Source organism: Dreissena polymorpha, chromosome 4 (genome assembly GCF_020536995.1).
Source record: "Dreissena polymorpha isolate Duluth1 chromosome 4, UMN_Dpol_1.0, whole genome shotgun sequence".
NCBI lineage: Eukaryota > Metazoa > Mollusca > Bivalvia > Myida > Dreissenidae > Dreissena > Dreissena polymorpha.
In genome coordinates, this window is record NC_068358.1 from 135738252 (window position 1) to 135810340 (window position 72089).

The 72089-nt window shown below is 34.9% G+C and overlaps 5 protein-coding genes across 5 annotated transcripts in view; 3 read left to right on the top strand and 2 right to left on the bottom strand.

Moving 5' to 3' along the window:
• The first annotated feature begins 22557 nt into the window (after positions 1-22557).
• LOC127878820 (uncharacterized) lies at positions 22558-25170 on the top strand. Its single transcript, XM_052425346.1, has 2 exons — positions 22558-22699; positions 23054-25170. Exons 1-2 carry the CDS (start codon positions 22558-22560, stop codon positions 25168-25170), a joined length of 2259 nt encoding a protein of 752 aa, XP_052281306.1.
• Positions 25171-25221: 51 nt separating this feature from the next.
• On the top strand, positions 25222-26947 carry LOC127878821 (uncharacterized). Its single transcript, XM_052425347.1, has 2 exons — positions 25222-26467; positions 26910-26947. Exons 1-2 carry the CDS (start codon positions 25222-25224, stop codon positions 26945-26947), a joined length of 1284 nt encoding a protein of 427 aa, XP_052281307.1.
• A 4547-nt stretch (positions 26948-31494) lies between these two features.
• On the top strand, positions 31495-50384 carry LOC127877803 (probable dolichyl pyrophosphate Glc1Man9GlcNAc2 alpha-1,3-glucosyltransferase). Its single transcript, XM_052424055.1, has 13 exons — positions 31495-31621; positions 39900-39978; positions 40425-40618; positions 41036-41157; positions 42058-42125; positions 42721-42844; positions 43391-43494; positions 44402-44522; positions 46100-46236; positions 46725-46864; positions 47087-47184; positions 48529-48601; positions 49244-50384. The coding sequence occupies exons 1-13, from the start codon at positions 31557-31559 to the stop codon at positions 49485-49487; spliced, it is 1569 nt and encodes a 522-aa protein (XP_052280015.1). The 5' UTR covers positions 31495-31556; the 3' UTR covers positions 49488-50384.
• Positions 50385-52673: 2289 nt separating this feature from the next.
• Positions 52674-57883, bottom strand: LOC127877804 (galactose-specific lectin nattectin-like). Its single transcript, XM_052424056.1, has 6 exons — positions 57698-57883; positions 56988-57094; positions 56703-56793; positions 56141-56238; positions 54872-55014; positions 52674-52879 (listed from the first exon to the last, which is right to left on the bottom strand). The coding sequence occupies exons 1-6, from the start codon at positions 57765-57767 to the stop codon at positions 52849-52851; spliced, it is 540 nt and encodes a 179-aa protein (XP_052280016.1). The 5' UTR covers positions 57768-57883; the 3' UTR covers positions 52674-52848.
• Positions 57884-69257: 11374 nt separating this feature from the next.
• The window catches only part of LOC127878822 (sushi, von Willebrand factor type A, EGF and pentraxin domain-containing protein 1-like), a 48305-nt gene continuing 45473 nt past the window's right edge, over positions 69258-72089 (bottom strand). Inside the window, exons 34-35 of the mRNA XM_052425348.1 lie at positions 70112-70276; positions 69258-69886 (exon numbers count right to left, since the gene is read on the bottom strand). Of these exons, the coding sequence (XP_052281308.1) occupies positions 69372-69886; positions 70112-70276 (680 nt within the window). The 3' untranslated portion in view covers positions 69258-69371. The remainder of the gene's footprint in view (positions 69887-70111; positions 70277-72089) is intronic.

Here is a 72089-nt window from a genome sequence, read left to right on the forward strand (position 1 = left end):
GGTCAGTAACATAATGGTTATTTAAACAATATATTGTCTACAAACAAAAGAAAATTTGGGTTTCGAACCCGTAGGTGTTGGATAATTAATAGTTAAGTACGTATGTGAATTCAACGAGCGAAATTCGTTCGAGTTTCTTTTTAAACGAGCAGGGGTGTGATTTATGGTGACAAAGTAAAAAATTAAACCAGATTAACACGCGTAAATGTCTGAGTCATGAAATCAATTGCAAATATGTAAATTTCTCTGCTGGTTCTAATGCTCTAGAAGTTTACTTCATATAGCATACACACTAGCTACAAACACCGTGTATGTTTTCGCATAGTGTAGTATGGTCTGTTTTAAAACGTGTATCCACGTTTGCAAAATGATTATATATTCGGTGAAATAAATACATGTTATTGGATAAATATTACAACTAGCTCGAACTTTATGGTTTAAGCTGATCATTATTAAAGCGTGCATGATTAAATCAGATATATAATAGCTAAACATCATGTTTAAAATATCTATATACTCATTTTATTGCAGAAATGCATACAATTATGTAATTATGTACATGTTATGATTGAAAATAACATTAATAGACATCCAATGTTTTGGCCACAGCGGTCGAAACAAAATTATTCAATTGTTTCTTATGCTTTGTTCTTTCCGACAAACGGTTAACATTGATTAATCCATAATGACAACAACCAAGGCCACTAGATACGTCAACAACTTTAACTGACACGCAAATCGAGCATAAACTTATTTCACTATTGGCTAGACACGTGATCAGCTTAATTCATTTGACATGTGAATTTAAAAGCAGTTCAATGTCGTCGTTGTAAATACGGTATAAAACAACTGAATATCAATTGACTAAACTATTAACGTTTAACCTCAGTTGTCATCATTCAAAGTTTAGTGATTTCGAATAATCTATATAAATGCTGACTGAAAACGCCATCAGCCGATATCAAGAAAAACTATGAAGTCGAAAAGCTTTTAAGACATGTTTTATGTTGTTCTAATAGGTTTCTGTAGTGTTAACGTTTTTAAATTCAACTCAGTTTCTCAAGAACTGAACACACCATATAAGAGGGGATTTAGCCAGACTAAAATACGTAAGGAGGTGGAAGGGACAGCTCAGTGTGAATTTGTTTCGTAAAACTCGTTGGATGGTCAAATTTGTGACTTGTAAGTGACAGAATTGCACTGTGTAAGCTAATGCCCCTCCCAATACGATTCCGATTTATCTTAAGTCCTAATATGAGGAAATAAAAAAGAAATGACAGCTTATAAGACATCCAAATCAAAATGTATAACGGTCAATGGCATTAATGTATTAGAATGAAGTACACTAAATCCATTTTATTCAAAATATGAATACCGGAAATGAGTACCTCTTCATGACGACTTGCCACTTGTATTGTCTACTAGACGATTCCAACACGGGTAATGACTTTTATATGACCTTAAATACAAGTTTACAGGGGAAAATGGAAAATAAGAAAATAATTACATTATTATAATAATAACTTTTATATATGGTTATAATTTTAACCCAAACAAGATTCGAACTCGGGTCGTCTGGAACAAAATCAGACCGCATTAACCGCTTGGCCACTCTGGCGTGTCACAGTACACGTATTGTAGATTATTCATGAAATCTACGCGAAAACACAAAGAACAATAAAAACTCGATTACTCAATCGTTTCATTTTTTCTCAATTTAAAACTATCATTACTCATAAACGACCACTTTTAAATATATGTCCGTGTATAGTTTGCTATATTTAAAAACACATTTGTTTCTTTGAATTCTTCAATATGTGAACAAGTCCCTGTAACAGCACGGTTTCGTATAGTTTCGAATAGTACGGATCCAAATATTCAGTGTTTTGGGGGAAAACGCATGGTCATGCCTCAGTAGATTAAAACATTCATTCGACAGCATTGAATATACCATTTACCATTACAATGATGTATTTGATCCTCTTAGCATGGAATAACAAGATAAATGAGTAATTTAATAAAAACAATGTATTTAATAAAAGTCACCCAAGACAAACATTACGCAGGTTTTTAAATGCAAGTAAAAAAATTCCAAGTTAATTATTCCGTTCATTTCCTAACTCTTGATCCTCACTCAGGTACAATTTAAACCATAAGTATATCATATAAATATACCTACATATGATCGTTTGAACAATGTAATAACACAAACGGTATATGACTTCATTTTGAATTGTATAAAGCGTATTTGTGTTTTTCAGTAGACTACCAATCTATATGTATTTGTATTTTACTACACTTTGCCATAATTTAAGCAGTTTACATCCCTGAAGCCACGTTTTCTTCATTTTACTACAATTAAAATTGAAAATTAACCATATATATTTATCTCTGAACCCCGCAAAGTCAGATATCCTGCACCCTGGAAACAGTGTGTTAAATTAACAGCATTGCAATTCTGCATAGCTTGTTTTCAGTCGACGACGTTCGGAATTATTTATTCAAACATATCAACACGCATACATTCTTACATGATAAAAAGTATCTTAATTACATTTCTTCGGCAGACTATTTATTTGAGCAAACAGTGTTCGTGTATCGTGTATAACCATGTGATCATATTTAATGTGTATGATTCTGTTGCTTAACAGTCTCATAAATGTCAATACAATAAAGTGTAAATTACGCACATCGAACCTTATATTTTTCGAGTGAATATAAAATACACTCTGTTATAATCGAATCACACTCGGGTATAATCTGGTTTTAGATTTGGTTCCATCCAAAACCAAATGTTTACTGTTACATACACATTTCTGGCAGAAGAAGCAAAGAGCCTTGGTTATATTTATCCCTTCTTTGTTATATTTGGCACCTGCCGTGTAATCACCAGACGCCTCAAATTGTAAATTGTTTATAAGCATATCTTACCTTCGCTGAGACAAATGCGATCCATATTCGTTTGATCTCGTAGTTTGATTAATGTAAGCCAAAGTAAAACATACAAGATTAACCCACGCAAATGGTTTGAGTCATTATTTGCTTTGATTCATGACACCAACTGAAAAAAGTGATCTTCGTTTTCTCCCTCAAAGCGTGGTTCTATTACATGATTGATTAATTTGAGTAATTTTAGTAAGTGTTCATATTAATATTTTATTTACTTTAGCCAAAGTTACTATTATGCTCAATTGTTGTTCTAAAAATTAACCTAAAATTGTAGGTATATACACATGTCATAATAATAAGCAAGTTTTTAACTGGCAACTTACACACGCCGTGTATAATTCACATATAAAGTTATTTTCAGTGTTCAACAATATATATATTATATAATATTAAATAGCATCTAAACTAGTATTAACAATTAAACTCTCCAGAGTCGAAGCGGGCTCATCGATTCAAATATGTTTTTGCGGTGCATTTTTTCCAACCATAATATAAAGGATTTAAATTGACCATATTAAAATAATATATTACTCAAAAACAAGATAAAAACATAGACATGTATGTTGTTTTACCGCTTACATGTTGTCAGATGTTTTGTTTATGTTTTCAATTCATCTATATTAAAGTACACGCGTTTACCTGAAAATGTTTAAAGTTACTTAAAGTACTTTGTTTTATGGTCAAAATGTCAAGTTTCAATATTTGTTGAAATCATTTTATGACAGGTTTATCTCATATTATATAGGTGATCGTGTTGGTTGTGAAAATTGCTACCATATCAGTGCAGAACGATTGGGTCGCCAATGCTTGTGGTTTAAGTTTCTAAGCCTCGCTCAATATCTGCATTCAACACTACTTTATATTGTGTTTTAATCCAGTCTGACAATACATAGTCTATGAGTTACACCAACAACTGGTGCAAACGCGCACATCAAGCATAAATTTAAATAACTGTTTACCCGTAAGTTTGTTCATTCGATGTGTAATTTTACAGGCAAGTAAATTCAGTTTTCACTCAGTATTAAAGAGTTTTATTTGAACCTTAAAATGGTGCATTCGGTTGTTTGTCTGCATTGAATATTTCGTGTCGTAAAATTATATAAAGCCATGCTGACTGTTAATGTACTTCATTCAAAAAAGGAGGCATTTGTTTCTGTGTTGCTTCTTTTGCACTTATTGGTAAAAAATATAATCAAATAAAGTTTTAACCAGTCCAAGAAAAACATTATGCATTAAAAAATGGAAACGGGGAATAAATGTTATATTTTATGGACATCGTTTCCTTTTCATGAAGTGCACTAGGTTTATAATCATTCAAAATAATACGCGCGGAAATGAGTACCACTTCATAGCGTCTGATCTCTTCCATCGTCCTCTAGATGAACCCGATCCAGACCATGGCTCCAAAAGCACCATAAATTATATTTCCCATATTCAAAATGATGCTATAGAGTGCTTTTAGAAAACGCACAACTTATCTTCCGTGTATAATGTGTTTCAACAATCGTGTGCATACCTTACAATCGGGACTCTGATAGACCCTGCATCCACGAAAGTGCATTGTTAAAAAGTGTACTTGTTTCATATTCTAAGGGTAGTTGACGTTTTCCCGAAGCAAAATAGGAGAGCAGATTTATACTTGTATAACTGAACTAATTACATATCCTTGTTTAAATAACAACCCGGCTGTCCGGTTAGTGGTTTGTAAATCCGTAAAAGCACTTCAAACCTAGGCAACTAGGCAACTGATTTCAATCCAAGTCCTTGTCGTATGTGAGATAGGTAAGTGGTCACATAAGCGGAGAGGTTGGGTTTCCTTCGGATTTCTCTCAACAGTACAAGAACTTTACAATTTAAGATGCCTCTCATTAGAACACAAATTGCTGCTAAATGCAGAAATATATAACGTTCTTCCCAACTTTCGTGAATCCCGTAAGTAAATTAAGTAGGATACTTGGAAACACTTCGAGTTCTCAAATTATGCAGCTTTAGTCGCAGAAGGAACTCATAAACTTCGAAACGATCACACGAACACATGCATGAAGCAAGCAAACCACATAAGATTATCGCTGCCGATCACAATCACCAGTATCATACCACTTCATCATCTTTAAACAACATGTAATATATCATGACATAAAAAGATTGAAATGTTTTGTGTATTGATGTCAGTTAACCAAATACAATTAAAACTCACGCGGTTATGACCACTGAATACTTCAGAACATATCAATTCTGAGCCGACGTCATTATTACATGTAGTATTGTCGAGAAAGATGACATATCGTTGCGTGAAACGGTGCTGTGGTATTTTACTCTATACCATTTATTTAAAAAATCAACACAAAAATACGAGTTTGATATCTTCTTCCGTTTCGTAAATGATATGGTAAACATAAGTTGAAAGGAAAATCTAGGTCTTTATACTTTTTGAAATGTTTGACAATTTGGGGAAATTCGTGACCAACTTAATCAGACAAAATCGTAAAGTTCGCGTTTATTATTTGACAAGTGCATGTTATAAATTCCCTGAATAATATTAACCTTTTGTTGTGATGTGTAGTATGAAATCAACACAGTAAACCTTTGATGAGATTTTATACAGTTGACTTATTACAGTCTGAAGTGCTGTAAATAAACGGCATTACAGACTTAGTTCGCCGAACTAAACAAATAACAAGTTAAGAAGCGACAAATCTCGAACATTTCAGTGCGTTTTATGTGAATATACACTCCACAATGTTTGTTTGGTCCATTTAATGTGGGGTTTTTTGTATACTCATAAATGGAGATCTATATTAAAACATAAGCAGCACTCTAACCTTACGTTCTTACTTGTGAAGCAGCCATGTATATACAACTATACCAGAACGAATTGTTCGTAAATTGTTAAATTATACGTTCTCAGGATACAACAAGATGTTTTCCATAAATGTTTTATGTTGTATACCCATGACAATATTAATAACTATTTTCTATATACTGTTTTCTTCAACGAATTGTCGTTTACCTTTGAATTGTGGCAACACAGTGTTGCAAGGGCGGTATCTGGTAAGGGATATGAAGCGACAGTAACCGTCTTTTAAAGAAGGTAGATTACTTATACCAATACATTGTTGTGTCAAACATGTTGTTAAATTTTGGATTTTATGAAGATACAGTCATGTTCGTACTACATTTCGAGACGTACTATAATCCGATATGTGTCATAATTTTTCTGATTTGTATTCTCAAAAATATATATTCATCCCGTTGTAGGTCTTAACAATAAATACACTCTGGGTTATCATAATTCGCTAACGTGTAAAGATCATGCACAATAAAACATTTTGTTCAGTGAAAGGTTCTTTGAGAAACGTTAAATCATGCACTCACGTTTTCGCTACAATATGTTTCGCTTATTGTTCATAATGGCGAATACAAGTAAAACGACAATACCAAATAAGTAAATGGTTAATTTAAGAATAGTTTATTATGAGTCGATATTTTCTTTATAATACACATATATCATTTAGGTCGTTTCATTCTAGTTATTATTTCCATGTTGACAATGTAAAATTTATAAAAGCTTTTGAATTTACAAAATCAAATTAACGTTCAAAACGAATTGATTGTTAGCAAATAGTAGAATTGCATTTTATTCAACGCAATGTAAAAAGCTTTTACTTTCTGTATATTCATTCGTAAGACAAGTTGAATGCTATATTATTGGTTAATAAATAAATATAAGTTGGTCTTCATGGCGACTGACCTCTTCTATCGTTCACTAGATGAATTTGATCCAGACCACGGCTTTGAAATAGACGTGCGTACCGTTTTTTATATTCAAATTTAAGTTCCGTGATTGTTGATACCGTAACTGTTCTATTTTGCAAAGTCTCAGTGGTTTCAAATACATTTTTATGACCATGTATTTGGATCATATACGTCGGAAAATCACCCAACATGGAGGCTTAATAAAATCATCACTGTACAATTATGAAGAAATAAGGTGCAATACGACTGCAATAAAGGTTAGCAATTTGTGATACATGCGAATATTGCATATGATTGAATATCATGCAAATGATGGATGTTTGGTAACGGTATATAATACAAGGCAACGATTAGATGTCAAATGAATTATCCATCGTATGATAATAACTATATCCAAGAAATGAGTTAAATTTTATAATGAAAACATAAATAAATATTATAGTTTATCATAAACTGACAAATTTAAGATTTTTGCGAATTGAAACTATTCAATTAACAACACATTTTAATTACAGACTCTTAAGGCCAGTGTTAGTGCAGAAGCAGCAAATACATGCCTGTGAAAAAACGTATGATTGAATAACGCCAAGTAGTTATTTGAAGGATTTTTTTCAATGTAGAAAACAAACAAATTCTAATTCACCATTCCCATTGTTGCGAGGAACGGCTATACGGCCTAAAATGTAATGGAGAGTGTTCCCATGCCAGTGTTAATTGACGACAAGGCTTCCCATGCCAGAAAAAAAGAGCCGATCGAGAGGCTTTCCGTGCCACAACGATAGCGAAAGTAGGCATTTTAAAAGTAAAATCGATGAAAATTACTATATAGCGTACATTAACGTAAGGATTTGATCATAAAGATGAAATCAATTACACTAGATATTTGACATATTAGGGAAAAGCTATCTTAAAAAGTCATCAAAGTGGCATGTATGCACGATTGTTCCACCAACCTCATCATCATTCCATCTTCGATATAGTTTGTTATCAGTGTTTGGACCTGCGGAATACTGTGCACCTGTAGCTGGATATATGCTTCAATTCATTGACCAGTCTTTTTATGCACAAACGTGTTTACGGGTTTTAATTTTAGATTTTCTTACCTGTTTTGTGAATGTCGATCATCCATTTTCTTGTTTATGGCAGAGAGGCAGCCAAGAATGAACATACAGGCAGCATTTTGACAGAAAGGCCACCGATAGGCATCGTCACCGTGTAATTGAGAATGGTAGCGTAACCGGAATTAATTTTCCCGCAGTGAAATGACCTTTGTGCAAGTCCAAAAGCAGTATAAGTGATGAACATCATTACTTTGTTGTTTAACATTTGAAGTGACATTGGAAATAGTATAACAAAATCAGTGCTATCGATTTGTATGTCATGTGTTTAGCCTTTATAGCAAAATAGTTTTACCGATCAGTACACATTTCAGACAAAGCCAATTTTTCTGTCAACGTAAATTCCCAAAAAGTTCCAAAACAACGCATAGTTTCTTTAATCATTAAAGAGTTTCTTTCATCATTAAAGTTTATATTTGCACAGAGATCCTCTTAATGCGAAATGTAGTTACTGTGTGCACGAGAAAACAAACGCAGAAAGAATATATTTAAGTGAATCGGTATAATAGTATTGATCTTTCTTAGTGGTGTGTCACTCAAAAGCACCAACGTTATATATAGCTTTCGTAAATTACAGACGTATTGATGCAAATAGCCAGAATATATATTCGAAGCATATTATCTTCAGGCAAGTATATTAGTGCATGTTTCTTTTTAAGTTGATTGCTAAGTACAAGCTTATTTTAACCACAGGTAAAGTTATGAAGTTAAAATTTGATACTTGTAATACTTTAATTTTTATTTCCAAGCGACGAGAAGTGTATCCTGATTCCGACACCGGCTCTTTTCGCTAGTATTGAATTCTTATAAGATAAAGAAGATGATGATGTGAAAGAAAGTGTGATAACTATTATACGGATAGTCATTTTACAATCACACTCGGAGCTTATGATTCTTATAACTACGTTGGTATTTTTGGCACGTGTCGTGTAATCACCTGCTCCTCAACCTTTCAATTGGTTTTTGAAATCTTTTACCTGCAACGAGCGAAATTCGATCGAGTTTCTTTTAAATGAGCAGGGGTGTGATTTATGGTGACACCGTAAAAATTATACCAGATAAATACGCGTAAATGCATGAGTCATGAAATAAATTGTAAATATGTAAATTTCTCTGCCGGTTCTAATGCTCTAGAAGTTTGGTTCATATAGCATGCATACTAGCTACACATACCGTGTATTTTTTCACATAATATAGTATGGTCTGTATGGTTTCTTTTAAAATGTGTATCCAAGTTTGCCAAATGATTACATATTCGGTGAAAAAAACAACATGTTATTGGATAATTACTACAATGTGCGCGCACTTTATGGTTAAAGTTGATCAGTATTAAAGCGCGCATGATTAAATTAGATATTTAATAGTTTCATGTCTAATATATATATATACTCATTTTATTGCAGAAATACATGCAATAATGTACATGTTATGATTGAAAATAACATAAATCGACATCTTATGTTTTGGCCACAGCGGTCGAAACAAAATCATTCAATTGTTTCTTATGGTTTGTTCTTTCCGACAAACGGTTACTATTGATTAATCCATATTGACAACAACCAAGACCATTAGATACGTCAACAACTTTACCTGACACGCAAATCGAGCATAAACTTATGTCACTATTGGCTAGACACGTGATCATCTTAATTCATTTGACATGTGAATTTAAAAGCAGTTCAATGTCGTCGTTGTATATACGGTATAAAATAACTGAATATCAATTGATTAAACTATTAACGTTTAACCTCAGTTTTCGTCATTCAAAGTTTAGTTATTTCAAATAATCTATATAAATGCTGACTGAAAAACGTCATCCGCCGGTTTCAAGAAAAACTTTAAAGTCGAAAAGGTTTAAGACATGTTTTATGTTGTTCCCATAGGTTTCTGTATTGTTAACGTTTTAAAATTCGAGATAGTTAATAAAAAGCTGAACACACCATCTAAGAGGGGATTTAGCCAGACTAAAATAGGTGAAAACTCGTTGGATGGTCAAATTTGTAAATTGCAAGTGACTGAATTGCGCTGTTTAAGCTAAACTACCTCCACATACCATTCCGATTTATTTAAATTCCTTATATGACGAATTAGAAATGAAATGACATCATATAAGACATCCAAATCAAAAGATTTAACGGTCGATGGCATTAGTGCAATTAGAATGAAGTACAATATATCCATTTTATTCAAAATATGAATACCGCAAGTGAGTACCTCTTCATGACGACTGGCCACTTGTATTGACACGGGTAATGGCTTTTATATGCCCGTAAAGACACCAGTTCACAGGGAAAAAATGGAAAATAAGAAAATAATAACATAATAATAATAGTAACCTTTTATATATGTTTTTAATTTTAACCCAGAAAAGATTCGAACTCGGTTCGTCTGAAACAAAAGCAGTCCGAATTAACCGCTTGGCCACTCTGACGTGTCACAGTACACGAATTTTAGATTATTCATGAAACCTACGCGAAAACACAAAGTACAATAAAAACCTAATTACTCAAGCGTTTAAATTTATTTCAAGGTCAAACTATGATTACTCATGAGCGACCACTTTTAAATATAATTAAATATTGAATAGTACGGATCCATATATTAAGTGTTTGGGGGAAAACGCATGGTCATGCTTCAGTAGGTTAAATATTCATTCGACAGCATTGAATATACAATTTACCATTACAATGATGTATTTGATCTTCTAAGAATGGAATAACAAAACAAATGGGTGATTTAATTTTTAAAAGTGTACTAAATGAAAGTCACCAAAGACAAACATTACACAGGTTTTTAAATTTAAGTAAAAAACGTGTAAAAAAATCCAAGTTTATTATACCGCTAATTTCCTAACTCTTGATCCTCACTTGAGTACAATTTCAACCATAACTGTATCATATAAATACAACTACATATGATCGTTGAATAGAGCAATGTAATAATACAAACGGAATATGACGTCATTTGAATAAAGCGTATTTGTGTTTGTCAGATCACTATCAATCTACTATGTATTTATATTTTACTACAATTTGCCAAAAATTGCCATAAATTAAGTGGGTTACATCCCTGAAGCCACGTTTATTCCATTTTACTACATTTTAAATTGAAAATGAACCATATACATTTATCTCTGCTTCATCAAAAATGCTTTTATGGCTCATGACCAAACATAAAAGAATATAAAATCTAGAGTTTTGTTTAAAAAGAAAGAATTCGATTTAAAATTTAATCGTGATATGTGGTAGCAATATACATTTGAATAATGTAGTAGTATACTGTAGTATACCTTTGATCAAATTTATTACTGTTGACTTATTACAATTTGAAGTACTTTGTAAAACAAAAGACTTTTCAGCGTCAATAAAGTCAAGAAAGTAATCGAAATTAAAAGTCACCAGCGTCTTTTATTGTGGGTTACGTATATTGGTGTTGTAATGTAAAATTTAGTATTTGATGGTTGTTTCTTTCTTCTACAATTGGGCCATGTATAGTAACAGATAATGATATAAACATAATTTATCCTTGCATTTAGTAAATATATATTGCCTGCCTTTTAACGTTACCATATGCACAATAGCCTTGAACGGCCATAAGAAAATAAAAAGGAAACTCTATAGTTCCAACAGTATTTTTTCATCTAGTTTGTGATAGAGCAACACAATGGCTATACTAGATATTAAAGATACTTCTTAATCAAAATGTACGTACTAACTGTCAAAAAAGCAGCGGAAATAAGCGGATTATACTTTCGCAGGAGGTATCAAATTGTTTTATGTAAGTCTGAAATATGTTGTATGTGTTGTATTCATTGCATTATTAATAAATTATTAGAAGTGTGCTTTTATTTGTCGAATCTCCTGGCTAAGTAAAAAAACGCAAGGTAATAAGGGAAGTAACTGTCAATGAATTTGACATTACTGTGGCTACAGTGTTTTTTTTTAAAGCGTTCGATACATTACTGTATATAAATTTCTATAAACACTCTAATGTTTTGTGAAAATGGCACTTGGTCAAATTTTAAGATCACAAAACTCCGCTATTCGTTTTTCTACCAAACTTTGTCACAATTCAAACGATAACAAGATCACATTTATTAGAAACGCAATGTAATAAGGGAAGTAACTGTCAAGGAATTTGACATTACTGTGGCGACAGTGTTTTCCCCTAAAAATAGAGTTTCTATAAACACTCTAATGTTTTGTGAACAAGGCACTTGTTCAAATTTTAAGATCTAAAAACTCCGCTGTTCGTTTTTCTACCATACTTTGCCGCAATTCGAACGATAACAAGATCACATTAATTAATAAAGTAATATCAATACAAAATAAGTTTTATTTAATTGTATCTCGGAACTATTTGCTATATAGCAAAAAAAAATAATGAAAAATTATTGTTTGCTGTTTATGTACCAAAATAGAGTATAAACGGTGGTATTTAATGCCATAAACCATTAGAATGTTAATTTTGCTTTTTTAACATGCGAAAACGTAATACAAGAAAAAGATTTCCATCTCATACTACAAAGGACTTCCAGACAGGATTCAAAACAAAAACAAATAACAAAGAACAAACCCAATCACTCACATATTTTCCAAAAGAATTTTATACATTATTTAGTTTAAAAATAAAAACGTTATTATTTATTCTTCACATTAATTTTCCAGTACTCAAACTCTTCGCTACATCTCCTTTTAACAAGAGTTGACAATACAAGATGAAAAAACGATCAACAATACATTTCATACATGTATTACATTTACAGAATGACCACATAAGCCGTCTCATGCGAAAATATGTCTTATGTCATATGCGACTAGAGTAACTCCAGAAAAGCCTGCGCATTTATGAGTATAATATCTGTTATAATGTCATCCACAGTTACTTGGTCTGATAAGGGGACAGGGTAGCTCCTGACTGAACTCCTGAATGTAGCTACACTGGTCGCATATGGCATGTGACCATTTATCGAATGACGCGGTTGATATACTATAATATACTATTTATACTAAAATACTATAAAGCACGGCTAAACAAAATAATACCAGCATACAGGCAGATAAATATCTGACCTCGCTCACTCACGTATTTACGGAGGCCAAGTAGATACAGCGTGTCCGTGCTGATTTGTCGCCAGTTTTGAATGTATGGGAACACATGTGGACATTAACTGGTTTCCTGAAACACAATGCAACAAAATATGGCGACAATTTTGAGTACGCACCATTATAAATAATAAGTATCATATAATAACATATGGATAGGTGTCTATCAGCAGCAGATCGATGACCATGTCAATAATGTTTCACAGGTTAACACGATACACAACTCACGTGACCTACTCGCAATCGATCGGGCCCGATTCAAGTTGTGTATCGTGTTATTTCTTACAATTTGACCTAGCATTTGAAAACATATTTCACGATAAGTACGTTTCAAGAATGGAAATTCATTTCTGCGTTGAATAAGACCTAGTTCATGGAAATCTCTGCACAACTGATGAAGTTATGACTGCTAAAAGTGATGCGCTCTGTTTTCGGGTCATTTTGAGTTGAATACCTTGTTATATTTATATTTGACAGTGAAATTAGTTTTTTCAGATAAATTCATTTTTCGTTATAATTTGATTATTTTTCATTCGAACCGATGGTTTTATTAATTTATATCAAAGCCACACTCTAACCACCTGTGTTCAATACAATGCGTCAAAACCATTTTAAATCTCGGAAAAACTTTTATTAGTACAGTCTAACAAATTACACATAAACCAATATAATAAAATGCCGAAAGTAATTGAGATCGAAATATTGGAAATATTCCTTTTTACTGTTATACAGAAGAACGAGTTCAAAGTATATTGGCTTTTAACTAAACAATCATATTGACGTGGGGGTTGGATTTCATCGTTTAATTCGTTAAAATCGTCAACGAAAACTTGTCATTCATGCAATATGGTCTTGTTGAGATGTCCGTAATCATAAGAGCCATAAAGCCGATAACAGCGACTCCCGAACGGGTTATAAATCCTGAAAAGTAATACAAGTCAAAAAGTAAATTGTCTGTAAATTTATGTGATATTTTCATTTTCAGAATTTTATGTCGACTTATAAACAAATACTTTCATTTATTTTTAACTGTTTACCCGTAAGTTTGTTCATTCGATGTTTCACGGTACAAGCAAGTAAATGCAATAATAGCTCACACAGTATTAAAGAGTGTTGTGTTAACATAAAAGTGTCACATTCGGTTGTCTGCATTGAACATTTCATGTCGTACAATTGTATAAAGCCATGCTGACTGTAAGCGTACTTCATTCAAAAATGGAGGCATTTTTTTTTGCTTCTTTTGCACTTATTGGTGCGAAATTAAAATCCAATAAAGTTTTAACCAGTCTAAGAAAAAAATAATGCATTCAAAAAACGGGGAATGAATGTTATACTTTATAGACAACGTTTTCTCTGCATGAAGTGCACTAGATTAATTTTCATTCAAAATAATACGCGCGGAAATGAGTACCACTTCATAGCGTCTGACCCCTGCCATCGTCCACGACATGAACCCGATCCAGACCCTGGTTTCAAAAGCACCATAAATTACATTGTCCATATTCAAAATGATGTTATAGAGTGCTTTTAGAAAAAGCAAAACTTATCTTCCGTGTATTATGTGTTAAAACAACCTTGTTAATACCTTATAATGAGCACTTTGATATACACACAGGAGGGAAGCCCATAGTATTTTGTTATTTTTTGTATTTATATATATGTGCTATAATTGAAACTTTCTATTACAGCATATATATAGAAAAAAAATAATACTAGGGGTTTTCCTCCTGTGGATAGACCCTGAACCCACGAAAGTGCATTGTTAAAAAGTGTACTTGTTTTATATTCTTAGTGTAGTTTACGTTAACCCGTGGCAAAATAGGAGAGCAGATTTATACTTGTATAACTAAACTAATTACATATCATTGTTTAAATAACAATCAACCCGGCTGTCCGTTGAGTGGTTTGTAAAAGCCGTAAAAGCACGGCTAACCTAGGCAACTGATTACAATCCAAGTTCCTGTCGTATGTGTGCTGGGTAAGTGGTCACATTAGCGGAGAGGTTGGGTTTCCTTCGGATTTCTCCAAACAGCGCTAGACCTTTACAATATAAGATGTCTCTCATTAGAACACAAATTGCTGCTAAATGCAGAAATATGTTACGTTCTTCCCAACTTTCGTGTCTAGCAAGTTAATTAGGTAGGATTCTTGGAAACACTTTGAGTTCTCAAATTATGCAGCCTTAGTCGCAGAAGAAACTTCGAAACACGCACACGAAGACTTGCATGAAGCAAGCACACCACACACGATAATCGCTGCTGATCACAATCACCATTATCACACCACTTCAACCTCTTTAAACAACAGGTAACATATCATGCCATAACAAGATTGCAGTGCTGTGTGTATTGATATCATTTAAACAAAACAATTAAAACGGCCGCTGTTATGACCACTGAATAATTCAGAGTTCAGAACATATCGATTCCGAGCTGACGTCATCATTACATGTAGTTTTGTCGAGAAAGATGACATATCGTCTCGTGAAACGGTCCAGATATGCTGTGGTACTTTACTGGATATCATCTATTCAAAAAATCATAACAATAATACCAGTTTGATATCTTCTTCCGTTTTGTAAATGATATGGAAAACATGAGCTTTAAGGAATAACTAGGTCTTTATACTTTTTTAAATGTTTGGCAATTTGGCGAAATTCGTGACCGCACTTAAATCAGACAATATCGTAAAGTTCGCGTTTATTATTTGACACGTACATGTTATAAATGTGTTGTGACTTGTGGGATGAACTCAACACAGTAGTCCTTTGATGAAATTTTATACTGTTTACTTATTACAGTTTGAAGTGCTGTTAATAAATGGAATTATAGACTTAGTGCGCCCAAGTAAACAAATACCAAGTTAAGATGCGCCCAATTACGTACATCTTAGTGCGTTTGATATGAATATACAGTCCATATTGTTTGTTTGGTCCATCTATTGTTTTTATTGTATACTTATAAATGGAGAACTATATTAAAACATAACCAGCACTCTAAACTTACGTTTTTACTTTGGAAGCAGCCATGAATATAAGACTATACCAGAACGATTTTTTCGTTAACTGTTAAATTGTACATTCTCAGGCCGTTTTCCATAACTGTTTCATGTTGTATACCCATAATAAAATTAATAGTTTTTCGTTATATCTTTTTGGTGAAGCGTGTATTCTGTTCCATTCCACTTATTGTCCTTTACCTTTGAATTCTGGCAAAAGGCGGTAACTGTTAAGGGATATGAAGGTATAACCCTCTTTAAAGAGGTAAATTACTCTTACCAGTACATTGCTGTGTCAAAAATGTTTTTATATGTGGTTTTTGTGAAGATACGGTAATATTCGTACAACATATTCAGACGTACTCTGCTCGATATTTGCCATACGTTTTCTGATTTGTATTCCCAAAAATATAAATTCACCTCGTGGTAGGCCTAAACAATAAATACAATCTGAGATATCATCATTCTGTTACTTATAAGGATCGTACAATATGAAACATTTTGTTCAGTGTAAGATTCTTTTTATAGTCGCAAAATCATACACTCACGTTTTCGCAACAATATGTTTCGCTTATTGTTCCTTATTTCGAATACAAGTAAAACGACAATGCCAAATAAGAAAAGGGTTAATTTGAGAATAGTTCATTAAGATTCGATATTTTCTTTATGATACACATGTATCACTTTGGCGGATTTATTATATGTATTGATTTCCATGTTAAATATTTAAAAGCAGACGTTTTTGCATTGACAACATCAAGCGTAACGTTCAAACGAAATAATTGTTTGCAAATAGTAGAAATGCATTATATTCAATGCAATGTGAATAGCGATTACTTTCTGTATAGTCGTGTGTTCGCCAAGTTGAATCCTCGATTATTTGCTATAGAAACTGTGAAGGTCGGAAATGAGTTGAACTTCATGGCGACTGACCTCTTCCATCGTTCACTAGATGAACCCGACCCATACCATGGCTATAAAAGAGACGTGTGTTCCGTTTTTGATATTCAAATTGAAGTTCCGTGATTGTTGATGCCGTTAATGTTCTATTTTGCAAAGTCTCAGTGGTTTTAAATATATTTTTATGACCATGTATATGGTTCATATACGTCGGACAATCAGTCAAAATGAAGGCTAAATAAAATCATCACTGTTACAAGTCTGAAGAAATAAGGTACAAGACGAGCGCAATAAAGGTTAGCAATTTGTAATACATGCGAATATTGAATATGATAGGACATCGTGCAAATGATGGATGTTTGGTATTGGTATATCATACCAGGCAACGATTAGATGTGAAATAAATTATCCATCGAACTAAAATAATTATATCCACGAAATGAGTTAAATTTTATAATGAAAACATAAATAAATATTATAGTATATCATAAACTGACTGATTTAAGATTTATACTTATTCAAACTATTCAAAAAACAGCACATGTTTAATTACCGACTTAGTTAGACCAGTATTAGTGCAGAAGCAGCAAATGCATGCCTGTGAAAAAAAACGTATGATTGACTAACGCCGAGTAATTTTTTGAAGATTTTTTTATTGTAGAAAACAACCATTTTCTAATTGCGATTGGTAGCGTAACCGGAATTAATGTTCCCGCAGGGAAATGACATGTGCAAGTCCAAAAGAAGTATAAGTGATGAATATCATTACTTTGTATAAAATTTTGAGTGACATTGGAAATAGTATAACAAAATCAGTGCTATCGATTTGTATGTCATGTGTTAAACCTTTAATGCAAAATAGTGTTACCGATCAGTACAAATTACAGACCAAGCCAATTTTTCTGTCAACGTAAATTCACAAAAAGTTTCAAAACAACACAAAGTTTCTTTAATCATTAAAGAGTTTCTTTTATCATCAAAGTTTATATATATATATATATATATATATATATATATATATATATATATATATATATATATATATATATATATTGTGAGGCGTAGAGGTGCGCAATCTGTCCGTACATGATGGAGGCCGAAAAGTTCAGCGATACCACCGGCAAAAGCTACAATGTGCGGAACAAGGTCACCTGCAAATCCACCAATGTACCGGTAGTCTACGCTGTACACTGCGAACGAAGAAAGACTTTTGTATACGTAAGGGAAACTGGAGATACCCTGTACCAGCGACATCTCCTTAACCTGTCCCGGATACGGACTCAACACAATGACCCGGTTGCCGAGCACTTTTACACGAACGGCCACAGCGTCGCGGACTTCCGGGTCATGGGACTCGAAAAATTAAATGGATCGACGAGTACCGGATGACCATCGAACAACTTTGGAAGCGTAAATTGAGGACATTCAAATCATATGGACTAAACACAAAAGACTAATAAAAATGGCGCGCAATGTAACGTTCAATAATATAACGTCACTTCCGCTAAACATGATATGCTTCACAAATAAACGCCGCTGAAGAAGACCAAGAGGTCGAAAGCTACGGCAATTTAATAAAAGCGTTTTATTATATATATATATATATATATATATATATATATATATATATATATATATATATATATATATATATATATATATATATATATATATATAGCTTTCGTAAATTACAGACGTATTGACGTCCGGCGAATAGCCAGAACATATATTCGAATCATATTATCTTCAGACAAGTACAGTAGTGCATGATTCTTTTTAAGTAAATTGCTAAGTACAAGCTTATTTTAACTACACGTCTAGTTATGAAGTTTAATATTGATGCCCCAAAAATACTTGAAAGGCTATAATTTTTATTTCCAAGCAACGAGAAGTGTATCCCGATTCCGATACCGGCTCCTTTCGCTAGTATTGAATTCGTATTAAGATAAAGTATATGATGGTGTGAAAGAAAGTGTGATAACTATTATACGGATAGTCATTTTACAATCACACTCGGAGCTTATGATTATTATCACTACGTTGGTATTTTTGGCACGTGCCGTGTAATCACCTGCTCCTCAAACTTTCAATTGGTTTTTGAAATCCCTCACCTGCAACGAGCGAAAGTCGCTCGAGTTTCTTTTAAACGACCAGGGGTGTGATTTATGGTGACATAGTAAAAATTATACCAGATCAACACGCGTAAATGTCTGAGTCATGAAATCAAATGCAAATATGTAAATTTCTCTGCCGGGTCCAATGCTCTAGACGCTTGGTACATGGTCTGTTTAAAAACGTGTATCCAAGTTTGCCAAATGATTATATATTCGGTAAAAATGACATGGTATTGGATAGTTGTTACTATTTGCGCGAACTTCATGGTAAAGTTGATCATTATTAAAGCGCGCATGATTAAATCAGATATTTAAAAGTTTAACACCATGTATAAATATTATATACTCGTTTTATTGCAGAATCACATACAATTTTGTACCATTAAGAATGAAAATAACATTAATCGACATCCATTGTTTTGGGCCAAAACTGTCGAAACAAAATCATTCAATGTGTTTCTAATACTTCGTTATGTACGACAAACGGTTACCATGATTAAGCCATGATCACAACAACCAAGACCATTACATACAGCAACAATTTTAACTGACACGCAAATCGAGCATAAACTAATGTCGCTATTTGCTAGTCACGTGATAAGCTTAATTCATTTGGCATGTGAATTTAAAAGCAGTTCAATGTCGTCGTTGTAAAAGAGGAATAAAATAACTGAATATCAATTGACTAAACTATTAACGTTTAACCTCAGTTGTCGTCACTCAAAGTTTAGTGATTTCGAATAATCTATATAAATGCTGACTGAAAACGCCATCCGCCGGTTTCAAGAAAAACTATGAAGTCGAAAAGCTTTTGAGACATGTTTTATGTTATTCTTACAGGTTTCGGTATTGTTAACGTTTAAAATTCAAGACAGTATCTGAACTGCTGAACACTCCATATAAGAGGGGATTTAGCCAGACTTAAACACGAAAGGAGGTGGAGGGAACAGCGCAGGGTGATTTTTTTTCGTGAAAAATCGTTAGATGTTCAACTTTGTAATTTTTTAGTGACTGAATTGCGCTGTTTTAGCTGAAGTTCCTCCCCCCCCCCCCCCCCTTCAATTCCGCTATATCTTAAATTCTAATATGGATTATAGGAGGAATAAAAACTGGAATGACAGCATATAAGACATCCAGATCAAAATGTTTAAGGGTGGATGGCATAAATGCATTAGAATGAAGTACACTAAATCAATTGTATTCAAAATATGACGACCGGAAGTGAGTACCTCTTCATGACGACTGTCAACTTGTATTGTCTACTAGACGATTCCTACACGAGTAATGGCTGTTATATGCCCTTAAAGACAAAATGATAAAAAATAAAATAAAATAATAACATAATAATAATAATAACCTTTTATATATGTTTATAATTTTAACCCCAAAAAGATTCGATCTCGGATCGTCTGGAACAAAAGCAGCCCGCATTAACCGCTTGGCTACTCTGACGTGTCACAGTACACGAATTTTAGATTATTCATGAAATCTACGCGAAAACACAAAGTACAATAAAAACTCACTTTCTTAATCGTTTCAATTTTTCTCAATGTAAACTATGATTGCTCATAAACGACTACTTTTAAATTAATTATTGAATAGTACGGATCCGAATATAAAGTGTTTGGGGGAAAACGCATGGCCACGCTTCAGTAGGTTAAATATTCATTCGACAGCATTGAATATACAATTTACAATTACACTCATGTATTTGATCTTCTAAGAATGGAATAACAAAATAAATGAGTTACTTAATTAAAAAACAAAAGTGTACATAATGAAAGTCACCAAAGACAAACATTACACAGGTTTTTAAATTTAAGTAAAAAGTTATAAAAACAAACGTGTAAAAAAACAAGTTTATCATACCGCTTATTTCCTAACTCTTGATCCTCACTCAAGTACAATTTCAACCATAAAAATATCATATAAATACAACTATATATGATAATATGATCGTTTGAATAGAGCAATGTAATAAGACTAACGGTATATGATGTCATTTTGAATTGTATAAAGCTTATTTGTGTTTGTCAGATCACTATCAATCTACTATGTATATATATTTTACTTCAATTTGCCATAAATTGTGGGTTACATCACTGAACTTGCTGCAGCCACGTTTATTCCATGTTTACTACATTTTAAATTGAAAACGAACCATATATATTTATCTCTGCTTCATCAACAATTCTTTTATGACTCATGACCAAACATAAAAGAATATAAAATCTGGAGTTTTTGTTTACAAGTAAGCGTTAAGAAAGAATTTGATTTAAAATTTAATCGTGATATGTGGTAGCAGTATACATTTTTTTATTGAAGTAGTATACTCTAGTATACCTTTGATCAACTTTATATCTGTTGACTTATTACAATTTGAAGTACTTTGTAAACAAAAGACTTTTCAGCGTCAATAAAGTAAAGAAAGTAATCGAAATCAAAAGTCACCAGCGTCTTATATTGTGGGTTATGTATATTGGTGTTGTAATGTAAAATTAAGCATTTGATTGTTGGTTTAATTAGTTTTTCTTTCCTCTCAAATTGTTCCATGTGTAGTAAAATATAATGGTATAAACATACTTTATCATTTAATGTAGTTTTTATGTATTGCATGCCTTTTAACGTTACCATATATGCACAATAGCCTTGAATGGCCGTAAGAAAATAAAAAGGAAACTCTATAGTTCCAACAGTATTTTTTCATCTAGTTTGTGATAGAGCAAAACAATGGCTGTACTAGATATTCAAAATACTTCTTTACCAAAATATACGTACTAACTGTCCAAAAAGCAGCGGAAATAAGCGGAGTATACTTTCGCTGTTTGTTTTATTAAAGATACTTTCGCTGTTTGTTTTATTTAAGTCTGAAATACGTTTTATTTGTTATACTTATTGCATTATTAATGAATTATTCTTCGTCGAATCTACTGGCTTTGTCTGGAAACGCAGTTTAATAAGGGAAGTAACTGTCAAGGAATTTGACATTACAGTGGCGATAGTGGTTTCCCCTAAAAGAGTGTTCGATACTTTACTGTATGTAAATTTCAATACTCTAGTGTTTTGTCAACAAGGCACTTGTGCAAATTTTAAGATCTAAGAATTTGACTGTTCGTTTTTCTACCAAACTTTGTCACAAATCAAACGTTAATAATATCATATTAATTGATTAAGTAATATCAAAACAAAATAAGTTTAATTTAAGTGTTTCTCGGAACTATTTGCTATCTCGGAACTATTTGCTTACTAGCAAAAGAAAAATAATGAAAAATTATTGTTTGTTGTTTATGTACGAAAATTGAGAATAAACCGTGGTTTTTAATGTCCTAAACTATAAGAATGTTAATTTTTCGTTTGTAAAATTTGAAAACGTTATACAAGAAAACAATTTGTATCTCATAAAGGATTCAAAACAACAAAAAAAAATAACAAAGAACAAACTCAATCACTAACACATTTTCCCTAAGTATTTTATACATTATTTATTTATATAAAGATAAGTGTCTGATCATGGTTGAACTGACAGTCCCTTGGGAATCTCGTTGTGAAGAGGCCTTCGAACGGAAAAAGGCCAAGTATACATACCTGAAATAACAGTGCAGAGAGAAAGGATGGCGAATGTGGCTCTACCCTGTGGAAATTGGCACTAGAGGATTCCCAGCACAGTCGCTGTGGAGAATGTTCAGTGCCTTGGGCATCAAAGGAGCAGACAGGAAGAGAGCAGTGGGCAAACTGAGCCTAGCAGCAGAAAGGGCATCCAGTTGGTTGTGGATGAAGAGAGAGGAGAGGAGCTGGAAGCCTACCACCAACACGTAGTGTCTGATCAACACTGCGGGCTCGCCGCCTGGAGAGTGACCTGTGATTAAAGGGCCGAAACACTTGTTGATAGGCGGTTCTCAGCTGATGATGTTGGTGGTTTTAGCAGTACAGAACTGTATCTCACTCATTTACTGTCCGGGAAACCGTTGACATTTGGGAAAGACCAGATGACAACCAAGAATAGTTTGGTGACACTTGGAGAGACAGGTGACCCCCAGGAACAGCCTGGACCGGGGCACAATGGGCTAGCACCCCTGAGTGCAGTCTTCGAGAGAGGACAACCCACATACAACAGCTACAGACTCGAACATTGAAGAATACCCTCAGAGTCTTCCGAGAGGGAGGGTGGAAGAAAGACTCAATAGGACGGATTTAACGGTAACGACACAGCTAGTCCAAACGACATTGACTGGAACACCGAAAGTTGTTAGATGCAGGTGTGGCAAGGTCTGCAAAAACCTCAGAGGCCTACGAATCCACCAAGCCAGAACGGTGTGTGGTCAGAGAACTGAACAGCAACAGCGCGCAGGTTTGATCCCTGGTGAGACGCAGGAGGATCCTAGTCAGGTCACAACCCATAGTACTGGGGACCTCTCCGCTGCTGAACAGCTCACTGCCCAGACAAGGAGTGCTACTTCGACACTACCTGGCGAGATGAAGGATGAAGAGGACCCGCTTCTGGAATTACTAAGAGAAGAAGAACAAACTGAGCAAATACACGACCTGCCGCAGCCCAAAGCCAATCAGGCCGCAGTGGAACAACGACAACCAATTGACTGGCCGAAGACCACAGACAAAAGAGCCTGGAACGACTTAGACAAGGAGCTAGATGCCATACTGACATCCACCATGCAAGGACCAGTAGATAGGAAGTTAAAGTGCATGACAACTCTAGTCTACACGGTGGCTAAGGAGCGATTTGGCACCAAGAAAACACGTCGACCAAATCCCCAGCAGACACCCAACAGGAGACAGAGTCGCATGAAACAGATTAGAGGAGAGCTGAAGAGCCTCAACAAGGCATACAAGAAGGCAAGTCAAGAAGAGAGATTGGGCCACCAGGAGCTACGAGACATTCTTAGGAGAGAGCTACAGACTTTAAGGAAGGCTGAGAATGCGAGAACGGCGAGAAGAAGAAGGGCACAAAAGAGAGCGGAGTTTGTATCTAACCCATACAAATTTTCCAAACAACTTCTGGACAAAGAACGGTCAGGCCAATTAGAAACCAGTATGGCACACATCGAGGAACACCTCAGACAGGTTCACTCAGATCCAGACAGGTTAATACCACTCGGGGATTGCCCAAGACTAGAACCTGTGGTACCCCAAACATCCCCACTGGAATGTAAAGAGCCCTCGCTCTTAGAGGTGAAAGAAGTTGTGAGGAAAGCGAGAATGGGATCAGCCCCAGGACCAAACAAGATACCATACAAGGTCTACAAGATGTGCCCTCTCCTGCTGCGTAGACTTTGGAACCTACTTAAGGTGATCTGGAGGAAGGGGATAATACCTGATGAGTGGCTACATGCCGAAGGTATATTTACTCCAAAGGAGAAGAACTCCAAAAACATCAGCCAGTTCAGAACAATATCTTTGCTAAAGGTGGAAGGCAAGATATTCTTCGCCATCTTAGCCAGAAGACTGACAACCTACCTTACCACAAATGGGTACATTGATACGACAGTCCAGAAGGGTGGAGTGCCAGGCTTCTCAGTGTGTGTGGAGCATACCAGTGCAATCAGCCAGCTCATTAGAGAAGCAAAGGTGAACAAATCAGACCTGACTGTAGTATGGCTAGACCTTGCAAACGCCTACGGATCTATTCCACATAAGCTCATCGAATCAGCCCTCCAGTACTACCATATCCCTGAACACATTCAAGGGATGATCAATGCGTACTTCAGTGGAATGAAACTGCGCTTCATGGTTGGCGAGAATATGACAGCTTGGCAGAGACTGGAGAAGGGAATAGTGACCGGGTGTACCATCTCAGTTGTCCTGTTTGTGATGGGCATGAACCTCATAATCAACCCTGCAAACAAAGAAACCCGCGGGCCTAAGACATCTACAGGGTTACACCTGCCAATAAACAGAGGCTTCATGGACGATCTAACCGTGACAACACAGACACACATACAAGCAAGATGGGTACTGAAAGTATTGGAGGAGGCAGCCACCTGGGCTAGAATGAATTTCAAACCCAAGAAGTCCAGAAGTCTGGTCATCAAGCGCGGATCAGTCACAAAACGGTTCACCCTACAAGTCCAAGGGGAAGAAATACCATCAATTATGGACAGTCCCACAAAGTGCCTGGGCAAGTGGTATGATTCGAGCCTTAGTGACAAAGCAAACGTAGAGCGCATCAGATCACAGCTCCAGGAAGGGCTGAAACAAATTGACAAATCCGCTTAACCAGGAAAGTTCAAGGCATGGCTCTTCCAGAATGCACTTCTCCCGAGACTGATGTGGCCCCTTATGCTATATGAAATACCGACATCCTCTGTCGAATGCTTGGAGAGAAAGATCAGCAAACACCTGCGCCGATGGGTGGGAATACCACCAAGCTTTACCAGCATCGGATTGTATGGGCGATCGAACCAGCTACAACTCCCGCTATCATCACTAGTGGAGGAGTTCAAAGTTGCAAAGACACTACTGGTAGTGACGCTCAAGCAATCGCAGGACAGTTCAATCCGAAATGCTGGGATTGAAACTAGGACAGGGAGAAAGTGGTCAGCAAGCCAAGCAGTCGAACAGGCCGAGAAAAGACTCCAGCAAAAAGACATTGTCGGCATCACAGCTGTAGGCAGACAGGGGCTAGGCAGCTCCAACATAACATTATGGAGCTCTGCTGGAAACATGGAAAGGAGGAGAATGGTGCAAGATGAAGTCAGAGCAGCAGAAGAAGAAGACAGAAGCGCGAAAGCTGTGGCTATGGGTGCCCAAGGTGCGTGGACGAAGTGGACAACGACAGAAAGAAAACTGACCTGGGCTGATATTTGGAGCTACGAACCACTGAGGATAGCGTTCCTGCTCAGATCAGTCTATGACCTGCTACCGTCACCCTCAAACCTGCACAGATGGGGTCTACAGGACCACCCCAAGTGCCAATTGTGTGACAAGACAGGAACCACGGAACATATTCTGCCATCGTGTACCACAGCCCTCACCCAAGGACGCTACAGGTGGAGACACGACAGTGTTCTTCAGGAACTTGCTGACAAGTTGGAGCGCGAGAGGACCAAGAAGAGGCCCAGACAGAAACCCCAAATGATTCAGTTCGTGAAGGAAGGACAAAAGGCGCCTAAAAAACTGCAGCCTACCAGTTCTGTATTAGATGAATCTGATCAGTGGGAAATGTCTGTTGACCTGAAGCAAAAGCTAGTGTTCCCGAACATTATCCAGACAACATTAAGGCCTGACATTGTGTTGTGGTCCACTAAAGATAAGTGTCTGATCATGGTTGAACTGACAGTCCCTTGGGAATCTCGTTGTGAAGAGGCCTTCGAACGGAAAAAGGCCAAGTATACATACCTGAAAGAACAGTGCAGAGAGAAAGGATGGCGAGTGTGGCTCTACCCTGTGGAAATTGGCACTAGAGGATTCCCAGCACAGTCGCTGTGGAGAATGTTCAGTGCCTTGGGCATCAAAGGAGCAGACAGGAAGAGAGCAGTGGGCAAACTGAGCCTAGCAGCAGAAAGGGCATCCTGTTGGTTGTGGATGAAGAGAGAGGAGAGGAGCTGGAAGCCTACCACCAACACGTAGTGTCTGATCAACACTGCGGGCCCGCCGCCTGGATAGTGTCCTGTGATTAAAGGGCCGAAACACTTGTTGATAGGCGGTTCTCAGCTGATGATGTTGGTGGTTTTAGCAGTACAGAACTGTATCTCACTCATGTAAAAAAAAAACAACGTTATTCTGTACTCTTCACATCCATTTTCCAGTACTCAAACTCTTCGCTACAGCTCCATTTTTACAAAAGTTGACAATACAAGATGAACAAACGATCAACAATACATTTCATATTACATTTAAAGAATGACCATATAAGCCGTCTCATGCAAAAATATGTCTTATGTCATATGCGACTAGAGTAACTCCAGACAAGTTTGAACAGTTATGTGTATAATATCTGTTATACTGTCATCCAGGGTTACTTGGTCCGATTAGGGGACAGGGTAGCTCCTGACTGAGCTCCTGAATGTAGCTACACTGGTCGCATATGGTATATGACCAGGTCTCGACTGACGCGGCTGATATACTATAATATACTATTTATACTGAAATACTATAAAGCATGGCTAAACAAAACAAGGGCTGTTTGTAAAACATGCATACCCCCATATGGGATGTAAGGTGTAGTGGCAGCCATTGTGTGAATACGTTTTTTGTCACTGTGACCTTGACCTTTGACCTAGTGACCTTAAAATCAATAGGGGTCATCTGCCCGTCATGATCAATGTACCTATGAAGTTTCATGATCCTAGACGTAAGCATTCTTGAGTTATCATCCGGAATTCATTTTACTATGTTGAGTCACTGTGACCTTAACCTTTGACTTAGGGACCTGAAAATCAATAGGGGTCATCTGCCAGTCATGATCAATGTACCTATGACGTTTCATGATCCTAGGCCTAAGCATTCTTGAGTTATCATCTGGAAACCGTTTTACTATTTCGAGTTACTGTGACCTTGACCTTTGTTCTAGTGAACTGAAAATCAATAGGGGTCATCTGCCAGTCATGATCAATGTACCTATGAAGTTTCATGATCCTAGGCGTAAGCGTTCTTGAGTTATCATCCTAAAACCATTTTACTGTTTCGAGTCACTGTGACCTTGACCTTTGACCCAGTGATCTGAAAATCAAAAGGGTCATCTGCCAGTCATGATCAATGTTTCTATGAAGTTTCATGATCCTAGGCGTAGGCATTATTGAGTTATCATCCGGAAACCATTTTACTATTTCGAATCATTGTGACCTTGACCTTTGACCTAGTGACCTGAAAATCAATACGGGTCATCTGCCAGTCTTGATCAATGAACCTTTGAAGTTTCATGATCCTAGGCCTAAGCGTTCTTGAGTTATTATCCGGAAACCACCTAGTGGGCGGACCGATAAATTTTAATAGGGGTCATCTGCCAGTCATGATCAATGTACCTATGAAGTTTCATGATCCTAGGCCTAAGCATTCTTTAGTTATCCTCCTGAAACCATTTTACTGTTTCGAGTCACTGTGACATTGACCTTTGACCTAGTGACCTGAAAATCAATAGGGGTCATTTGCCAGTCATGATCAATGTACCTATGAGGTTTCATGATCCTAGGCGTAAGCATTCTTGAGTTATCATCCGGAAACCTTTTTACTATTTTGAGTTACTTGAACCTTGACCTTTGATCTTGCGACCTGAAAATCAATAAAGGTCATCTGCTAGTCATGATCAATGTACCTATAAAGTTTCATGATCCTAGGCATAAGCGTTCTTGAGTTATTCTCCGGAAACCGTTTTACTTTTTCGAGTCACTGTGACCTTGACCTATGACCTAGTGACCTGAAAATCAATAGGGGTCATCTGCCAGTCATGATCAATGTACCTATGAAGTTTCATGATCCTAGGCCTAAGCGTTCTTGAGTTATCATCCGGAAACCACCTGGTGGACGGACCGACGGACGGACGGACCGACCGACCGACATGTGCAAAACAATATACCCCCTCTTCTTCGAAGGGGGGGCATAATAGTACCAGCATACAGGCAGATAAATATTTGACCCCACTCACTCACGAGTTTACGGAGGCCAAGTAGATACAGCGTAACCGGGCTGATCTGTCGCCAGTGTCCTGAAACACAATGCAACAAAACATGGCGACAATTTTGAGTACGCACCATAATAAATAATAAGTATCATAAAATAGCATATGGATAGAGGTCTATCGGCATCAGATCGATGCCCATGTCAATAATGTTTCACCGGTTAACACGATACACAACTCACGTGACCTATTCGTAATAAACCAGACCCGATTTAAGTTGTGTCGTGTTATTTCTTGCAATTTCACCTAGCATTTGAAACACTATTGCACGATAAGTACTTTTCAAGAAAGGAAATTCATGTTTGCGTTGAATACGACCTAGTTCATGGAAATCTCTGCACAACTGATGAAGTTATGACTGCTAAAAGCGATGCGCTCTGTTTTCGGGTCATTTTGAGTTGAGTCAATTATATTTATATTTGAAAGTGAAATTTGTTTTTTCAGAGAAATTGATATTTCGTTATGATTTGATTATTTTTCATTAAAAAATGATGTTTTTATTAATAATTTTCATAGCCACACTCTAACCTGTGTCCAACACAATGCGTCAAAGTCTTTTTAAACATCGGAAAAACTTTTATGAGTACAGTATTACAAATTACATATAAACCAAAATAAAAAAAACAGCCGAAATTATTTGAGATCGAAATATTCGAAATATTCCTTTATACTGTTATACAGAAGAACGAGTTAAAAGTATTTTGGCTTTTAACTGAACAATAATGTTGACGTGGGGATTATATTTCATCTTTTAATTCGTTAAAATCGTCAACGAAAACGTGTCATTCATGCAAAATGGTCTTGTTGAGATGTCCGTCATCATAATAGCCCTAAAGCCGATAACAGCGACCCCCCAACGGGTAATACATCCTGAAAATTAATACAAGTCAAAAAGTACACTGTCTGTAAATTGTGTAACATCAATATTTACATAATACATGCAATAAAATAGGCAGATCTGCTTTGGTGCACGGCCATTCATCTGTACTTCGTTACTTTAAATACTCCACGTATGAATGACACTCAGGGTTGAAGCTGTACAATAATAACTTGACGGGTGCGTCTGCGTTCGTGTGTCTATGAAAAGAAATGTCACGGTCGCGTGTCTTAAATTGTACATTAATATATCGTGTGTACATGTATGACATCTTGTCGGAAGATACATATATAGTTATGTAGGCATCGAAAAAACAACCATTTCTAGCAAATGAGATAAACAAATACGTCTGTAAATAATTTATAACGGATAATACATCTTGAAAATGAATGCAAGTCCTATTACATTGTAAATTGTTTGACATCAATATTTACAGCAAGACATGCAATAAAATAGGCAGATCTGCTTTGGTGCACGGTCATTCATTTGTACTTTGTTAAATTAAATACCCGTTACCCCACGTATTTATGACCCCCAGGGATGAAGCTGAACAAGAATAACTAGGCGGGTGCGTCTGCGTCCGTGAATCTATGAAAAGAAATGTCCCGGTCGCGTGTCTTAAATTGTGCCATAATAATTCCATCTTGTGAACATGTATGATATTTTGTCAAAAGATACATAATATGTATTGTGTAAAAATACATGCATAAAAACTACCAATTTCGAGCAAATGGGATAAGCAAGTATGATTGTAAATATTTTATTTTTCATATTTTCAATAGTTCGTTAATTTATTTTTATAAATACGCATCGCTTGTGTCGTTGTTATCTGGCTAAGTCAGCTGTGTTTAACAAGCCTTCTTAGTTCTTATGAAATAATTTCCGTCATGCGCCTTACAAGAAGCAAACAATGTTTGCAGTTCAAGAAATGAACATGGATATAAACCCGTGAGAGATAACCATGATTAGTTGTCGTGTTTAAGGAACACAATCTCCTCCCCTGTGATCCTGAATTTTTTAACAACAAATCTTCGAAAGTATGTGTGCATTTTAAGTATTTCAATGTATTACCAGTAAAGCTGGTCAGCTTAAAGTGGATTCTAAAAAATGCCCCCCCCCCCCCCCCCACCACCACCAACAAACACACACACACTACCTAGCTAGCGGTACAGGTCATAATATATTAAATAGTTTCCCAATATAATTCAATTTAAAAGCGTCATCTAAACGAACATAAATGCTACATTTCGTACATAGAGGCCCCCATAACCATACCGTTTCTTAAAGCCATTTTAAGCGGAATCGATTTATGCAATAAAAAAAGATATGTCATACTCAAACCAAGAAATAACTTGACACAAATCCAAATCGACTGTTTTTGCAACTTTTTGTCCGTCCGGTTTCTAATGGAATGTAACCTTTTTCAGTGCAATTTTGTACTATGGTCTCTAATTTTATCATATTTCAAGCATTTAGTAGTAAACACCAATTCATGCCCTCCCACTATCTCCAAAAGATAAAACCAGAACAATAATTTAAAGTGATATTATGGGCATCAAACAGTTTATAGGTCTCAATCGCAACCGTTGTTTATTTTTGTTTTTTTTTTCACTTCATATATTTGTTAATGCAGCATCAACATACTTAAACAATATCGTGGAAAGAGAAAAATAATGCATTTGAATATAAACCGTACTTTCGTTTTGACAAATGACGACAGAAATAATTCGATTTACGATGTGAATCAAAATTTAGTTTTAGTGCAGATTCGTTTATACGACACAAAGACACTATTTTGTTTTACGGACCATTTTGGCTAAGAGGACTCACCAGTCATGTAAAATATCGATTATATAATAATATACATATTTTATAAACAACTGCAAGCAAGATGAGTAGCAGATAATTGGTCAGTAACCATATTTAACTAACTCTTTTGACCTGTTCATTCTTTTCAGATCAAATCAACAGTGAAAAATGCCCATAATATCACTTTAAAGTGTAGAACATGCCTTCGAGTAAACTATATTTTTTAGAGCGTACAGCCCGACATGACACGATTATTTAGTATACTGTAACCTACACTGGCTTTGCAAGCGCCTGTTTACCATGATGGCAGTTATTGCAGTTGGCATTGCTTTGTCGTGTTTTAAGCTTCTTTTAATAAATTCTTAGTAAGTATTCAACGAAATAATGACAAATGCAAAGCTATTTATATTGATATATTCGCTTACTTTGCTTGTATATCATCGCAGTTATATTCAAATTCATAATCGGTACTTGTACTAGATTTCCGGATTTATATTTCGGATATACCGTTGCTTGATTCACTCGTCACATGTGTAGTAAAAGTAAGGTCACTTTCAACAAACGGCTAGCTCTTTAGCGACATGGTTAATCCCCGGCCTGAGCTCAGTATTTTCAAAATAATGGCGACGAGGCAAAAAAGTACTGTGAATGCGGGAGTCGGTCTGAGCTGTGTAATGGTTTCTTGTAGGGCCATGCGGATGCAAGACATGTTGTAGCGGGTGTGTCTGGGCCTTGAAACATTAAAAGGGGGAGGAGTGTAGTAAAAGTAAGGTCACTTCCAACAGCATTGCTGTTGGGCTAGCTCTTTAGCGACGTGGTTAAAGTGTCTGACTACCACTCTGGAGGTCGTGGGTTCAATCCCAGGCTTGAGCTCAGTATTTTCACATTACATGCATCCCCTCTCCTACAGACAGATCCATACTACTGCAAATTATTAGTTTTCATTTTTTCCAAGTGCTATTGTGATGTGGAACAACCTCCCCGCCACTACAGTTTTACATCCTGATCTTGAAGGGTTTAAGCAGTCCCTGCTTTCCCCTTCTGCCCCTTGAACTCTGAGCGACATGTTTTTTATCAGTTTTTAACCTTAAATCACTTCACCTTTTTATAAATCTAACATGATTGTAGGTGCTACCTAATTTACGGGCAAAAGCTTTTTGATAACCATGTATTTTTTTATAAATATATGGACATGATTGTGTTCAAAATATTATAATTGTTGCAATAATTAAGTAACGCATCCAAAAAAATCTATCTTAAAACGAGTAACATGTTCTTAGTTTAAAGATCTAGCTTCTTATAATTTTTTTGTTTTCTAGCCACAGGAATTTAAAGCTGGTTCGGTGGCTGTGGTATAGTGGATGGGGTGTCTGCTTACTTGCTTAGTCACTGGGACTGGGAGGTATTGGCCCCTCAAGTGGGAGCATTCTTAAGATAACCCTAAAAACATACTATGGCGTACCATTTGGGTTGAAAGTCAAGAAGACCTACAAGGTAAAAAGAGAAATGTACGTCGAAGTACAATAATTGTACGTTGACATACAAATATAAAATACACTTTGAAGTATATATTTGTACATCAAAGTACAATTTGTACTTCGACATACATGTTTGTACTTCGACATACACATTTTCTGAACAGCCAATCAAAACATTTGTCTCTTGAGCCACTTTTCCTTCAGATTTATTCATAATAAATGTTTAAAATCTCTTTTTTAATTAAGGACAAAATGAATAAAAATATCAGAATGGCAAAAAAAAAACATAGAAGTTTCAAGTATTTAATGCCTTGAAATAGATTATATACAAATTTTGAAGAAGATAAAATTGTTACCTTTTTAAAATTAAAATTATTCAGCATATTTTGAGTATTTATTGATCATGCGGGGCGGAGTATCACGACTGTCCAGCGCATAACTGTGTAGGAAATTCCCAACGGTAACAAAACAGTTGCCAAACATTTACGGGATAAATAATGTATAATTACCTCCCCGTTGGTCATATTTTGTGATAACCATAACTTGCATAAGTCAGAGGTTAATTCCGCCATTCCAGGTGAATAAATATGCACAATATCTATGAGTTAGCGGTTGATAGTCGCATAATTTGGTATAAATTATAATAATAATGTTTAATAAATACGCACAATATCTATGAGTAAGCGGGCGATAGTCGTATAATTTGGTATAAATAATAATAATAATTATGTTCAATGTCAAATATCTCTATATGCAACAGATGTAAGGTGTCTTCTGATTGGCTAACACTCGAGGGTCGATGAAAATTGCACGTTGAAGTACATTTCTCGTTCTACCTAGTAGGTCTTGTAGACTTTCAGCGTCATGGTAGGTCGTATAGACACTAAGTACTGGTCCTACCCAGGAAACAGTTTGTTTCATCAAATGTCTCAATTCAGCTTAATAAAGCAGTTGCATTTTTACACTGATTTAACATAATCAAAATCATGTGATGTGTCAAATCAATTTTGATTGACAAATTTGACAGGATTTTTTTTAATCCAATAAGTTTTAGACTGTCAAATAATACACACTACGTATTGAAAGCCATACCTGGAGCTTTTGTCTGTATACCACTGACTTCATCAGAAGAATGATTTCTACTGTTGGGAAACGTTAACACTGCTAATTGTCTTCTTATTTATGATCAATGTATAATTATGTGTAACAGCATAACAACAAACTTGTTTCCCAAATAAAATATTTAATAAATACAGGTATCTTGCAGGTTTCTAATTTTCTTTCGCAAACTATTGTTGAATAGTTTAAATTTTGTCGCCACTAAACTGCATACACTTAGCTCTATAGTTACAATTTGAATGCAAATATTAGAATGCATCATGTTATATCATCCATATATTTTTATCTAAGTTTTCGGACACGAAAAAAAATAATTATTTTTAAGTGTCCGAAAACATAGCGTTATTACGGTAGTTTGGAAATTTTGATAGTTCAGGAATCCCTCCTTTGTTTATTTCTGTAAACCAAAACTGTCAGTTTTGCTGGATAGAATGGCTTGTGTGATGCCCAGCTCTTGCCTTGGCAAAACAGCTTCTAAGAACGGAAAACCAACAAATATCTTAGAATTTGATCAATAATGCAGACAATTTATAAATGTCTTGTTATTTGTTGATTTCGAATCTGGAGGATGTTTTACGTAAGATTGTGGTACGAAAATCCAACGGTATCGGATTCTGTGATTTTAGGCCTAAACTTATTATAGTGATAAGTAACCTTTCGGGATATCGGTAAAGTGCGAGCAGACAAGGTGTAAATACGTTAAAAATTAAAGCTAAAAGACTAAAAAGTTAGATCAGAATATCTTTTAAGTGTGTGAATAAATGGGTTTCTGATGGATAACTACGACAACTTACCAGAATATTGCTCATGATCACATGTAAAACTTCTTTCTGAGAGCGAATGGAAAATGCGTTACGAATTCTGACAAATAAACAGTAGGGTGTCGTTATTAGAATATCGCCAGAATACTGGAAGAATAGAGATGCCAACTATAATGTTTAAAACAAATAATTTTTTAACAAGCGTTTGTGAATTGTCAGGATAATAATAACAAAAAGATGTCGAAAAGATCAAAGCAAATAAATTCAACAGAAATCTGAGATTCGGCAATATATTTAAGATGGGTTATGTTCACATAATTGTGTTTGGTAAAGACTGTCACTATATATAGTGAACCAGTCTTCGGCTTATACCCACTGAAGATGAGTATTCAGGGGAGATAATGACTTAATTCTGGAATGGTTGCGAAGAAAAACAAATAATGCGAGAATGTTTAGTGCGATTAGCTACACAATTATGATGTCATTGATATAATTTTTCCTAAGGTATGTATTTACATGTGATTTAGCATATGCCAAAGTGTTTTTGATTTGTTCAAGGTCATAAATAGCATCGCAAAAATATATGTCGCGTGGCAAATTTTTCGAGACGCATCCCTATGTGATATTCTTATGTAATTTTATGTCTAAATTTCCATATGTATGAAAGGTCAACGCCCGCTTTGCGGGCTTTTGCCCGTAACATACTTTTAACATTCTCACTTTTAACACTTTTACCTGCACTGACTTCGCACCTGTCGATAATACCCGAAAGGGAAGTTAGACAGTATATATAGATTGATTCAAAGCTTAATTGATATATATCATTATGAACTCATGATTGATAAGTTTGACATCAATTAAATATTGTTTCTGAAGTGATGTTGTCACATGAAACAGAAAACTTTAAATTAGTTTTGCAGTATTTAATTTTGCCCAATTTGGAAAAGTACCGGTACCACTTCCAGCCCAATTGGGACAATTGTGTGCGAAAACCCCTGAAAATGGGGAAATTTGCATCGTGAAGAATATATGTTGTGAAATTGGTGTATTTGATTTTTTGCTCCCAAATACTTTAAAATTGATAACTTAATGTTGTCAAGTTGTCAATAGTATAATTACTTGGGTTCAAGCCATAGAGCTGCATAGGGAAACTAAGTGTTGCATTTAATTTAAAAAGAAAAAAAATTAAATAAACCTTCAATTGGGAATTTTATTCACAGTAATTGGGAATTTTTTTGTTTTTCCTAAATGTGAAAGTGCTGTTTTTCAGTACTTTATAAAGAGGGAAAAAATCACTGGTTATGTCAGTTCTCATCATTGCATTTGTATATAACTATAAGGATAATACACGTTCTCGATGGCATGATCATCTGCGGGCGCTCGAAAAACGGATTTTGAGAGCGCCTGCAGATGACCATGTGCGAAAAAATGTGTATTTTCATTATTATTGCATAAACAAATCACACATACCAAAACAAATTAAAATAACATTGAAAACAATATGTCTTGCTCATTTGACATCGACAAAAAAATTTGATTGTTTCATATGACTTCATACAGTTCAAGGTTGTGTTTTACATATTCCTCACTCAGTCATCATCAGAAATGACGAGGCTTTACCTTCGGATAGGCAGTTTTCGATTAAAAATGTGTTTAAACAGTGGATTAATGCAAAGTTAAATGCATCCGCGCAAAGAAAGAAATGAGGAATTATTTTGGAATTTACTGGTCGTGACGAATAAAGATATCGTCAGAATAAGTCATTGTTTTCATAGATGTTTCTTTCGTACAGGTTTATCTAATTTCGTTCCAATTAATTTTTCTAAAAATTTATACTGCCAACATATTGTCACTGTAGTATTTCAAGCATACAGCAGGAACGTTGAAGGTATAAAAAAACACTTATATTTACAGCATAGCCTTTTGAAAGTGTTGAGTAAGTAACCTTAGCTTCATTGACGTTGCCAATAAATAAAGATGTTGTAAAGAGAGTGCAGATTGTATAATTTGAAAAGTGGATTGAAATATTCATTGCCTTTATCCCTGCATGCATGAGGAAACTGGTGCTTATTCAGTTCCCAATTTATGCTTGGAAAGTCGTCGAAGGCTGGAGTTATTAACAAAGTTCATTATAACTTCATTGAATCCAATGAAAAATGGGAAGTAACTGTGCGCTGACCAGTTTATGGATATGAAAAACACATAGCAGGGCTTGAACGGCACGTGAATCGCATTCTTAATACACAATTTTTCCCGTTCAAGCCCTCCTTTTGCCAAGTTTCTGCACCGCGCATGAGGCATTATTGATAGAGTTTATGCAATAATAGTTGCAATAATCCAACTCCCACTGTTCCAGCTTTCCCATACACTGTCTCACTGTTACTGAGAGTTGCAACAGTCTGAATATATTTTTTTATGGGAGCACTTGAATTGGTGATATTAGCAACTTGAATTGGTGATATAAGCAACACAAACTATTTTCTGGCACAAAAAGACACAAACAGATCACAAATATATCACTTTATGACTTATGTGCAAATTAAAAGTTTCGTGACCTAAGCAAAACACAACAGTTTTTTATGGTTGAAAAGACATAAACTGGTTTCAATTTACTATTCCAAATGTTTTTGAATGTTTAAATAATCCTTGAGGCTCTGCAGAATATGACTCAAGAGTACATGAGTGATTCTAAAACCATACACTGTGACGTTTTTGATTTGAATTTCTGGTGGGTTATGTTATTTGTTGTTGTCAATTTCTATTTTTATCTAGTTTAATCAGTATGGATACTATATTGTTTTTATGCCCCCGGATCGATAGATCGGGGGTATCTTGTTTTTGTTCTGTCTGTCTGTCTGTCAGTCATTCATTCATTGTGTGTGTCCCAAAACCTTAACCTTGGTTAAAGTTTTATAACTTTTGCAATATTGAAGATATCATCTTCATATTTGGCATGCATGCGTATCTCACGGAGCTGCACATTTTGAGTGGTGCAAAGTCAAGGTCAAGGTCATCCTTCAAGGTCAAAGGTCAAATATCATTGTATTTTTCTTTCCTAAAACTTGAACCTTCATTAAAGTTTGGTCATAACTTTTTAAATATTGTAGATAACAACTTGATATTTGGCATACATGTGTATCTCATGGAGCTGCACATTTTGAGTGGTGAAAGGTCAAGGTCATCATTCAAGGTCAAAGGTCAAATTTATGGCTTCAAAGCGGCGCAATAGGGGACATTGTGTTTCTGACAAACACATCTCTTGTTTATTGCTGTTTAAAAAATTGTGAAAGCTTTCTACATAAGTTTTACCATATGCTATTAAAGAACAGGTCTATATTAAGTTATCATTTATTGTTTTTATGCCCCTGGTAGGGTGGAATATAGCAGTTCAACTGTCCGTCAGTCAGTATGTCAGTCTGTCCGTCAGTCTGAAAATAACTTTAACATTGGCCATGACTTTTTAAATATTGAACATAGCAGCTTGATATTTGGCATGCATGTGTATCTCATGGAGCTGCACATTTTGAGTGGTAAAATTACAAGGTGAACATCATCGTCAGGTCTAGGGATCGAAAAAACAAATCCAAGTAATAAGCTTTAAATGGACATAATTATCCGACCTGCCAAATTTTATTTTTTTTTAAATAAATCAAAGTGGCACAGGAGGCGGCATTGTGTTTCTCACAAACAAATTGTGATAAAAGGTCAAGGTCATCCTTTAAGGTCTAAGGTCAAAAATACAAATCCAAGGGAAGTAACAAACTTTAAAGGGAGATAATTATTCAATATTGAACATAGCAACTTGATATTTGGCATGCATGTGTATCTCATGGAGCTGCACATTGAGTGGTGAATCTACAGTCACGGTAGTGGCTTTTAATTATTTGCTACTAAAAATAGAGAGTGGCTTTTAATTATTTTCTACTAAAAATAGAGATTTGTTAGAGACAATTATTTTCAAGGGAAGTAATTTATATAATTATAAATCTCATATTATATATTTCCTTACCAAGAATTTAACTTCTTTTCACAGTTACTGTACAGATTTTTTATTTTGATTATTTATAACTCAAATGAATGATTTGTCAAAGTTTTTTTTAATGATATAATTATCATTTCTTTACTGTACTAATTTTTGAATGGTAGGGTTCATTACATACCTCTGGACTTATGTCTATAGGTATGTGATGAACTCTGGCTATGATCTCTTTGATAAACCATAGGCCTTGGTTGTCAGTGATGTCTGACTTGGTCATTTTGACTGTCTACAGACCCCCCCCCCCCCCCCCCCCCTGGTTGGATTGGACAAAATCAAAGGGAAGTTATAAGCTTTAAAGGGAGATGATTTCTATACCTGCCAAATGATAAATAGAAATTTTATTTCAATGCAGCGCAGTATGGGGCATTGTGTTTCTGACAAACACATCTCTTGTTTTTTAATTGTTTAACATTTTGAATGGCATAATGATAGAAACAAAAGCACAAAAAATGTATTTAATCTTGTTTGGTAAACAAAAAACAAAGTCTGTTAAAATCTGGTATGTTCCTGTAGATTAAAAAAATTACAAGAACCTCATGTCCTGTAATTTTTTGTCTTGCATGTGGATTGGTACGCATATCTAAGTGACTGAAGTTTTTTTCAGTGAATATGATAACACATTAATCAGTTAATAAAGTTATGAAATAAATGTGTTTATCTCATATGAATACATGTTTAACATTAAAAACATAACCTTTTAATATGTACATATGATAATCAAGCAATATTCACTGTTAAATATAATATAAAACATCATCTCAATGAAATAAATATTAAATATATATATATATTTAATGGAATAAATTTCATGTATTATAACACACCATTATATTACCAGTATATAAATTGTAACCACATTAAACAAAAGTATTAACATGACCCCTTCATCAGTGTAGAATGCCACACTGTGATATGTTGAAATGTACCAGATGAACGTTAATTAAATTTGAATAAGAAAAATGAGAAAAGTATAGCTCCAACTATGCCACCTTTCTTCACCTTTATGACTAAAAGTACTAGTACACTATGCCCTTCTGGATGTTTGTTTAGAAGAAAGAAGAAAGAAAAAACTTCATTCAAAGACGAACAATTTCATGAAAATAGAATATGTTGCCCGTAATACAATTTTGTTGACTGCATATGTTAGTCTAGGACAATAGTTATCACACATGCATTATGGCGGGTTTTTCTAGACCACGGCATATATTTTACATTTCAAAAAAGTTCTTTTTTTTTTGTTTTACAGCAAATCTACAGATTTTGATGTGCATAGGAACTGGTTGGCCATTACTCATTCACTTCCTGTCCGAAAGTGGTATTATGAAGTAAGTCTTACCTGTCCAACATTCCCAAGTCCTCAGTAAAATATAAACACAAACGCTACTCACTATTACAAACATAAACCATTATTAATTGTAAATCATGTTATTGGCATGTGTTATAAAAAATGGAATATCAATTAGATCTATAAAATTCTATTCTGTAATTACAGCAATTTCAACTTAGTTTGTCTAGTTACCACATGGATTTATACAGGGCTGTCATTTGAACTCTAGGGTTTTACTGAGAATTCTAGTTTTACTCTTTTTTGTCACGACATGAAAGTTTGGAGTATGATATTTCCACTTTAAGTTTAATAGCAAAATCATGTTCAAGTGTTATCTACCGGTATAAAACATGTGTAATAAATGCTTTAAGTTTATTGTTTTGTATACAGGCTGTTATTGAACTCCTTTAAGGCTGAAATACAACTGTTCTTAATGATTTACAGGAAACATCACAATGGACACTAGACTATCCTCCATTCTTTGCATGGTTTGAATGTGCTCTGTCACAGTTAGCAGCATTCTTTGATCCTGCAATGCTGAAGGTTGAAAACGTGGACTACCGCAGTTCTGCTACAATCCTGTTTCAGCAACTGACAGTGATTGTGTCAGATGTGATGCTAATATATGCAGTTTATGAGTAAGTCAGTTAACTTCTAAGAAATATATGTACTGTTAATTAATAAGCTGAATACAAACTTAATAACAAGAGTTGAGTAAATAGTTATGTGCATTTCAACTCTACAACCTCATTTGTAATTGGTTTTATCTTCCAGTATAATATTTCAAGCTTCCATCAGTAAACTGTTTATTCACAATAAAATTACTAGGTCTATATACATAAAATTTCCTTGAAAGTTTGTTATTGCCATAAATGAAGGATCCTAACTGTCTTTTCCTGCTTGTGCAGGTTAATGACTATTTGGAAATATTTTTATCAGTAAATAGTTCATTAAAATAATGCTTAACGCTTGCTTCCGAATTAATAAGGCAGATGGTTTAAGCTGAATGGGGTCAAATTTCTTTGTGTGATCATTAATATTTACACATTATTCAGGTTGTATGCATTCTACCAGAAAACACAGCCCAAGGTCACGGAGCATGAAGATTTCTTTCGCAATCCTGTACTTGTGCAATGTACATTACTTCTAACGAATTTTGGCTTGTTGATCATTGACCGTATCCTTTTTATGCATTGGCCATTCTTAATGATGCCTGTAAAAAGCTTCTGAAAAGTACTTCCTGTATTTGTAATGTGGGTAATTTACTTATTGTTTTACTAATAATTTTACTGATTAAAGTGATATTATGGGGATTTTTCACTGTTGAATTGAGCTGAAAACAGTTAACAGTTCAAAATAGTTAGTTAACATGTGGTTACTGACCAATTATCTGCAACTCATCTTGCTACCAGTTGATTATAAAAATATATTTTATATTAAATATTTTACATGACTCACCCAGTCCTGTAAGCCGAAATGATCCGTAAAACAAAATCTTGTCTTTGTGTGGTATAAACGAATCTGCACTAAAACTAAATTTAGATTCACATCGTACATGCATGACCAGTTGTCAAACCAAAGAACGGTTGATATTTAAATGCATTATTTTTTTCCCTTTCCGGGTTATTGTTTTAGTATGTTGATGCTGCATTAACAAATATAAGTGTATATGAAGTGAAAACACCAAAAATAAACAACGATTGCGATAGACACCTATAAACTGTTAGATGCCCATAATATCACTTTAATCTAGATCTTCTTTTGACTTGAACAAAATGTTTTCACACACAAAAAGTCACCAAAGTACATTATCTAGTAAGTTTTCAATGAGAAAGACCAGGATCAAATAATTGAAATAGGGAATGAAACAATACTCAGTTCAAATACACTTTGTTGTCAATGAACAATGTTGCTACATAACAGTTATGGTTCACAAAGCCATTGTTTTACTTCCTGATAATCAATATTTTTATGTCTCAAATCCAACATAATTGCATCAATTTTTTAAATGGAAATAAAGAAACTGTGTATTATATTATGTATTTGTATGTAGTGTCCCCCTTGACATACTTATCAGATATACACTTCCAGTACAATGGATTTCTCTACGGTACTTTACTGTTGTCGATTGTGAGGATATATCAGGTAATGTAAGAATTAATTAAATAAGCCAAATTAGGTCAATATCTAAGTAAAAGATGTTGATATTAGTTTTTGTTGGATGTACAGAAAACTGCTGCTTATTTAACCCATTTATGCCTAGCGTCGCTGCATAATGCGGTGTCTCATCTGGGTCTACGCTGTTTGCTTAAATGAATTTCTTTATGGAATATTCTAAATATAGAAATAAATATACTTGACACCCCTAATTTTGGAAATAAATTGATCCAATTTAGAAGGATGGGAGAGTCCACTGGGCATAAATGGGTTGAAAATAAATCAATATGATTCATTTGTGTAACTATGAAATGTTAAAACATATAACTACTGTATGCTTGCAAAATATCTTTAAGTCTACTACTTCTTCTGTATAAATATATGTGTTGAAAGTTAGAATATGCATGTGTTTACCTTTGTGGATATAGCAATGATATCATCCTCAACTCTTTATATGAAGATTTAAAATTTAAGAAAATAAATTATGCTTGCATCCTTAAAAAATAACGTCATAACAACTCTGTACATAAATATGACTATTAAAGATTTGTTTCATAAATTCTGTTTTTTGTTGTATTTCAAGGGCAGGCACATGTCTGCAGCATTCTGGTTTGCAGCTCTCCTGAACTTCAAGCATTTATATCTGTATGTGGCCCCAGCATACTTTGTTTACCTCTTGAGATGTTATGTATTCCAAAGCAAAGATGGTAAGCAATTACTAGAACAAAATCTTTGTATGGTTGAACAATAGATAAATACGATCTTAATACCCAATTTAAAATCTTTATACACAAATCATTTCAATTTAAAATCCTTTTATTGTGTCCCAAAATGGAGGTATATAGAAATTGCCTTGTTAGTCCCTATGTCCTGCTTCTTGAGTTGAGTATACCTTTTGAAGCATGAAAAGGATTAAAATAAAACTCAATTATAATGGGCCCTTGAAGGAAATTCAGAGTACATGGATCATAGCTTTCACTTTAGGATTTAAAAGAATTATGGCCCTTTGTTTACTTAGAAAATGTTGGTTAATGTTTGCGTGCAACTACTCAATAACTCAATATTTACTACAGAAGTTGAAGTTTATGTTGGATATATGTGTAAGGGGTCTTCATAAACACTCACTGCTGAAGATGTATAATTATGACCAAATTTTTAGCACGATTATTACGCTCTTATTTTATCAATACAATTATCATCCTTTGATAAAATTGATAGGCCCAAATATTTCAACAGTTTTTTATATATTTCAGACGGTTCTTTGAATTGGAGGTCGTTTTCCATTCTCCGACTTATTGGTCTGGGCTCAATTGTTTTGTTTGTTTTCGGAATATCACTTGGACCATTTGTGATACTGGTAAGATATATAAACCTTGAAATACAGTCACCTTACATGTTCTCATACTTTGGCAACAATTTAATTATAGTTTTTTTTTAATCACATTTGTAGTTTTAATGATATTATAACTAATTTTTGTTTCACCAATTTCAAGTTTAATTCTATCTAATCTACATTGCCACATTGACATCAATTCTTGTTGTCCCCTACACACTGGAGGGGACTTATGGTTTTCGCTCTGTGTGTCTGTCTGTCTGTGAGTCTGTCCCACTTTTCTGGATCCTGCCATAACTTTAAAAGTTCTTAATATTTTTTCATGAAACTTGAAACATGGATAGATGGCAATATGGACATTATGCACGTCATTTCATTTTGTTCCTACGTCAAAAATTCTGGTTGCTATGGCAACAAATAGACTAGAAAAACTGATGAAAAAAGTGGTTTTCTGCGATAATTTTAAAAGTTCTAAATATTTTTCATGGAACTCAAAACATGGATAGATGGCAATATGGACATTATGCACTTCATTTCATTTTGTTCCTACGTCAAAAATTCTGGTTGCTATGGCAACAAATATAATATTAAATATAAGTATAATATTTCTGACAATGGTGAAGCCGGTAGGAGACATATATTGCTTGGCAATAGTCATGTTTTATTCATTTCCTCATTTTCAGTTTGATGTCAACTTAACTGCACTTCATTTTATATATTTACCTTGTGATGCTTGTGTTTGGTGTTAATAATTTTAAGTCTGCAAAAATTTACACTTGAAAATATACAAATGAAACTTCAGAAGCTCTAGCATGAGGGAATTCTGTAAATATAATTTAAGTTTACTTAAGTTATAATTGTTGAATTACATGGTTTATAATTTTTGTTACATTATACATTTATAATCTACGGAACATTTTCCCACTTGTAGAACCAGCTTGAACAGTTGAAGACAAGATTATTCCCCTTCAAACGTGGGCTCTGCCATGCATATTGGGCACCTAACTTCTGGGCTTTATACAATGTGGCTGACAAAGCTGCCACTGTTGTTGGTAAATTGACTTTTTGTTAAAACTTGCTTATTTTGTAAGAAAAAATGCTATTAAAGTCTTGCAAAAATGTGATTTACATAAAATATATTTGTTTTCTATGCTAGAGGAAATGCATGTTTAATTATCAGCATTATTAGTCCTAACTGGTTTCACCGGATGGGACTTATGGTTTTGTATCCGTCAGTCCGTCACACTTTTCTGGATCCTGCGATAACTCTAAAAGTTCTTAATATTTTTTCATGAAACTTGGAATATGGATAGATGGCAATATGGACATTTTGCACGTCATTTCATTGTGTTCCTACGTCAAAAATTGTGGTTGCTATGGCAACAAATAGACTAGAAATACTGCTGAAAATGGTGTTTTTTTTTGATTCTGCAATAACTCTAAAAGTTCTTAATATTTTTTTCATGAAACTTGGAATATGGATAGATGGCAATATGGACATTATGCACGTCATTTCATTTTGTTCCTACGTCAAAAATTGTGGTTACTAAGGCAACAAATAGACTAGAAATACTGCTGAAAATGGTGTTTTTTTCTGGATCCTGCAATAAATCTAAAAGTTTTGAATATTTTTTCATGAAACTTAAACATGGATAGATGGCAATATGGACATTAGGCACGTCATTTCATTTTGTTCCCACGTCAAATTTTCTGGTTGCTATGGCAACAAATAGACTAAAAATACTGCTGAAAATGGTGTTTTTTTCTGGATCCTGCGATAACTTTTAAAAGTTCTTAATATTTTTTTCATGAAACTTGAAACATGGATAGATGGCAATATGGGCATTATGCACATCATTTAATTTTGTTCCTAAGTCAAAAATTCTGGTTGCTATGGCAACAAATAGACTACAAATAATGCTGAAAATGGTGGTTTTCTGGATCCTGTGATAACTTTAAAAGTTCTTAATATTTTTTCATGAAACTTGGAACATAGATAGATGGCAATATGGACATTATGCACGTCATTTCATTTTGTTCCTTTGTCTAAAATTATGGTTGCTATGGCAACAAATAGACTAGAAATACTGCTGAAAATGGTGTTTTTCTGGATCCTGCGATAACTTTAAAAGTTCTTAATATTTTTTCATGAAACTTGACATATGGATAGATGGCAATATGGACATTATGCACGTCATTTCATTTTGTTCCTACGTCAAAAATTCTGGTTGCTATGGCAACAAATAAAAACAATATTCTGACATTGGTGGAATTTCTGACAATGTTGGAGATGGTAGGGGACTTTTATTGCTTGGCAATAGTCTTGTTCTATTTGGATCAAGTTTTCTGATTTAATCTTTGTTATAAAAAGACAGAACCAAAATTTAAAACTTGCAATTTAAATATTGATATCCAAGAAACATATTAGAGGGTAAATAATTGAGTTTATGATCTATTAACTAGTAAAAACCAAAAACAATAATGTATACTATATTTGTGTATCTACTAACACAATTTCTGCATCACTTGTATATGAATTCACCTTAAAAACCTTTACCCTGTAGGGCCTGTAAGATCTGGAAATATGAGGGCAAATGTGATTTTATACAAATCTCTTTCAAACCTTAAGGAACCAAACTAGGCCTGGTATCCATCGGTAATCATACAGCATCTATGACTGGTGGACTGGTCCAAGAATTTAAGCATGCTGTGCTTCCTTCTGTCACACCACTTGTTACTCTGGTGTTGACTGCCTTCTCCATATTGGTGAGCTTGAGTTGTCTTTTTGAAGTAGTTGTGCTTTAAGATATCAAAGGATTTTTCAATTAATAAATAACAATTATTTTGTATTGAAATAACAACAACACAGATATCACATTTGCTGTATATTGAATCACAACAAAGTTAAGAAGGTATATTGGAGTCACAATGGGCATATGGATGTTTATATGTAGACACAAACTTTTGAAGTACTCTTACTTTTTTCAAAGAACAAAAAAGTACAACATTAAAACCTGCATCCAGTTTTCCTCATTATATGAATATATGTATGTGCTATTTTTATAATCCTTTGCTGTAATTGCTGCTGAAGTAATGTTCCTTTTCAAAATACATTTCTTCAAACGATTATAATATTCTACTGCATGATTTATTATAAGATGCAGAGTCAATGGGTATAATCACTTGCAGACAAGCTCTAGTTAAAGCAGACTTGCATTCAATCAAATAAGCTAATAACCAATGTTTCGCTGCAGCCATGCCTGTACCTGCTGTGGTCCGGTCCCAAGGGACCACAGAGTTTTGTCAGAGCCCTGGTCCTCTGTGGATTCGGATCCTTCATGTTTGGATGGCATGTCCATGAGAAAGCCATACTAATGATGATCATTCCACTATGGTTTGTTGTATAGGATATTCTTGCATAAAAATTAAGTCCCATTTTGCTTTTCTCATTAGTGTGAGGGGAATTAGCTAGTAATTAACTGTGAACATTATTTGACAACATATTAAATGTATAATCTATTAAAGCTGAAATAGGTCCTACTGTTTTCTATATTTTATGTATCTGCACCTCAATGCATATGTTGAATATGTCTCGCAAGTTAGCCTTCCATTTCAGTTTACTGGTGCAGGAAAGAAAGCGGGATGCCAGTGTGTTGCTGTTGATGTCCACTATTGGACATTATTCATTGTTTCCTTTGCTGTTTACACAGTTTGGTAAGTGGAGTGGACTAGTTTCACATTTTTTACTTGTGCTACATCTCTTCACTTGATTGTGATCTGTATAGGGAAAATTTCAATATAACAAATTGGATGTGAAACAAGGGCATGAACTGATGTCATACAAGGATGAGTTTGTAATGTAATGCACTGATTTCGTGTTACTTTACTCTTTGCACTTTGTATAAACCATGTCCATTTTTTTAAGCTGTGAAGACAGACTCTGGCCTTCAAATATGAGAGAAAAAGGCACGTGAAAAATTAAATTTAGGGAACATTTTTACGCAATTAAACTGAGAGAGGGTGTGGGATGAAACTAGGAGTGATTTTTATTTTTGGGGAAAACTGAATGAAATTGAACAAATTGAAATACATTGGTATATATTATCATCACATCAAGATATCAAAGTGTAAGAACTTGTTGCAATGTTCCTAGCACAATATCAAGGTCATAAGGGACATTTTAAGTTAGGTAGTCCACCGTCCTTAATATATACATTAATTGAAGGTACTGTTACAATGATTCTCACAGGCAACTCATTAAGGTATCTGCTGGTCTGTACTGAAAGTCGTCTGGACTGTTACATTTTCATGCACTCATGGAATGGCACAAAAGTTTACCCTATCAAATAGTGATATGCTGCCTGTTACAAACATGACCATGCATTGAAATATTTTTCATTAACTGGGCAAAATGATGATATTTATGAACGACCTGGCCTGCTTCAATGTCAAGGTCAAACTTCTAGGTCTAGCGCAAGAATAAAGCACTTTATTTTCAAAATGACTTCATTAAAACTTAAGTATGAATGAATTATTTACAAATAGCATGGTATGATTGTTTAGCTTTTTGAGAGGATTTTTTCAGCAGCAGAGCCACTTGCTATCTCAAATGTCTTACTTGTAGATCAAAAGTCTTAATGCAGGTTTGATTGTTAAGGTTCATCATTTGATATCAGTGTTATGTGCAGTTCTTTATAACTTTCAGTGATTGCATAGTTTCAATGGTGATTGTCTCTTTGTTCTTATAACATAATGTCTGTCACTCAACATGCATTTCCATTTTAAGTCATATTTAACAGAGATATATTTGGCCTATGGAAACATTTCTACTTAAAATATCATTTTGATGAGTCAGAAAATTGTTCAAAAAATTCTGTTTAGATATACTGTATGTTAAATAATCATATTGAATGACATAGAAATATGAACACTATTTTTTAAATATTTTAACTGTGTTCATGGTTAAATGTCACATTCACAGTGTAAAAATAAATTAACACAAGATATGGTAATATTACACTGCATATTGTAGCCTATTTTCATTGTTGTTATTTTCAGAAACTCCCATAAAAGTATGCCTGATGCTATTAACAACAGTTTATGCCTTTTCAAGTATTGCGAATGTTTATAAGTAAGTATGTTTTACTACTTGTATATGCACATTATTTCTTTTTAACTTGAAAAAGAACACACTATTTTAGAAAGTGTATTTCAACATTTTTCATTACTCAACAATATTAATAAGGCTCAAAAATGACATTAATTTAATGGAAAAGGTTATGTTTTTCTTATTTATAAGAATTTTATCTTGACATGTAATATACCATTATTTAAGTTGTATATGCACATGTTCATACCAAAGTAAAAGTAGAAAACTGAAAGATTATCAGATTAATACTTGTGCCTGCCTTGACATTCTCATCAATAGAAAAAGCAACACTACCTGTTTGATGTGTTGTAATAGTTGTTAAGCCTTGGAAAACAAATCAAATTGTTTCATATTTATCATAAAAATACATGTATATATGTAATGTACAATATCATGTTTTTGAGTAACAATTCTATTTATCAAATACTGTATTGAAACTGAAAATAATTATTATTTATTCTCTGATTGTTTACACCATTTATTATCTAAGTATATGACAATACAAAACTACCTTAATAACATACCGTTAAGCAGTTTAACAACCCATTCCTAAAGCCCAGTTTAATCTAACGATGCTACATACTTGCACTGCATACTTAAATGGACCTTTGTATTTTATATCAGAGACAAAGGGACATCATCCTCTTTGCCCCTGCTCTCTACTGTGGAGTCAGTTTATCTCCTGGGTATTCTCCCTTTGGAGTTATATAACAGTGTTGGGCACACACTTTTGGGCCTCACAGATAAGTTACCTTTCCTGCCGCTGATGATGACTTCAGTGTATTGTGCAATAGGTGTTACATACGCATGGCTTAAATTCTACTGGATCTCGTATAAAGATGTTCCCAAGTTGGAGAAACATGACTAATACAGTCTGTGTGGAACCCTTATGTATACCATTTGGTGTGGGCTATTGTGGTAGTGCTGGATGAAATGAATATGTAACCTTTTGATATGGAACTGGTGAATCAATATAGACACTTTTGCTGCCATATGAGGCTGTGGTAACTCGTGTTGAAACTGTGTTAATTTGCTGAAAAATGTGTGAAATTTTTACTTTATATCAAGCTGTTGTTGTAAAGATAAATACTCTGTTGCAATTAAGGGCCGTGACGAGTATGCACTTGCATATATGTTGAATGTGTTCACTTTTTCATATAACTAATGAAGACAATTATGAAGCCAGCTATTTTTGCACAACATGCAATCAACCATTCCATTCATGAACTAAGCATGTTATTAAACGGGAACATTGTTTATTCAATATAGATTTTGACGCTTTTTGTGATGCCATATTTAACATTTTGAACTGATACGGAAATACAAGTACTTACATGAATAAAAAAAATAATTAAAAATCTTACTTTCATTCTAAAAGTTGGAACTATTTCTATTTGAACTGTACCATCATACCATCGTGATCACAATATAAAAAGAAGGTCCCTGTGTTTTGATAATTGAAAATTAGAAAATTGCTAGTGTTTATATGTTAAGCAAAGAGTGTTATTATTTGTATTCAATAACAACTCTATAACGTTAGAATGCAATTATTGTTTTGTGTTATATACACTGGTCGTGGAATATGGTGTATACACTGGTTGTGGAATATGGTGTATACACTGGTCGTGGAATATGGTGTATACAAATGAAAGGACATAATAAGTATTGACAGAATACTTAAATTTTACAGAGTAATTATTGTACGGCACATAGTGAAAGACTACATTATATTGCGCATTCAAATATTAATAAACCTAGTGTTTGAGATCTTTTTTTCTGTTTTTGTCAATTACATTTCAGAAACAGATTCGAAGATAAGGAACGAACATACTTTGACACAGTAATCATGTAACCTATTGCTGGAATGATGTTCTATGGAATAAATAAATACAATTGTGATCAAATTCCATTTTTTCTGTTAACTAAACTAGTTTGTGAGTGTTTATTGGAATATATGACAATGACAGTATGCCATTTTGAACTTGTTCTCTCTAAATATTGGAAAAGATGGCTATATTTACATTAGTTTTGAAAATCACAATACAAGAATTATTCCCAATTTTTATACAATAGACAATTGTCCATGAGTATACAGCACATAAATGTTATGTATATAACAAACGCGTGGTCAAGGGACTAGTAAGTTGTATAAAAATAGAGAACATTTTCATATACAGACAAAAAAAATGCGAGAGGTCTATCCTTGTTATCATGATAAATCTACATGAAATGGTTATGTACAAATGTGTTCTAATTGTCTAAGGATAATTATACCCCCACAAACGATGTTTAGGGGGGTATATAGGAGTGAACTTCAACTTGTCTGTCGGTCGGTCGGTCTGTCGGTCCGTATTAAGTGTCTGCTCTCTAATTCAAGTAGTTTTCATCTGATCTTCGCCAAACTTGGTCAGAAGTTGTATCTAGATGATCTTAAGGCCAAGTTCGAACATGGGCCTTGCCGGTTCAAAAATTAGGTCACGGGGTCACTTAGTGCGTTTTTTAACATTCAGCATGGTGTCCTCTCTCTTATTCAAGTAGTTTTCATCCGATGTTCACCAAACTTGGTCAGAAGTTTTATCTATATGATCTGAATGCCAAGTTTGAACATGGGCCATGCCAAATCAAAAACTAGGTCACAGGGTCACTTAGTACGTTTTACGCATTGAGCATGGTGTCCACTCTCTATTTCAAGAAGTTTAAATCCGATCTTCACCACACTTGGTCAGAAGTTGTAACTAGATGATGTGTAGGTCAAGTTCGAACATGGGCCATGCCGGGTCAAAAACTAGGTCACGGGGTCACTTAGTGTGTTTTAAACCTCACCATGTTGTCCGCTCTCTAATTCAAGTAGTTTTTATCCAATCTTCACCAAAATTGGTCAGAAGTTGTATCTTGTTAATGTCTAGGGCAAGTTTGAATATGGGTCATGCCTGGTCAAAAACAAGGTCACGGGGTCACTTAGTGTTTTTTAAACATCACAATGTTGTCCGCTCTCTCATTCAAGTAGTTTCATCCAATCTTCACCAAACTTGGTCAGAAGTTGTACATGTATCTAGATGATCTTAAGGCCAAGTTCGAACATGGGTCTTGCCCGGTCAAAAACTAGGTCACGGGGTCACTTAGTGCGTTTTTAACATTCAGCATGTTGTCCGCTCTCTAATTCAAGTAGTTTTCATCCGATCTTCACCAAACTTGGTCAGAAGTTGTATCTAGATGATCTTAAGGCCAAGTTCGAACATGGGCCTTGCAGGGTCAAAAACTAGGTCACGGGGTCTCTTAGTACGTTTTACACAATGAGCATGGTGTCTGCTCTCTATTTCAAGTAGTTTAAATCTGATCTTCACCACACTTGGTCAGAAGTTGTAACTAGCAAGATGATTTGTAGGTCAAGTTCGAACATGGGCCATGCAGGGTCAAAAACTAGGTCACGGGGTCACTTAGTGTGTTTTAAACCTCACCATATTGTCTGCTCTCTAATTCAAGTAGTTTTTATCCAATTTTCACCAAAATTGGTCAGAAGTTGTATCTTGATAATGTCTAGAGCAAGTTTGAATATGGGTCATGCCGGGTCAAAAACAAGGTCACGGGGTCACTTGGGGCGTTTTAAACATCACAATGTTGTCAGCTGTCTAATTCAAGTAGTTTTCATCCAATCTTCACCAAACTTGGTCACAAGTTTTATCTAAATGATCTCTAGGACAAGTTTGAACATGGGTCATTCCGGGCCTAAAACTAGGTCATGGGGTCACTTAGTGCGTTTTTTAACATTCAGCATGGTGTCCGCTCTCTAATTCAAGTAGTTTACATCAGATCTTCACCAAACTTGATCAGAAGTTTTATGGAGATGATCTTAAGGCCAAGTTAGAACATGGGCCTTTCTGGGTCAAAAACTAGGTCAAGGGGTCACTTCGTGCGTTTTAAAAATTGTGCATGGTGTCCGCTGTTTTTTTTTAAGACGACGTGCAAAATATTATGTGTCAATGCGGCATTTGGGGATATTCGTCACGTCTGTGACAAAGCTCTAGTTCATTGTTTATAATGACCACAATACAGATTTGCGGTTGAACATTGCGTTTAATACATAGTCAAGTTGTATATTGCAAACAAAGGACAATCATCTGTTAACAGTTTTATCTTTTCTTTGGCGTCAAAGTGCTTCAAAAATAAACTACTAAGTATTCATGTTATATGAAATAGTTTGTGCTTGGGATTTTCATCTTGAATAGGTCCTATCCGACTATGGGTACTTCACTATTAAGTCTGAAACAGAACAAGTAATACTAGAACATTATTTGTCTGATGACAATTCGCAAAAACATAAATTGCAAAAAGTACTAGATTCTACCTCTAATAAATATTTCAATGATAAGACTCAATTTTATCATACAGAACTACCAACGCTTAAAACCATAAGAGGTGAATCACTTAACATATTTGCGTATTCTTTATAAAATGAGACTAAACATTTCAAGAATAATTCTATGTATAAACAAAAATATCATTGTTTTTAAGTATACTATGAAATTGGGTCCGTTTCATAACCAATTCTCAAAATTGTCGCTGTTATTGTTATAAACGAAAGTTCTTATTAAAATTCTTATCGAATGTTTCGTGTACGTTGGCAAACTTAAGAATTCATACGGATTTTAATAACGTTAAACCAATTTCTCTCTTTAATTGATGATTTGAAATGACTGCACTATAATTTTGCAGCATCTGTCAAATTATATGTAATCAAGCATACGAAAACTAGTAAAAATATAAATGAAGCCAAATTATTTTGCCTACAATAAATGTTTGTTAATGCAATAAATATTTTATTTCTTATTGATACAATGCTAACAAATTATTTCACCGCAGCTTTATATGGATTGTCGTTGTGACAATTTTCCATCTTTGTTTTGTTTAAATAATCTTCCATTCCTTAATAGTAATAGTTCCTTGTAAAAATCTCAAAATTAGTTTTTATTTAAGTAATGGGAGTTAAACAAATTTAACAAATAAGACATGACCATACATCTTTAATTTTGGCCGTTCATCAGAATTACTTTAGAAAGTAACCAAAAGTACGGTACAAAGTTTTTACTTAATTTTTGTTATAAATTATTTGTGCGTGTTAGTGTGTGTGTATATTTGACATTTAATTGGTTGTACACCTTTACAAGAAATGGGCATTTACCATGGGTAAGAAAACTTTCTGGAATACATTGTGTCATGGTTCAACCTTATGTAGACTATTCAAGTATAATATTATGTCCTTCAGCTAGTTTATTTAAAAATGATTAAAAACCAACTTTAGTTTGTTCAATTATATTTAGCTACATCTGTAGAACTGCTCCATTAATTAAATTGTATAAGTTCATTAAGAGTGACTTACTATATTCATAAATAGTTCAGTAAGGTCTTCGGTAAAGTTATGTATAGGGATGCATGGTAACTAAAAGTGTCCGCCGGTCATACCGAAGACCCAGGTTGGACCCAAATGTGTCTAGTTTTTAGTTAGAACCAATGACGCAGGACGCATATATATATTTATTCAGTTCATGCATTTGTTTAATAGTGAAACAAAATGTATTAACCTGCTATTGGATAAGTTTGAATGTTAATTGTTTTTAATCGAACGATGCATTCATAGGATACTGTAAATTAATTACAGAACATGAAAATAATCATTTTGGATATTAATTAATAACTAAAATTTAAAAATGTTCTTTTAATATTATGATTTCGAGCCATTATTTATGGCACGAACTACTTAATATTTCATATTAGATTGGCTTCAGGAATAATCCACACGCTTCTGTATTTGCAAAAAAATGCAATATAGATTAAAAAGATTAATATACAAACGTTAAACAACAGTTCTTTTTTCAAAGAAAAGTAATGCTTTTTGTATTATCAAATACAAATTAAATCTTCTAAACGGACCTGAATGACCTGCTAAAATTGAACATTACCGTTTATCGGTCATTCAATTTGATTTATTAACACCTGAAATCGCGATAGAAAAAATGAGTCTTCTTAAACGTCATGTATACCGTCAAATGACAGAAAACCCAGCAAGAACAATCTGAGAAAATGCCTAGATCTTTTTTAGCAGGGATGCGATATAAATGTTTAATTATTTTTTAGATAAACATGATAAAGCGGGGAAAATATGCGATCATTGAAGTTTGACACGTGAACTTCATCTGTGTTTAACTAAAAATGTTGTAGACTGTGTGTTTTGAAAGTAAATACGGAAGCGTATACTCGATTTCGCAGATAAAGTTGTGTTTGACTTCGCAGTATCCGTCATCCCAGAGACCAGAACTGCTGTACATGGCCAGACAATCCTGGTGGTGGTCGTCGTGGTTGTTGTCGTTATTTGGCTCTCCGGGGTTCCAATTCGTGTACTGTTAAAAATTGTTTTACTAAGACTTAACAATTGATCACGAATAAACATATTCTTATTTAGTTTAAACAATTCGTTTAGTATTTCTTTGATTTTGTAAGCTGGTGAATGGGTAATGGTTATTTAATTTAACAAACTTCAGGAGGATCGGGCCTGTATACGTTGATTGCAAATAACCCATTAATGCCAGACATGAAGTTGAACGCTTTGATTAAATGATGTTGAAGAACTCGCAACAACTCATTTCCACAAGTGGTGTTCATATGCAAAGTGGTGTAACATATTATACAATCAGTGTACTGAAACATTTATGTTGATTTCTATTTTCACTGAGTGCAAGTGGGGTGTTTGACATTGCAAACAAAATGCATCAACATATTACGAACTTTTAAATGAAACGAACGAATTTGCTTGCACAAATGTGAGTTATTAGCGCAGAACCGTATTATCTGCTTTATATTTCTTACAAAATACAACAGTTTCGAACCTTCGACAAACTTTCGCTTCTGCCCTTGTCATCACTCATCGTGATTGGTTCTCCTCACGTCTTTACCGTGACTAGTTGTGCTCACGTCCCTAACTTGATTTTTTTCCATCACACGCTTACCGTGACTGGTACTGCTCACGGCCTTACCGCTATAGGTTCTGCACTCGCCCTTACCGTGATTGGTTCTACTTAAGTCCTTTTCTTACTGTGATAAGTTCTACTCACGTTCTCACCGTGATTGGTTGATCTCACGTGCTGATCGTGATTGGTTCTGCTCATGCCCTTACCGTGATTGATTCTACTCACGCCCTTACCTTTCCGCGATTGGTTCTATTCACTTCCTAACCGTGATTTGTTTTGTATTGCCTACTTCCTTTCCGTGATTGCCTCTGTCCACTTCCTCACGATAATCGGCTCTGTTCACGTCTTTATCGTGATTGGTTCTACTCACGTCCTTACCTTACCGTGATTGGTTCTACTCACGTCCTTACCGTGATTGGGTTTACTGACGCCCCTATCGTGATTGGTTCTACTTACGTCCTTAGCAGCGTTACCTAACCGTGATTGGCTCTGCTAACGTCCTTACCGTGATTCGTTCTACTCACGTCGTTATCGTGATTGGCTATGTTCACGTCCTTACCGTAATTGGTTCTACTATGTTGGCCCAGAACCATTCGCCCTCAGACACGGCATCTGTCCCACCTAACCAGAAGAACTTTAATGGGTCTGTCTGGGAACCTTTGAAACAAGATTGAAATGATATGTTTAGTAATTAAGTGCTAAAAAGATGCGATGGCGCTTATAAATGTCGTGATTAATATATAACAGTCCAATAATACATTTGTGTTAAATTATAAAACACACACCAGCCGATGATCCCACGGGCTGTTACTACATGTGTAAGCATTCACAAAATTGTAAAGTGTATATAGTAAAGCACCCATAATTTGTGCTATAATTAACCATACACAATAATTATAAGGTATGTGAAAGTTTACGCGTAAAAATAATTGGTTTGTAAATTAATTTGCAAATTTGTGTTCAACAAAACACTGTTAGTTATATACTATTTACGAAGGAAGTGCATTTTATACTGAATACAGATGCTTTTAAATGCAGACATCCAGTGAAAGTGCAGCTACAGTTAGACGTTTGTAATTAGAGGTATTAACAAAAAAAGGGGTCAATGATTGCGCACATACCCATTGTGGAAAAAACTTGTGCTTGAATGAATTTCTGTTCCCGATCCGATTCAATGAACGCGAGATGGGCACCATACGCTTGGCAGTAAACCTGTCAAAAAGACAAGAACTAGATTATAAATAAAACAACAACAATACAAATCATTAACACATTCGTGTATAAACAAATCTAATGCACGTAATCCCATCTCGTATTAAAACGATTAATTACACTCAAACTGCACCTAGCATTCCGTTATATTAACAACACATATCCGATTAAGTAAATTGTGTTAAATGTTTCACCATTGATTCCGGCCAGTTGGCAAGAAGGTGCGAAAACAAGTAGCAAGACTGATCATGTCGAACAGAGCCGTTGGGACAGTGATCAGACACCGGGGACAGCTGACGATCTGAGAAAATAAACATTCCATACACTGTTAATGTATTGTATATGTTTATCTTGCGCGATGTACAAAATTTCAGAAACAGATTATCCTCATTGACATCGCGTTCTTTGACGGTACAAAAATGTTACTTGTATTGTGCGTAATATTATTACTGCCACATTCGCGTATCTAATGGAAATATCAGTCGTCAAAGGTGTTAACATAAACTCGTAGCATAGCCATTCTCATTAATATTAAATTAATTTATAAATATGTTGATGTAAGCACAAAGAAATGTCTGGTAGTAAACTGTTATATATAACATAAACATGCCATTTATATCCTTTTCAAACTGCAAAAATGTAATATGCTTACATCAACATATTTATAAATTAATTTAATATTACTGAGAATGGCTATGCTACGAGTTAAATATTTATTAACGTGTTAAGTTTAGTGTAAGATTCAGTATGACAATTTACTCGTTTCATCCCACAATGCATCCCACAATGCAACTTCATTGACGGTTCCGTGGCAATGACCGGAGTTTAACGCGAATTTAGGTATTCAACAAAGCTTTGAGCATATGGTATAAGGCTGTGTTATTACAGTCCGTATATAACTTACCTTTAAATGACGCCGATTGCGTTTTGTGAATCGCAAAACAAATCAATAGAAAGAACAAAGAAAATCCCATTTCTGACGTAATTAATGGTAACAGAAGAAACTGCGTGTAAAAAGTGTCTGCCCTAGTGTTCTGCAAAGTTGAACGACTTTACCGACATTATCCTTATCTACAACTGCATATTGTCTCTTGATTTACCTAACTTAAGTTCAATGTCACAGATAAGATGGTCATTTAAAAATACCATGTATAATGCACTGTAACTATTAAAAACAATAGGAATGCATATCGTAATATTACATTTTTGCAGTTTGAAAAGGATATAAATGGCATGTTTATGTTATATATAACAGTTTACTACCAGACATTTCTTTGTGCTTACATCAACATATTTATAAATTAATTTAATATTAATGAAAATGGCTATGCTACGAGTTAAATATTTATTAACGTGTTAAGTTTAGTGTAAGATTCTGTATGAAAATTTACTCGTTTCATCCCACAATGCAACTTCATTGACGGTTCCGTGGCAATGACCCGAGCTTTTATTATGTTAATTCTGTATGTCCATAATGTGTTGTAATGTGTAGGCACGTCATCACTTGCCTTCTATTAAAACACACGAATGTCTTCCACAGAATGCTGTGTGCGTGTGTTAAAATATTGTTATGTTTAAATACAAAGGTTGCAGCTATGTGACACATGTAACGTCGGGCTGTTAAATATTCCGTTCACGACATGGGGGTGGAGTTCATGTAACCAATTGAAGAGATTGATTTGATGTTAAAAGTTGGTGTACGAAATAACCCGCATCATTGCTGTTTAAAATAAATATATTGAGCGGGTGGAATATATGCATTACAACCTATTAATTATGCATGTTAAAGCGTAAAACACCTTTAGAAATAATCAACTCATTCTCGCAATCGGTCGCTGTTGATGTTCTCTATATAGGTCTAATTCCCTCCCCAAACTATGTATGATGCTAGCGAAAGTGCATATGTCTGGAAATAAGCAATACAACTGAGTCAGCATCGTTCAATTTATATCATTAATTAAAAAAAAAAACGCATTAAAAAAGCCGAAAAAAAATCGAAATTGATCTTTTCAATAAACAGCACTGTGACGTTTGGACGCGTAGTAAAATCGGGAAGCGGACAACGACAACGAGCGAGGCATGGAATTGTAATGCGCATGGGGGATAAGAGGGTAAGGGTTAGGTTTAGGGTTAGCCTTTATCCATACCTTAACCCTAACCCGACCCCTAACCCTAACCATTACCTAACCATAATCCAGGTTTATCTCCCCTATACCATGCCTCGCTCGTTGTAATTGTCCTCTTACCTAGTAAATCAGCAACAAAGACTTTAATCCATGTGTTAATCAAAGTACTGAAAGTACTGGTTTGACGATGCTTTTGAAGAGGATGGATATATAGAGGATATTGTTGGATTCGGTGGAATATCGATTTTCCGAGAAAAACAGCGAAAAATATCGATATTTTCACTGTTATTTTTCACTGTTTAAAACAGTGAAATACCAGTTTATTTCACTGATATTTCTGTATAAATCACCGGAAAGCATAAAATAAATAATCATCCATTTAAGTTAATCTACATCACCGCAATTGTGTAATTTTTATTGCTTGTCATTTATCCGCAGGTCAATAGTTAATGGTTGTGGTGCAATCGTTTTCGTTCTTGGACACTGCACTCCCTTCAATGAGATTTAGTTACCTAAATATCTCATATTTGAACTTACAATTCTTTTCGGAGTAATGGTCCAGACAACTGGATAAAACAGCAACAATATGCTAACCCATTGTTTTTGGAGGAACATAATTGAGAATTCCTGTGCTAGCCCCCAATTACAGTATGTTGGGGTATAATAATAGTCAAATTTTGTTTTTCTTCTCAAAAGATTGTCGTAGATTATAAGTGGAGGAATATATCATCCAAGACTACAACTTTTAGAAAGCCAATTTTTTCATTTATTTTTATTGATAAACAAGGTTTTGTAACAATCTATACTATACATAGATAGCTTTAACAGCACAATGTGGCTCAAAGCAGTAAAATAGTATCCGGATGATAACATTTTGACCTTGACCTTTGACCTAGTGACCTAAACATCAATTGGGGGTAATCTGCAAGTCATGATCAATGTACCGATGAAGTTTCATGATCCTAGACGTAAGCATTCTTGAGTTATCATCCGGAAATCATTAAACTGTTTTGACTCACTGTGACCTTGAACTTTGACCTAATGACCTGAGCATGAATAGGGGTCATATGCCAGTCATGATCAATGTACCTATGTAGTTCCATGATCCTAGGCCTAAGCATTCTAGTCACTGTGACCTTACCCTTTTATCAAGTGACCTGAAAATCAACAGAGTTTATCTGCCAGTCATGATCAATGTACCTATGAAGTTTCGTGATCCTAGGCCTAAGCGTTCTTGAGTTATCATCCGGAAACCATCTGGTGGACTGACCGACTGACGGACTGACTGACATGTGCTAAACAATATACCCCGAGAAAGCCACATAAGAAATGCAGCATAACACATTCTAAAAGAAAAGACATCTGTGCAATGATATATTTTCTTCAAATGGTAAGATGAACAAACAAGAGGGCCTGAAAGGCCCAAAGTCGTTCACCTGAGATAATAAGATATTATTGGGACAAATATTGTGACCAAAATTCATGAAGATCGGAAAATAAATGTGACCTCTCGAGTGTTTACAATGGTTTACTCTAGCAATATAAGGAAAAATGTCCCGCCCCCTGGCAGCCATGTTTTTCAACCAATTGTAACCATTTTCGAACTGATCCAAGATATAATTGAGACTTATATTCTGGCCAAATTTTATGAAGATTGGAATATAAACGTGGCATCCACAGAGTTAACATGGCAAGTGTTGACGGCTTACGACGGCCATAAAGCGATCACAAAAGCTCACCATGAGCACGTTGTGTGATTACACGCAATGCGTTCAAATTTTTCTTACAGGCTTTGCCATTGACCTTTATAGTATGGATGGCTTTGTTATTATTTATTGCTATCATGTACCTGCAATATTGTGTGTATGTTTACAATACACAAAGCATATGACATAAATAGACTAATTGAGCTTATAATAATCTGATTACTTTATGTATTGCCAGGTCAATTAAGGACTTAAAAAACATTTTTGTTGTCCTGATTTCATGAAGACTTGAGATATTTATGCACATAGAGTTTCAAGATATGGGATTATCCACAAATAAAAATTATTTTTGATCTGTGTTGTGCAGGATCTTTTTCCATGACTGTCAAAGTGAATTTCCATGTGAAAAGGATTGCAATTTTTTCATTCAACCATTGTGTATAAAGAACGGTTCTGCATAAAATTTGCCATTTTGACAGGAGATGACCAGGGTGACAGAGAAAAGGGATATGCATTTGAGATCTGGTCAGGATTCCATATAAAAGTGGTTATATTTAAAAATGTTTAATTACCACATGACCACGGACTCTAGATCTCCGTGACATGTCTAAGGTTCTAAATTAATCTAGTATGAACATTTGAACTATATCTTATTAAAACAATTTAAAAATAATATTTGATGTACAAATTTAATCTACCAATTTGTACAGATACTACTTAACATATATTTTACTGTATTGAATGTAGGAACTAGTTAAAATATCCATTAGAAAAAGAGATAAGGATATGCAATATTCATTGCCTGAAGAAAGGACCCTGGGGCTATGCTTGTATATCTTTAAACACACTGATTAAAATAGTAAAACAATACATTGATACAACAGAGGTAAAATCATCCCTTCTGAACAATACGATACATAATTATGTATCATATCTTTTTATCTGGATCTGGATAGGTACACAGCAGGATGTTTAGGTGTGCGCTCTGCGGGAGAGATATAGGAGTTACTTTTATTTTGGATTTAATATATTTCACTGAAATTCATCACTGAAGTTACAGTATGATCTCATTTGATATAGATGTACATGATCAAGCAAAATATATTAAATAATTATCAGTATTAATTCACTGTCATGATTTCAGTATCATTAAAATGATTTCAGTAAAGTCTATCATTCATATGCATCAATTTTGTAAATATTAATATAAGCATACTACATAAAAACATCTTTGAAACAAGGGCTGTTTGTAAAACATGCATGCCCCCCATATGGGCTGTCAGTTGTAGTGGCAGCCATTGTGTGAATACTTTTTTTGGCACTGAGACCTTGACCTTTGACCTTGTGACCTGAAAATCAATTGGTGTCATCTGCGAGTCATGATCAAAGTACCTATGAAGTTTTATAATCATAGGCATTAGCATTCTTGAGTTATCATCCTGAAACCATTTTTCAAAGTTTAGTCAGTGTGACCTTGACCTTTGACCTAGTGACCTGAAAATCATTAGGGGTCATCTGCGAGTCATGATCAATGTACCTATGAAGTTTCATGATCCTAGGCATAAACGTTGTTGAGTTATCATCCGGAAACCATTTTACTATTTCGGGTCACCGTGACCTTGACCTTTGACCTAGTGACCTGAAATTCAATAGGGATCATCTGCGAGACATGATCAATGTATCTATGAAGTTTCATGATCCTAGGCATAAGCGTTATTGAGTTATCATCCGTAAACCATTTAACTATTTCGGGTCACCGTGACCTTGACCTTTGACCTAGTGACCTCAAAAGGGGTCATCTGCGAGTCATGATCAATGTTCACATGAAGTTTCATGATCCTAGGCATAAGCGTTCTTGAGTTATCATCTAGAAACCATTCTACTATTTCTGGTCACCGTGACCTTGACCTCTTACCTAGTGACTTGAAAATCAATATGGTTCATCTGCAAGTCATGATCAATGAACCTATGAAGTTTCATGATCCTAGGCATAAGCGTTCTTGAGTTATCATCCGGAAACCGTTTTACTATTTTGGGTCACCGTGACCTTGACCTTTGAAATAGCGACCTCAAAATCAATATTGGTCATCTGCGAGTCATTATCAATGTACACATGAAGTTTCATGATCCTAGGCATAAGCGTTCTTGAGTTATCATCAGGAAACCATTTTATCATTTCGGGTCACCGTGACCTTGCTCTTTGACCTAGTGACCTCAAAATCAATATGGGTCATCTGCGAGTCGTGATCAATGTTCCTATGAAGTTTCATGATCCTAGGCTTAAGCATTCTTGAGTTATCATCCGGAAACCATCTGGTGGACGGGCATACGGACCGACATGTGCAAAACAATATACCCTCTCTTCTTCGAAGGGGGGCATAATAATACACTAATATAATATTATACTGTTTGATATACTGTAAATAATGTAACTACACATCCAAGTAGTGAGTCCATCAAACTATGGCAACCGAAACACCTGGTGTGCCAAGGCACCAGCCGAAGTCAAATTCCTTCTGACTTAGTGCATTACTATTAATATTTGTATGCATTTGTATGTATTTGAAAAAATGTATAATCTTAAATGACATCTTCTGACCATGCATGTCCTAGATTCCAAAATCCAGACCCTGGTCTGACACATTGGTAACATTAATGTTAAACTGTTACCAGGCTTCTGAATTTAATTAGCCAGGTCACAGGAAAAGGGCAGTCTAATCAGTATCCAATTAAACTATTTGTCATTGTCAGAAAACCCGTTCTTAAGCAAACAGCTTTCAAGCAACTGCAGGCTGAACTGGATCTAAACTGGCCACAATCGCCTTAATGTCTCTTTTACTGGGATACAGTTGATTTAACTTTAAAGGGATCTTTTCAGGTTTTGGTAAATTGACAAAAAATTGAAAAAAGTTGCATCGGATTCGCAAATTTTTTGTTTTAATTATGTTATTTTTAGGAAACAGTATTACTGAACATTTACCATGGTCTTATATAGCCATTATAAGCATCCTTTAACGATTTAAAAATTATAAAGCGTTGCAACGCGAAACGATTGAATAATTTGGAGAGTTATGTTGGTGTTTGTGTGAAACTACGAAGATTGCTTATATTAGGTATAAAATACGTCAACCATTTATACTTGGCAGAATAGTCGAGCAGGCTAATGCGTTTTTACTCCAGGACTGAGGGGGTCACTGGTTCGAGCCCTGCTGCGGACTACTTTTTTTCAAGAATTTTATTCTGGATTTTTAACTGGAGCTTTTAAGATCCAATGTTTACATTTATCAATATAAAGCATTTAATGACTAACTTCAAAACATGTCAAAATCTGTGAAAAGGCCCCTTTAACATAATATCTACTTCCTATAAATATGAGGTCGATATACATGGACTAAACAGTAAATTACGTCTAATTATTTGGACTATAATGATATCAACTACTTAAATAGAAAGAAGAAAAAATTCATACAAACCAGTAATTTGAGTAAAGAGTTTGTAATCAATGTTGTATTTCAGGACAGCTTGGTGATATGCAAATCCCATATGACATGCTGATATCGGGTATCATAGCCATTCAATAAGTCGCAAAATGCTCGAACAAAATTTATAATAGAAGTATCATCAGTATGCCAGTTTTGCCTTGTCAAGCTATCGAGATCCAGAAAGTGCTTCATTCACATTGAATATATCCTTCGAATTCCATTTATTGTTGCATTACTAAATAGCGAAACAAGCCGATTTAAGCTGTAAGAAAGTTTTGACACGAGTGTTATCAAGTCTCTCATGGGCGAAGCCATTGTTGTAGAAAGTGATCCACTCACATCGAATATATCCTTCGAATTCCATCCATTGTTGTCATCAGCGGAGATTTAGTGATAAAATAATTCATATATCATAAATGACAGCTTCAAAATAGCGAAACAAGCCAATTTATACAGTAAGAAAGTTTTGACTCGAGACTCTCATGGGGGGGGGCGGCCATTGTTGAATGTTGAAACACGAACGACAACTCTGCTAGGAGAATGTTATCAATGAAAATCAACAAGGTCGGGGTATTTCGATTAGAAAAATCGAGTTATCTCAATCGGACTGGCTCGGTCTTTTACATAGGTCGCCATTGTGAAGAATTTTTTGATGGTTATCATACCTTATACGATGCTGTTCCAGCATCGTCCAAACTGCATGTAAGAACAACTGCTTTAAAATGACTTTCAACCATATACGTCGTACTTTTTTCCTCGATTTTCGAATCATTATCAATAGCGTATTTGATTTTGTCTTTAGCTTGAAGACAACTAAATAACAAATCCTAATAAAAAAATTCAGTGTTTACGGTTCCTCGTTCTTGTTCACTATGTATGTGCCCTTCAAACAAACTTATATAGACGTTGTTTGTTTTTTCGATGTGCTCCGCTCATCTTAAATTTCAATTGGCACAACGCAACATTGTGATTTATTTAAAGCGCTGGAATATGGAATACGTAATGCCACTGATAAGGCAGAATGCGACAACATCGACATTTGCTAGACCATCATCAACTATAGTCATATATTGATTCAAACAATCTCCGTCAAACTCGTGGATGACGATTGTATCATCGTTAAAACTAAGTTTTTTTGGTCAAAAACCAATTTACGTTTGCGTTCGTTAATCAGCACAGAAAACCGCAGTTAAATACGTATACTTTGTAGCAAAATCTCTGAATGATTAAGAGCCCAAACGCTTTGATGTTACCAAATTCATAGAAGTCCACAACGTATGTTCATGTTTTCCTAGATACGAAAGCATTTAATTTGCCCTTTCTCTTAATACGGGTAACTTGTAAGTGTTGGACATGACTTGGTACTTGAATTGATATTAACCGTACTAATGATTTCACTGAGGTTCCAGCTTCTAAATGTATTGTATAAGGCGTTTATGATGCATATGCAGACGCATTAGTCACCGTCTACCAACAATGATTTATTGAGGCGGAGAATGGCCCCAAGCATTAGATCACATACACTGTTCTTCTTCAAAGAAGTCAATTATTCTCCTCGTCTGCTCTCAGTAAGAGATGTTTTCTATGATTGTCTTATCAATACAACGTTAATTGGCGGCTGTTAACACTCAAGGATTTGTTGGGCAGCAACATGGAAGTTCTTTTGAAGGAAGAATGCATACAAGAAAGTCGTATGTGTGCGTGCTTTAATTTCGCATCTAATAGTCCAGGGACCTATACAATTTTTTGTTTGTATAGGTCCCTGAATAGTCGCATTAGTCGTGTATGCTTTGAATATGCTGTCGGTACTGAGAATTGACATCACTTCATGCATAAAACAACCACCTTAAAACAAGAGTTGTCAGAAGAGAGCGCGCTCGACTTTTCGAGTGCTTGAAAGTATAACGTCAGCCATCGTGGGGAAATTGTTCATACATTTTTGTATTCAATAAGGTCAAGGTAATATAGTCATATTCTAACTGGAAGAGGACCACAATAGAAATATATTGATCGCTTATGTTTTAAAGAAGTGGTACACTATAGACGATTCTGAGTTCAGGTATCTTTTCAACAATCTATTGAACATGTGTAAAGACATACAACAAACTAATACGATTATATTTCAAGTTTGATAGCAATAGCTTGGGTGGGATGGTTTGACGGTTTTTCAAAAATAAAATAGTAAAAATAAATATTTGTGTTTTTAACCATGTTTTAAAAAAATCTTTTTGTGTAGGGGGTTGGAGAGGAGGAATAATGTGGGGTGGTTATTTGTAAGATGATAATTAAAAAATAAGAAGAAAACAACAGCTGTGTTCGTGAAACACAATGCCCCAACTGCGCCGCTTTCAAGGCATATATTTGACCTTTGACCTTAAAGGATGGCCTTGATCTATCACTTCTTAAAATGTGCAGCTCCATGAGATACGCATGCATACAAAATATCGAGTTGCTATCTTCAATTTTGCAAAATTTGACCTTTAACCTTAAAGTATGACCTTGACCTTTCACCACTCAAAATGTGCAGCTCCATGAGATACGCATGCATTCCAAATATCGAGTTGCTATCTTCAATATTGCAACATTTGACCTTTCACCTTGACCTTTAAACTTGAAGGATGACATTGACCTTTCACCACTAAAAATGTGCAGCTCCATGAGATACGCATGCATGCCACATATCGAGTTGCTATATTCAATATTGCAAAATGTGACCTATGAACTTGACCTTGAAGGATGGCCTTGACATTTCACCACTCAAAATAAGCAGCTACATGAGATACGCATGCATGCCAAATATCGAGTTGCTATCTTCAATATTTCAAAATTTGACCATTGACCTATACCTTGACCTTGAAGGATGACATTGACCTTTCAGCTCTCAAAATGTGCAGCTCCATGAGATACGCATGCATACCAAATATCGAGTTACTATCTTCAATATTGCCAAATTTGACCTAGATCTTTGACCTTGAAGGATGAAATACACATGCATGCCAGATATCGGGTTGCTATCTTCAATATTGCAAAATTTGACCTTTGACCTTTAAACTTGAAGGATGACATTGACCTTTCACCACTCAAAATGTACAGCTCCATGAGATACGCATGCATGCCAAATATCGAGTTGCTATATTCAATATTGCAAAATGTGACCCTTGACCTTTGACCTTGAAGGATGGCCTTGACCTTTCACCACTCAAAATGTGCAGCTCCATGAGATACGCATGCATGCCAAATATCGAGTTGCTATCTTCAATATTGCAAAATTTGACCATTGACCTATACCTTGACATTGAAGGATGACCTTGACCTTTCAGCTCTCAAAATGTGCAGCTCCATGAGATACGCATGCATACCAAATGTCGAGTTAATTTCTTCAATATTGCCAAATTGACCTAGATCTTTGACCTTGAAGGATGAAATACACATGCATGCCAAAAATAAAGTTGCTTTATTCAATATTGCAAAAGTTATGGCCAATGTTAAGGTTTTTGGACGGACGGACAGAGGCCATATATTTGACCTTTGACCTTGATGGACGACGTTGACCTTTCAACACTCAAAATGTGCAGCTCCAAGAGAAACACATTCATGCCAAATATGAAGCTGCTATCTTCAATGTTGCAAGAGTTATGACCAATGTAAAAGTTTTCGGACAGACGCACAGACTGACTGACAGTTCATCTGCTAAGGAAAAATTTATTTTTTTTTGGGGGGGGGGGGCATTCTGGGGGTGGATCGTGGGGGGTGCTTTGGGTGGAGTCCATTGTTGTATGTCAGGTAAGTGTTGTTTTGGCAATGTATGAATCAAATCTGATCCTAAATAAAGACGTATTTCAAATGTCAAAGTCAAATTCAACTTGCCAGGTACAGTACCCTCATGATAGTAAGAAAGTTTTTGAAGTTTTAAAGCAATAGCCTTGATACTTAAGAAGCATGCAAGCACACACTTTAACAAAATATTTAAAGTAAAAAAGGGCCATAATTCCGTCAAAATGCCAACCAGAGTTATGCAACTTGTCAAGTACAGTCCCCGTATGAAAGTTAGCGAGTGTTCCAAGTCTAAAAGCAATAGCTATGATACTTTAGGAATAAAATGGACCAAAACACAAAACTTAACCAAATTTTCAATTTTATAATTATAAAATGGGCCATAATTCTGTCGAAATGCCAGTCAGAGTTACTTAACTTTGCCTGCACAGTCCCCTTATGATAGTTAGTAAGTGTTGCAAGCATGAAAGCAATAGCTTTGATACTTGAGGAATAAAGTGGACCTAAACACAAAACTTAACAAAATTTTCAAATTTCTTAGTATAAAAAGGGAAATAACTCTAAAAATAATGCTGACAGAGTTATGCACCTTGACCTACACAATTGTCTTGTTGCCATAAAGAAGTATTTCACGTTTGAGTTAATTATCTTTGATAGTGTTAAAGTTATTTGACTTAATAAAAAACTTTAACCAACGGCGACGCCGAAGCTGTCAATGGCAGCGATACATAAAGATCAAACTTTATGCGACAATATATAATTTATATATACGATAATATATGTTGGTATATTGATTTTAAATGATTGTTTTGATTGGTGCAGGCAGTTTAGGAACATTGCCTTTGATTTATTTTATTTATAAATTATACCTCAAGCTCGTGTATTACATACTAGTGTTTTAATTTTGATAAAGCGGTTTAAATTGTCTTGTTATACTGTTTTTGATACGTGTTTCCCACAATATAATGTTGAATAATCGTTGAATAATTAGTTCAAACAACAATTCGTAAACCCTTATTTCAGTTTAAATGTTTTATACAATGGGTATAGGATCACACATTACAGAAACCTCAAATGCATTTAACAGTTCAAATCGACAAAGGATATACAATCAAGATCTTTCATGAGATATGCAAACGTTAAACAAAATATGTGATATGTAATATAGAATGTGATGTTGTTCAGAGGACCAAGATTACGGTGTGTGGGTTCTTACTAATTTGCGTTGAAAATGTGACGTAATAGTATTTACAATCTTCCTAGTATTTTCGTTTCAGTCCTGAAAACAATGTCAAATTAACTGTTTTATTCTTGCGAATTGTAATACATGTATCTTTCGATGCCCATCATTTAATTCAGAATTCTTTTGATTCGTGTTAAAAAATCATTATTTTATTTACACGTACAGATACTTCGCGAGATTAACCCTTGGATAAGCAGACGAAATATTTGCGTAACAGACACGTATACACCCTTAGTTTGAGTCCATTTTAATTGTCCACCGTAGAAACAGAACGACTGCTCCTGTCCGAGTCAGACACACGCATGCCATGATTGACAGGCGTATTCGACCGCACAGGGGTGTGATGTCCGTTGAGGTCAAGGTATGGAACCTTTCCGTTCAATTTTGGGGACTTGTTTGGTATCCTCCCTACCAAGGACTTCTTATCATCTATCGGCACCAGTCTGTTCGGATTGGGCGTCCGTGGAGGCTCAATTATCTCCACCGAGTTTATGCTGTTGACACTTTTATCCGTCATTGATGTCTTTGTTCTCCGGAAGCTGATGATGCTGTCTCCGGACCGGTGCGTCTCAATATCGGCTTCTCGAGGTGTTTCCGAGAAGTTTTGCTTCGTCGGCTTTTTGAACGCCGAGGGTGCTGGAGACGTTGCAAGCATGCCTCCTTTCTCAAGGACATGATGTTGATGATTAACCGGCGCTATCGAGGTCGTTGCGCGTTCTAAGGCGGGAAAATCCTTGACCGCGTCGTTTCGATGACTACCGTCTGAAAAAACAATTGTAGATTAATAACTAACCGTAAGTCTTAACAAAATGATCTTGGAAAAACTCGTACCTTAAAATTTATCTTCCGTGGAACGTTGACGTAACAGGAAAAATCATTATTGATCCATTACACATACACTGCAAATATGCTTGTGTGCGCAATCATGGATTGTCTAAAAGTGTATTAATAACCACGTTACGCAATGAAACGTCAGATTGAACGTACCAAAAGTGTATTTGGATTTATCACTCCTCATGGACGTCATGTATCGTCGCACAAACCATGCTAGTATAATCGACAGTACAGCAATTATCGCAATTGACACGACGGCCACTGCTATCAACGCCTCAAGATATGAAGTAGATTGCGATTTGTCTTTTTCGGTAAGCTCTGAAAAAGAAAGAGGAAGTATAAGCTTCAATTCGAAATGACTACTTTTAAATTCAATGTCACATATTCATAAGATGTATACTTCATTACGTGCGTTATACAGTTGATATCTTTCTTGATATTTGGACTTTAAACAGAACTTTTAAGTTTAAAATAGGAACAATACTTAAAGCGAATATCCAGTACAATAGTCAATATGATAAACTTAAGAATGAATATTTATTTGACAAATCAATGTCTTTAATTGGTGCTGATTAGACCGATGAAAACACCATGTGAATGTAAAATAAAGGTTGGCGATGGTTTGATAAAGCGTGGTAACCAACTAAGTATCAAGAAGTTGTAGCAAGAAATGTTAAGTGCTTGAAGAAACTTATGGCAAGCGAAATACACATTAATTCTTTAAACCACGGTTTAACAGTTAACTATATAGTTATGAGACTTTGAACCCGGGTCCAAAGTGCCGTTTGCACATTATTTCCTTAAACTCGGGTTCAAGACTTTGAACCGCGGTTCAAAGTGTGTCTTAAAATAGATACAAAATCTCTTATCTACATAATTCAGAGACAACCAATCAGCGGAGCTTAAACCACAATTAGAAGGCAAATTTCACGATTTCATTGGTCGTTCCTTAACTAGGTATGTGAAGTTGGCTGTTAGATGTTAGCTGTTCATCAGATGTTTAAAACAGAAATGCACAGCTGTGCATTGGGTGTTAATCAGATGTTTAAAACAGAAATGCACAGCTGTGCATTGGGTGTTAATCAGATGTTTAAAACAGAAATGCACAGCTGTGCATTGGGTGTTAATCAGATGTTTAAAACAGAAATGCACAGCTGTGCATTGGGTGTTAATCAGATGTTTAAAACAGAAATGCACAGCTGTGCATTGGGTGTTAATCAGATGTTTAAAACAGAAATGCACAGCTATGCATTGGGTGTTAATCAGATGTTTAAAACAGAAATGCACAGCTGTACATTGGGTGTTAATCAGATGTTTAAAGTAGAAATGTACAGCTGTGCATAGGATGTTCGTCGGATGTTTAAAATACAAATGCACAGCTGTGCATTGGGTGTTCATCAGATATTTAAAAAAGAAATTCACAGCTGTGCATTGGGTGTTCGTCAGATGTTTAAATAAATTAGAAATGCATAGCTGTGCATTAGGTGTTCGTCAGATGTTTACAATTTAAATACACAGCTGTGCATTGGGTGTTCATCAGATGTTTAATATATAAATGAATAGCTGTGCATTGGGTGTTCGCCAGATGTTACAATAGAAACGCAAAGCTGTGCATTGGATATTCGTCATATGTTTAAAATACAAATGCACAGCTGTGCATTGGGTGTTCATCAGATGTTTAAAACAGAAATGCACAGCGGTGCATAGGGTGTTAATCAGATGTTAAAATAGAAATGCACAGCTGTGTATTGGGTGTTCGTCAGATGTTTAAACTACAAATGCACAGCTGTGCATTGAATGTTCGTCAGATGTTCAAAATACAATTACACAGCTATGCATTGGGTTTCATCAGATGTTTAATATATAAATGAATAGCTGTGCATTGGATGTTCGTCAGATGTTTAAAAAAGAAATGCATAGCTGTGTATTGGGTGTCCGTCAGATGTTTAATATATAAATGCATAGCGGTGCATTGGGTGTTTATCAGATGTTTAAAATAGAAATACATAGCTGTGCATTGGGTGTCCGTCAGATGTTAAAATAGAAACGCAAAGTTGTGCATTGGGTATTCGTCAGCTGTTTAAAATTTAAATGCACAGCTGTGCATTGGGTGTTCGTCAGATGTTTAAAA

What these genes read in the sequence shown, in the direction of transcription:
- LOC127878820 (XM_052425346.1), top strand. Translation starts at nt 22,558, where the DNA reads ATGTGGCTCTACCCTGTGGAAATTGGCACTAGAGGATTCCCAGCACAG. An exon ending in AGCAGCAGAAAGGGCATCCA is followed by an intron (nt 22,700 to 23,053) that starts GTTGGTTGTGGA and finishes CACATACAACAG; the next exon opens with CTACAGACTCGAACATTGAA.
- LOC127877803 (XM_052424055.1), top strand. Translation starts at nt 31,557, where the DNA reads ATGATGGCAGTTATTGCAGTTGGCATTGCTTTGTCGTGTTTTAAGCTT. An exon ending in TGGCTTGTTGATCATTGACC is followed by an intron (nt 41,158 to 42,057) that starts GTATCCTTTTTA and finishes CATACTTATCAG; the next exon opens with ATATACACTTCCAGTACAAT. An exon ending in CGATTGTGAGGATATATCAG is followed by an intron (nt 42,126 to 42,720) that starts GTAATGTAAGAA and finishes TTGTATTTCAAG; the next exon opens with GGCAGGCACATGTCTGCAGC.
- LOC127878821 (XM_052425347.1), top strand. Translation starts at nt 25,222, where the DNA reads ATGTGGCCCCTTATGCTATATGAAATACCGACATCCTCTGTCGAATGC. An exon ending in AGCAGCAGAAAGGGCATCCT is followed by an intron (nt 26,468 to 26,909) that starts GTTGGTTGTGGA and finishes ACTGTCATCCAG; the next exon opens with GGTTACTTGGTCCGATTAGG.
- LOC127877804 (XM_052424056.1), bottom strand. Translation starts at nt 57,767, where the DNA reads ATGGGATTTTCTTTGTTCTTTCTATTGATTTGTTTTGCGATTCACAAA. An exon ending in ACAAGTTTTTTCCACAATGG is followed by an intron (nt 56,239 to 56,702) that starts GTATGTGCGCAA and finishes CTTGTTTCAAAG; the next exon opens with GTTCCCAGACAGACCCATTA. An exon ending in AACTTTATCTGCGAAATCGA is followed by an intron (nt 52,880 to 54,871) that starts GTATACGCTTCC and finishes GTTCTGTTTCAG; the next exon opens with ACTTAATAGTGAAGTACCCA.